The following is a 72089-nucleotide window of genomic DNA, read 5'->3' as shown; positions in this document are numbered from 1 at the left end:
ACAACTATTTTGGCAGAGGAAACAACTAGATTTTAAATGCCCAAATGGACAGATATTTTTTTTTAAATTATGGCCGTTGGGACCATTTGGGACCGTTTAGGCCCGCTAGGACTGGTCCGGTCCCGGGCTCAAACGGTCCGGTCTCGCGGGCCTCAAGATAAAGACCGACCCACTTGCCAGGTCCAATTCCCCCGGTCCCGATCTTAAACGGTTCAGTCCGTTTAGGCCCACTATCCATGGGCCGATCCCGGTCGTGAACCGGCGAACTTGCTAGCGTTACTCTAGCACTTGAATTTGTCTCTAATTATATATAGTTCTTGTTATGGGCATATATATATATATATATATATATATATATATAGAGAGAGAGAGAGAGAGAGAGAGAGAGAGAGATCCTCTTTTCCATGGCTGATGTTAACATCCAATATATGTAGGGAAGGTTACGTCTTTTTTCAAGCTAATGAAAAAGTTGTGTCCAAGAAACAGTTGGCACATTGACATTGTAGTTATAAGTACTTTGATTAAATATGAAAGGTCCAATTCAAGAGACATAAATGGGGCAGGAACTCGTGAACGGTGGGGTGGTATTAATATTCAATAGGACTTTCCAGCTATCTTATTTTATACTTATATGTTACGTTTTTGTGACAAGATGATATTCTAACAGGATATATTCCTTTTATTTTCTCTCGACAAAAATAATTATGATTACGTTACATTACAGTTATATGCCCCACAAGTACAATCTCTGAAGAATGTGCTTGATGATATCCATTTTAAGTAGCAGACTAACATGCTTGATAAGACTTCTAACAGATAATTTCCATTTTGGATCAGATCAATATCCATACAAAAAAGAAAAAGCAAAACACATATAATCAGTCTATCAGTCTATTTGATCACGCTTCTAAAATTAGCTTATTTCGAAAAGTGCTTTACTTTTTTTTACTTATCAAAAATTGTTTTTGTTTCTACTCAAAAGCGTTTTCTTTTCTTATAAAAACACGGACAAATACCTAAACTTTGTTGGGAAAAAAATATTTTTGGCCAAAAAAAAAAGAAGAAAGTATCGTTGGCCAAAAAAAGCTTGACTAAACATGCTATAGTAGAACACAAAAATTTGGGAATCGTCTGCAATTAATGTCTTATGGACCTAACACCAAAAAATGAGGAACGGTCATGGCGAAGCGATGACTAATATTTATTACGTCATTTTTGATGGGCAGAATTTTTTTTAGGAGATTCGGAGTAGGTCGCCCGAATTCATGCTGATGGAATGGACACGAAAATCTGGGAATCGTCCTCAATTTTCGTGTGCTATGACTATTGTTCATTAGGTTATTTTTTATGGGCTCGCAAAATTTTAGGAGATTCGGAGCTGGTCACTCGAATTCATGCTAATGGAATCGTACTGAATTCCTATTTACCGGTCCTAAAAAATAAAAAAACAATAAGGAACGGTCATAGCGAAGCGATGACTAATTATTCATTATGTCGTTTTCCAGCAAAATTTTAGGAGATTCGGAGCCGGTCGCCCGAATTCATGCAGATAGTAGGGACTATAACACATGAAAATCTGGGAATCGTCCTTAATTCGTGTTTTATGGCCCTAAATTGCCAAAATACGAGGACAATCATGGTGAAATGGAATATGGTTCGTTATGACATTTTTTATTAGCCCGCAAAATGTTAGGAGATTCAGAGCCGGTCGCCCGAATTCATGCAGATGATATAGACTAATATACGAAAATCTGAGAATAGTCCAGAATTTCATTTTTATGGCTCTACAACGCCAAAAAAACGAGGAACGATCATAGCGAAGCGATGATATTGTGAGGTCGTTTTTTATGGGCCCGCAAAATTTAAGGAGATTCAGGGCTGGTCTCCCAAATTCATACAGATGGCGTGCACTATAGCACACGAAAATCTGGGAATCGTTCTGAATTCCTATTTTATGATCGTAAAACGTCAAAAAATGAGGAACGGTTATGACGAAGCAATGATTATTGTTCATTAGGTCAATTTTGATGGGCCTATAAAATTTTAGAAAATTCGGAGTTGGTCGTCCGAATTCATATAGATGACGTGGATTATAGCATACGAAAATCTGGGGATCGTGCAGAATTCCTATTTTATGTCCCTAAAATGCCAAAAAATGAGAAACGGTCATGGCGAAGTGATGACTATGATTTATTTGGTCATTTTTAGTGGGCCCACAAATATTAGAAGGTTCGAGGCCGGTCGCCAGAATTCATACGGATGGTGTAGACTATAGTATACGAAAATCTAGTATTTGTCCTGAATTCCTTTTTATGGCCCTAAAACACCAAAAATCGTGGACCGATTATAGTAAAATAATGATTATTGTTCATTAGGTCGTTTTATTTGGGCATGCAAAATTTTAAGAGATTCGGGGCCGATCGCCCGAATTCATGTAGATGTCGTGGACTATAACACATGAATATCCGGGAATCATCCTGAATTCCTGTTTTATGGCCCTATACCACCAAAACAATGAGGAGCGGTCATGGAAAAAGATGACTATTGTTCATTAGGTATTTTTATATGGGCCCGCAAAATTTTTGACGATTCGGAGCCGGTCGCCCGAATTCATGCAGATGGTGTGGACTATAGCGCAAGAAAATCTGGGAATCATACTAAATTCTTATTTTATGGCCCTAAAATGGCAAAAAGTGAGGAATGGTCATGGCGAAGCGATGACTACTGTTCGTTATGTCATTTTTTATGGGCCCGAAAATTTATAGGAGATTCAGAGCTGGTCGTCTGAATTCATGCAGATAGCGTGAACTATCGCACATGAAAATCAGAGAATCGTCCTGAATTCCTATTTTATGGCCCTAAAATGATAAACAATGAGGAACGGTCATGGCGAATCGATGATTATTGTTCATTAGGTCATTTTTGATAGGCCCGCAAAATTTTAGGAGATTCAGAGCCGGTTGCTCGAATTTATGCAGATGGAAATCATCTTGTATTTCTGTTTTATGGCCCTAAAACGCCAAAAAGCGAGGAACTATCATGGCAAAGTGATGACTATTTTTCATTAATTCATTTTTGATGGGCTCACAATATTTTAGGATATTCGGAATCGGTCACCCGAATTCATGTAGATGGAACTATAGCACATGAAAATTTGAGAATCGTCCAGAATTCTTATTTTATGCCCTAAATGCCAAAAACAAGGAACGCTGATGGTGAAGCGATGACTATGGTTCAGTAGGTCGTTATTGATGGTCCAGTAAATTTTTAGGAGATTCGAGGCCGGTCTCCCGAATGCATGCGATGGTGTAGACAATAGCACACGAAAATCTGAGAATCATCCTAAATTCTTATTTTATGGCCCAAAAAGCCAAAATATGAGGAGCGGTCATGGCGAATCGATAACTATTTTTCATTAATTCGTTTTTATGGGCTCTCAATATTTAAGGAGATTCAGAGCCGGTCGCCCGAATTCATTCAGATGGCGTGGACTATAACACATGAAAATTTGGGAATCGTCGTGAATTGGGTTTTTATGACCCTAAATGCCAAAAAATGAGGAACGCTGATGGTGAAGCGATGACTATTGTTCATTAGGTCATTTTTATGGTCCCGTAAAATTTTAGGTTATTCGGGGTCGGTCGCACAAATTAATGCAGATGGTATGGACTATTATAGCTTATGAAAATCTAGGAATCGTCCTGAATTCCTGTTTATGGCCCTATAATGCTAAAAAATGATGAACGGACATGGAGAAGTGATGATTGTTGTTCGTAGGATATTTTTTGTGGGTCGACATAATTTTAGGAGATTCAAGGCCGGTCGTCCAAATTCTTGCGGATGGCGTGGACTATATCACATAAAAATTTGGAAATTGTCCTGAATTGCCATTTTATGGCCCAAAAATATCAAAAAATGAGGAACATTCATGGCAAAGTGATGTATATTGTTCTTTAGGTCGTTCTTGATGGGCCCACAAAAGTTTAGAAGATTCGGAGTCGGTCACGCGAATTCATGCTGATGGCATGGACTAAATCTCGAAATCGTCATGAATTCCTATTGTATGGTCCTAAAATGCAAAATAATGAGAAACAGTCATGGCAAAGCGATGACTATTATTCATTAGATCATTTTTATGGGCCCACAAAATATTAGGTGATTCGGAGGCGGTTGCCCGAATTTATGCAGATGGCATTGACTATAGCACACGAAATCTGAGAATCGTCCTTAATTCCTATTTGATGGTCCTAAAACATCAAAAAACGAGGAATAATCATGGTGATGCACTGACTATGGTTCATTAGGTCATTTTTATTAGCCCGCAAAATTGTAGGAGATTCAGAGCAGGTCGCCCGAATTCATGCAGATGACATGGACTATAATACACGAAAATCTAGGAATCGTGCTGAGTTCCTCTTTATGGCCCTAAAATGCCAAAAATGAGAAATTATCACGGCGAAGCTATGACTACTGTTCATTAGGTCGCCCGCATTCATGCAAATGGTGTGGACTATAAAACACGAAAAACTAGGAATCGTCATGAATTCCTGTTTTATGACCCTAGAATACCAAAAGAGGAGGAACGTCAATAGTGAAGCTATGACTATTGTTCATTAGGTTATTTTTGATGGGCTCGCAAAATTTAAGGAGATTCAGAATCGGTTTCTCGAATTCATGCAGATGGCGTGTATTGTAGCATATAAAAATCTAGAAATTCTCCTGATTTCCTAATTTATTGCCCTAAAATGCAAAAAATGAGGAACAATCATGGAGAAACGATGACTATTGTTCGTTAGGTCATTTTTTATGGGCCTGCAAAATTATAGGAGATTTAGAGCCGGTCATTCGAATTCATACATATGGCATGGACTATAGCACACGAAAATGAGGGAATCGTCCAGAATTCTTATTTTATGGCTGTAAAACGCCAAAAAACGAGGAACAGACATGGCGAAGCGATGCCTTTTGTTCATTAGGCCATTTTTATGGGATCGCAAAATTTAAGAGATTCGAAGTCGGTTGCTCGAATTCATACAGATAGCATGGACTATAGCATACGAAAATCTGGGAATCCTCCTGAATTCATATTTTATGGCACTAAAATGCCAAAAAAGTAAGAACGTAATGACGAAGCGATGACTATTGTTCATTAGGTCATTTTGACGGACCCATAAAATCTTAAGAGATTTGGAACCAGTTACTCGAATTCATGCTGATGGCGTGGAGTATAGCTCATAAAAATCTGTTAATCGTCCTGATTTCCTGTTTTATGGCCATAAAACGCCAAAAACGAGGAACGATCATGGAGAAACGATGACTATTGTTCATTAGGTCATATTTTATGTTATGCTAAATTTTAGGAGATTCATTGCCGGTCACCCGAATTCATGCAGATGTCGTGGACTATGCACACAAAAATCTGGAAATCGCCCTGAATTCCTGTTTTATGGCCCTGAAATGCCAAAAATGAGGAATGGTCATGGAGAAGCTCTGACTATTGTTCATTAGGTCATCTTTGATGGGCACGCAAAATTTTAGAAGATTCGGGGCCGGTCACCCGAGTTCATGTAGATGGTGTAGACTTTAGTACACGAAAATATGGACATCTCCCCGAATTCATATGTTGTGGCCCTAAAAACACCAAAAATGAGGAACAGTCATGGCGAAGCGATGGCTATTGTTCCTTAGGTTATTTTTTATAGGCCCGTAAAATTTTAGGAGATTTAGAGCCGGTCGCCCAATTTCATGCATATGGCATGGACTATATAACACATGAAAATAAGGTAATCGTCCTAAATTCATATTTTATGGCCCTAAAATACCAAAAAACAAGGAATGGTTATGGAGCAGCAATGACTATTGTTCATTAGATTATTTTTTATGGGCCATAAAATTTAAGAATATTCGGGACCGATTGCCCGAATTTATGCAGATGCCGTGGACTTAGCAAATGAAAATCTGGAAATCATCATGAATTCTTATTTTATGGCCATAAAGCGCCAAAAATAAGGAACGGTCATGACAAAGCAATTACTATTATTCATTAAGTCATTTTGGATGGGCTCTCACAATTTTAGAAGATTAGGAGTCCGCAAAATTTTAGGAGATTCGGTGTCGGTCACCCGAATTCATGCAGATGTCGTCGACTATAGCACACAAAAATTTGGAAATTTTCCTGAATTCATATTTTATGACCCTAAAACGCCGAAAAGGAGGAACGGTAATGGTAAAGGAATGACTATTGTTCATTAGGTTATTTTTTATGAGCCCACAAAATTTTAGAAGATTCGGTGTCGGTTGCTCGAATACATGCAGATGGCGTGGGCTATAGCACACAAAAATCTGGAAATCGTCCTGATTTTCTATTTTATGGTCCTATAACACCAAAAATGAGAAACAGTCATGGCGAAACGATGACTATTGTTCATTAGGTCATTTTTTATGTGCCGCCAAATTTTAGAAAATTGAGAGCCGGTCACCCGAATTCATTTAAATGTCGTGTACTAGCACACGAAAATATGGGAATCATCCTAAATTCTTATTTTATGGCCCTAAAACGCTAAAAATTGATGAACGGTCATTGAGAAGCGATAACTATTGTTTATCATGTCATTTTTGATGGGCTCACAAAATTTTAGGGTATTCGGGGCTGATCACCCGAATTTGTGCAGACGGTGTGGACTATAGGACACAAAAATATGGGAATATCCCTGAATTCGTATTTTATGGCCCTAAAAATACCAAAAACGATAACTATTGTTTATTAGTTTTTTTAAGGGCCCGCAAAATTTTTGAAGATTCAGAGTCGGTCGCCCGAATTCATGCAGATGGCGTGAAGTCGTGGAGCACATAAAAATCAGGGAATCGTCTTGAATTCTTATTTTATGGTCCTAAAACGCCATAAAACGAAGAATGGTCATGGAGAAGCGATGACTATTGTTCATTAGGTCATTTTTATGGCCCCGTATAATTTAAAAAGATTTGGGGCCGATCACCCGAATTCATGCAGATGGCGTGGACTCAGCACACGAAAATTTGGAAATCGTCTTGAATTCCTATTTTATGATCCTTAAACGCCAAAAAATGAGAAACAGTCATGGCGTAGCGATGACCAGTGTCATTAGGTAATTTTTTAAGGGCCCAAAATATATTAGGAGATTCGGAGCCGGTCTCCCAAATTAATGCAGATTGGCCTGGACTATAGCACACAAAAATCTAGAAATCGTCTTGAATTACCGTTTTATAGCTTTAAAATGCCAAAAATGAGGAACGATTATGGGGAAGCGATGGCTATTGTTCATTAGGTCATTTTTTATGTCATGCAAAATTTTAGGAGATTCGGGGTCGGTCGCAAGAATTCATGCAGATGGCGTGGACTATTGTCACGACCCCAATTTCTCTCCATAGGTAGTTTCTAAGACTAGGTAAGCCTAACATGCGAAATAATTGAAATAATAATAGATATAAGTCTCAAACTCAACATCTGTAATAAAACAACGTTACAACTCAACATAATATAAATCTCGAAACCCGATGTAGTACAAGTCACAAGCTCTAAGTATGATTACTGGATAATCTTATATGCCATATCTACATATATATAAAGGATAATGAAGTAAGAGATCTAGAGAGAGGGGAACTCCAAGGCATGCGGACACCGGCATGTATACCTTGAAGTCTCCGCAGTAGAATCCCGACTAATGCATGGACTGGTAAGAAGCACCTGGATCTGCACAAATAAATGTGCATAATAGTAGCATGAGTACACCACAATGATACCAAGTAAGTTCCAAACCTAACCTCGGTAGAGTAGTGACGAGGTCAGGTCAGGGCCCTACTGGAAATAATAATAGACTGAACAAATGTAGGAAGTGCAATAAATACAGAAATGAAATTGAAACAACGAATAGTATAACAAGATTAGCTACACAGAACTAAGTAAATAGTGCAACACAGAGAAAGACAGTTAATAGTATGCTAAGGAAACAACGATCGAGAAAAGTGCAAAGAATGGGGAAATCTCAACAAGAGTCACTACAGAGGTATCGCCTTGTAGTCTCAAATCACAAAATGAATTACAATCTTTCCTTATATTACCGCGGGGGCCTTTACATTTAGTTTTGAAAATTATTTTTCCCCAAAATAGCACACCGTATTTTAGCTACCTTATCACACCGCATGGATTCTAGTAGTTCCCCTACTAGCCACGCATATCAAGCCCACCTTATCTCACCGCATGCATTTCAACACCCAAACCTTATACCACCACATGCGTATCAATATCACAATATATCACAAATCGCACCTCAAGTGCCCAATATTACAATTTGCCAGAGAAACCAAACAATAACAGAGTTTCACAATAAGGAGCCTACAGCTCAACCACAATGTATACAAAGTCTCAACAATATTAACCGGAAGAATAACTCAATGGAATGATATTTCACAACTTAACACTTTGCCTCATTAGGAATCACGGCCTTTGCAACTCAATACCATTTTCAACAACAAGATATTCCAAGAAATAGTAATTTCAAGTAAGAATTCAATAGTTAAATAATGAATACAGAATAAGGAAACGAGAATTTCAACTAAACATGTAGAGCAATTAGCAAGTAAGAGATAAGATAAGTAGACATGTGAAATTAGACTAAGTATGATGACTATAACATGTTAAGCATGAAAGGAATCTACATAGCTAAAATCCGGCAATTTCCATATTTAGCCCGTGTACATACTTGTCACCTTGCGTACACGACTCTTACATATCACAATTATCACAAGCAACACCAATCCTAAGGGAAAATTCCTTCACACAAAGTTAGGAAAGCCACTTACCTCAAACCACGCTAAATCAATTCACTAGAAGGCCTTTACCTTGATTTTGCAACTCCGAAACTCAAATCTAGCCAAAACAATTTCATACTATAGATATAACTATAGGAAACCAATTCAAATAATGAAATTACGATCTTTGCAAAGAATTGAAAATCGACCCAAAATGTCAACTCAGGCCCGCATCTTAGAACTCGACCAAAATTATAAAATCCGAACACCCATTCGATATCGAGTCCACTCATACAAGAATTACCCAAATCTAACCTCAATTCGCCTTTCAAAACTAACAAATTTAGCCTAAGGAGTTTCTACCATTTCCCCCCAATTTCCAACTCCAAAGCACTAATTAAATGAAGAAATTATCAATAGATTCATGTAAATGAATCAAAAACGTGTTGGAATTCCTTACCCCAATGTTCTCTCTGAAAAACCCTTGAGAAATCGCCTCCCAACGAGCTTCTAAGTCCAAAAATGAATTATGAATCAAACCCTCGGATTTTTCCCTTTTGTGCCCAGTTAAATCGCACATGCGACCCAACTGTCGCATTTGCGGCTCCGCACCTGCGGAATTTCCATCGTAGGTACGGCCATGACGTAACTCCTCACTCTCTGCTTTTGCAATTAAAGGGCCACATCTGCGCGTGCGTACCTGTGAAAAAAAAATTTCGCACCTGCGATTGCTATCGCTTCTGTGTTTCTCTCCTTCGCAAAAGCGAAGTTGCGCATGCAGATATCTTCTCGTTTCTGCGACCCCATCTAGACATGGCCAGCTCCGCACCTGCGATCTACAGCTCACTTTTGTGATCCCTTACCTGCGGCCAATTTCTCCGCAGGTGCAAAGATACCAGAAGTTGCAAATCTTCAGCAAATTCTACAAGTCCAAATTGTTCCGGATTATATCTAAATCACACCCGGGGCTCCAGGGGCCCCATCCGAATATACCAACAAGTTCCAAAACACATAACGGACATACTCGAGGCCTAAAATCACATCAAACAACGTAAATTCTATGAATCTCTACCCAAATTCAAGCCTATGAACTTCCAAATTCCGAAACCGATGCCGATTCATACCAAATCAAGTCCGATTGACTTCAAAATTCACACACAATTCATAATTTATATTACAGACCTATTCCAACTTCTGGAATCGATATCTGATCCCAATATCAGTAAAGTCAACTCCCGATCAAGCTTTTCAAAATCTTCCATTTTCCAACTTTTACCAATTCACGCAGAAACAGTCTACGGACCTCCAAATCAACATCCGGATATGCTCCTAAGACCAAAATTACCATACGTATCTATCATAACCATCAAAACTCTATTCCTGAGTCATCTTCATACAACTCAAACTGCGGTCAACTCCTATGGCTTAATCCTCCAACTTAGGGACTATGTGTCGCATTTCACTCTGAAACTCACCCGAAACCAAAATCAAACACCCCGACAAGTTACATAACCACAATATAACATAGAGGAAGCATAAATTAGGGGATCAGGGCTACAATACTCAAAATAACCGACTAGGTCATTACAACTATAGCACACGAAAATCTAGAAATCGTCTTAAATTCCTCTTTTATTGCCCTAAAAAACCAAAAAATAGGAACGATCATGAAGAAGTGATAACTATTATTCATTAGATCATTTTTATAGGCCCACAAAATTTTAGGACATTTCAAGTCGGTCGCCCCAATTCATAGAGATGGCGTGGACTATGGCACACGATTTAGGAATCGTCTTAGAGAAACAATGACAATTTTTTATTAAGTCATTTTTATGGTCTCGCAAATTTTTATGAGATTCGAGGCCGGTCGTCTGAGTTCATGTAGATGGCATGGACTATAGCAAACGAAAATCTGGGAATCGTCCTGAATCTTTGTTTTATGGCCCTAAAACGCATAAAATGAGGAATGGTTATTGTGAAGCGATGACTATTTTTCATTAGGTCATTTTCTATGGGTCCGTAAAATCTTAGGATATTCAAAGCCGGTCACCCCAATTCATGCAGATGGTATGGACTATAGCATACGAAAATCTAGGAATCTACCTGAATTCCTATTCTATGGCCCTAAAATGCCAAAAATGAGGAATGGTAATGGTGAAGCGATGACTATTGCTCATTAGGTCATTTTTCATGGGCCTGCAAAATTTTAGGAGATTCGGGGGCCAGTCGCCCCCATTCATACAAATGGTCTAGACTATAACACACGAAAATCTAAGAATCGTCTTGAATTCCTATTTTATGGCCCTAAAACGTCAAAAATAACGAGGAAAGATCAAGGTGAAGCGATGACTATTGTTAATTAGGTCATTATTTATGGCCCGCAAAATTTTAAGAGATTGGGAGTCGGTAGCCCGAATTCATGTAGATGGCGTAGACTATAACACTCAAAAATATGGGAATCGTCTTGAATTCCTGTTTTCTGACCCTAAAACATCAAAAAATGAGGAACGGTTATGGAGAATTAATGACTATTGTTCATTAGGTAGATCAACTATCAATTTCTAATATCTCAATCAACATATATTGAGGGGGACCAACTTTGAATGTTCTTAATTATAAAGACCCGACCGGTCATTTTGAGTATTAGCGCTTCGTTCAATGGCATAAGGTTTCGAGTAGCTCCATATTATGTGTTATGACGTACGTGCATAGTCGAGTTCGGACTTCAGATGATTCGGGATTGACGTGGAGGAAGGATTCATGTTTTAGAAGTTTAAGTAGTAAGAGTTGTCTGGAATTTGACTTTTATGTAAACGACTCCGGAATAGTATTTTTATGGTTCCAATAGTTTTGTATGGTGATTTTGGACTTCGGCGTGCGTCCGCATTTGTATTCGGAGGTCCGTAGGGTAATTTGAAATATTTCGGCGAAAATTGGAAAGTTGAAATTTTTGTAAGTTGAGAGGTTTAACCGAGAATTGACCTTGTTGATATCGGGGTTGGATTTCGATTTCGAAAGTTGGATTAGCTTCGTTATGTCATTTGGTACTTGCATGCTAATTTGACATCATTTCGGGTTGATATGATGTGTTTCAGCACGGGTTTTGGGAGTTAAAAGACTTGGAAATTTATGAGTTCGATTCGTGGTGCGATTCGTAGTTTCGGCGTTATTTGATGTGATTCGAGGCCTCGAGTAGGTCCACGTTGTATTTTGGAACTTGTTGTTATGCTTGGACGAGGTCCCCGGGGCTCCTGGTGTGTTTTAGATGAGTTTCGGATGATTTTCATACTTGTGATCAAGTCTAGTTCTGGTGCTTCGCACCTGCAACGTTTTGGAGCGCCGTTGCGGCTCCGCTTCTACGTGAGCCTGGTCGCCTCTGTTATCATTGTGGCCTAGGGGGAACTCGCTTCTGCGGAATTTGGAAACGCAGGTGCGACCATTGGGCTGGCTAGTTGAGTTCACAGATGCAGACCTTTTTTCGCAAATGCGAGGCCGCAGATGCGACATTCCTGTTCGTAAATGCGAAAAGCATGGGCAGAATCCCATTTATGTCGAGGGTTTGATATTTTTAACATATTTTGAGTTCTACACCTCGATTTTAGGAGAGTTTTCGTGGATTTTCAAGCAACTCATTGGGGTAAGTGTTATCTAACCGGATCTTGTTATATTTTATAAATCCATTGCTATTTTTATCATTTAATTAGTGAATTAAGTTAGAAATTTTGGAAAAATTTGTAGAAAACTTTCAAAATGTAAAATGATGATTTAAAGGACTAATTGATGTCGAAAATTGATAATTTTGGTATGGTTGAACTCGTATCGGAATGGGTGTTCGGTTTTTCTAATTTTGGTCAGGTTCTGAGATGCAGGCCCGGGTTGACTTTTGGAGCGAATTTTTAATTCTTAGCTAAGATCATTATTTCATTATTTAAATTAGTTTCCTATAGTTATAATTATAGTATGAAATTGTTTTGGCTAGATTCAAGTTGTTCAGAGTTGGATATTGAGGGAAAAGGCCTACTAATTGATTGATTGAGCGTGGTTTGATGTAAGTATCTTGCCTAACTTTGTGTGGGGGAACTACCCCTTAGGTATTGAATCGTTGGTGCTAATTATGTCATGTGAAGTCCGTGTACGTGAGATGACAAGTACGTGCTCGAGCTTATTTGTGAAAAGTTGACCTTTTAGGACTCTTAGGTTATTATGTTCATTAGATATGAAGTTATTTTGTTATGTTTAGTTCCACATTAACTAGTTTCACTCTACGTGTCTTAATTGGAATTAATTGCTTCATGTTCAACCTTTATTTCCTCTTTGACTATTGTATGCCTTAACTGAAGTTGTTGCCTCTTCGATTGCATGCAATCCTTTCTGTTGCTTATCCTTAATTGAATTTGGTGCATCTCCTCGTAATTTCTCAGCCCTAAATGAAGTTTAGTTATCATTTGTCATAGTTGCCTCATTCGTATTTAGAATTACTTGTTACATATTATTTCTCCCTTGTTGAGCCATTCGTATTGAGGCTAGTACTCCCTATTGTATTTATTCTTTGTGAGCTCGTTCTACCGCTTCTTTGTGATCCAAAGATTTTGAGTTGGTTTACTTGTCGTATTCTTGTGCTATTGTTATTGTTGTTGTTGTTGTTGTTGTTGTTGTTGTTGTTGTTGTTGTTGTTGTTGTTGTTGTTGTTGTTGTTGTTGTTGTTGTTGTTGTTGTTGTTGTTGTTGTTGTTGTTGTTGTTGTTGTTGTTGTTGTTGTTGTTATTGTTGTTGTTGTTGTTGTTGTTGTTGTTGTTATTGTTGTTGTTGTTGTTGTTGTTGTTGTTGTTATTATTGTTGTTGTTGTTGTTGTTGTTGTTGTTGTTATTATTGTTGTTGTTGTTGTTGTTGTTGTTGTTGTACTCAATTTGTTGAGCCCGAGGCTATGCGCGGTTGTGGTATTGACACTGTTTAGATGAAATGTTGTGGTATATGTGTGCGTGTTATGAAAGTCATTCTATCGTGATGTTGTTTTTTTGGCACGTGATATTGTTGGAATATTTTTTCGGGTGTTTGCACGAGGTTTCTGCCGTGCTATTGTTACTATTGATATATGCATATGCGGCGTGACAAGGCGGGCTATATATGTGGGTTTGTGTATATGGCGAGACAAGGTGGAAATATTATTATACGCGTGCAGCGAGATAAGGCGGGCATTTACTTTATTATTTCGCACGTGGCGAGACAAGGTGGGCTATGTCGAAGATTGAATTGTGATGACTTGTGATGCCCTGGGGGCATTGTTGTAGTTGATATTTGTGTGAGTTTTACTTGGTGCAAATTGTGGGAATCGTTCCTTATGTGCTGTTCATTTTCTCTACTCTTATTCGTTGGCCCGAATTGTGATAAAACACTTGCACAAGCATACACGTACTTTATCACCCTATCAGTTTAAGAAGATAAACACTGATGTTACTGAACATTTATGCGTACTCCGTTTACTTGCTTTATATGTGAGATTTGTTCTATTGGCACGTGAGTCGTCCGTGCAGTTATCAGTTGTAATAAGGATAGAAGATGCCAAATGATTAGTGTTCATGAATTGGGACCCATGAATCGTGTGAGTTTTGAGGTTTGGTGCCTCGTGGGGATTATTGAATAAGCCTGATGCGAAAGCGGTTATTCTTATCAAGTTGTTACTTATCTTTCCTTTGTTTGTTTTTCACCGGATTTAAAATGTACCCAGCTTACTCTACTGTGTTATTACTTGTGGTGTCCCGCTGCAAATTATTGCTTCTATTTCTTATTGCAAGCACCGTATTATTGTTGTCATTGTGCATAGTTCTGTAGATATATCATACTCTGTTAGTCCTACACCTATACTTGCTCATATTATCTAGTCCAGTAGGTGTCTTGACTGTCCCTCGTCACTACTCCACTGAGGTTAGTCTTGATACTACTGGGAACCGCTGTGGTGTACTCATACTACACTTCTGCACATTTTTGTGCAGACCCAAGTAATTCAGAGTCAATCGATCGCTAGCTAGCTGTACGGATCTTGCTGTGGAGACTCAAGTAAACCTGTTGTTGCGTTCACAGGTCTCGGAGTCACCTTTTGTATTGTACTTGCACTTATCTTTATTTCGAAACAATTATATTTAGAGGATTTTTGTAGTAAACTCAGTAGAGCTTATGACATGTATTACCGGTTTTGGGAATTGTAAGTTGTGTAATAAGGTTCTGTTTCATAATTATTAATTGTTGGTCACATTCTTCCATTAATTTAATAAGTATTAAGTTTACCTAGTTTTAAAGACTAGGTGCCGTCACGACATCTTACATAGAAAAATTTGGGTCGTGACATTAATACTAACCTGAAATTATTTCATAGCACGGGCACTGAGATATATATAAACTGAGTACGTAAGAATTATAAGGGTAGTTAACTATTGATATCAATACATGTACCAAGAATCAGAAGGCAAATTTTGTGGCAGATGATGAAAAGAAAATACAACATTAGATTTGTTGAAGAAAATATACGTCAACCTTTCGGATGTCTGCTCAATTAACTCATAAAAGTACAATAATATATACGAGTCTTGTCAAAAGAATTTTAAATGAAGTTATTGAGATGCAAAAAAAATTGCACAATATAATCATTTGGATTCGGCTTTTTTGCATGATAAAATTATTCATGTACACTCAATCGACTAACTTAATTACTCGTAAGAAATTCTTTTTTCAGAGGGAACTCTGGTAAAAATAAGAATATACTTATTTAAGTATTAGGGGCACTACTAGAAAATCGTAAATTTCCGACGAAAACAATTGTCGAAAATTTCCGACGGAATCGGTCGGAATTTTAAAAAAAATATCAATTATATTTTTTAAAAATATTTTCGACCATATTTCCGAGCAAATCGGTCATAAGTTTTGGCGCAAAAGCCCGGGAAGTTATTTCCGATCGAATCCGTCGGTATTGAATTTTTAAAATTAGTCTGTTTGACTCGTTTGACTTTTAATAGCGACCAAATCGATCGAATTTTTTTTTTAAAAAAGAAATATTTAATTAAAATTCCGACCGAATCGATCAGATATTATTTTTAACCCTACCCAACCCTCGTTCCCCAAAAACAGAACATACTTTTTTCTTTCTTCGTCCTTCTTCTCTCATCCTCCTCCTCTCCCCCTCTCGTCCTTATTCTCCATCCTCCTCCATCTAGGTAATGTATCCCTTTTCCCTTTAATTTTTTTTTGTTTTGTTTTTCTGCAATGGTTCCGTGGCGGCAGCAAGTATCTTTCTTCTCCGACATTTTTTGGGCGAGGTAAGTACTTCGTTGATATATATCTTGTTTTCATTGTTAACTTTGTAGTCATTTTAGTTGTTGTAGGATTATTGGATTTTCTATATATGAACATCCTAGCTAGTTGAATTAGGTATGGTTAAAATTTTAGGGATTTTAGTTTTTGTAGGTTTATTTGATTTAGGTATGATTGAATTGGCATTATATAAAATTTAATTGTATATTTCTATTTGTATGCTATGTTACCTAGAGCTCTGATACCACCTTGTCACGACCCAAAATCCAACTAGTCGTGATGGCACCTAACCCAACCCGTTAGGTAAGCCAACTATTCACTATCCAATTCCAATGTAATTTAATAAGACAATTATTAAAGAAAATATATGAAATCATTACATTTTCCCAAGAACTGGTATTACAAATCATGAGCTTCTAAGAATAGAGTATACAAAGCCGGTATGAAATAATACATCATCTGTTTGAAAAGTACATAAACAGAGTTTTCATGAATCTAAGGCTGCCATGAACAAGAGGCAGCAACAACCGGAACGCAGGTGCATCTTCAAATCCGAAAACCATCGAACACAGCAACAACGACATCCAACATCTGCACGCAATGTACAGAAGTGTAGTATCAGTACAACCGACCCCATGTACTGAGTAAGTAACAAACCTTAGGTTGAAAGTAGTGACGAGCTTGTACCAAGGTCAGAGTCCAACTTTCATAACCAACAATGGTTCATAACAATATAAAACAAGTAATACCAGAAGTAACTCAAATAATAAATGCTCAGCTAAATCGTGACTTTTGAAAATAGTTCTGTCTTTCAAGTACATCAGTGAAGAACCCAAATCGTTTACCGAAGTTACCAAAAATATGAATAAGTTTGAAGATAGTAATTTTTCCAAATCCTTTCAATAATAAATAAAATATCTCATTTTCTTTCTAGATAATCAGTGTAAAACAAATACTTCACTATGCCCATCTGTCAACATGTGTGAGAAATCATGAATAATATGGTACCGTACAGCATAAGAAAAAATACATCTCTATGCATATATGCCATATGTGCATGTCAATGTAATGTATCTTAGAGATTGTACTCATGTACTCACACTCTCAGAGTACTCAATCTCACTGTCTCGCATTCTCTCTCACTATGCTCAGCACACTCAATCACTCAGCACTATACAATACCTGCTGCGGCTGCAGCCTGATCCCTGTTTATAGTTGACTGCGCTCACTGTGGGTGCGTACAGACTCATGAGGGGCTCCTACAGCCCAAGCGCAATAAGCACGGACAACTCATAATATCATATCTGGATTTGCACGGATAACTCACATGCTATAATAATATCTGGATCCGCATGGCCAACTCACGTGCAATAGTATAATATATAGATCTGCACGGCCAACTCACGTGCTGCACGGCCAACTCACGTGCAATAGTATAATATATATAAAGCCAACATGGCCTGCTGCGGCGTGCAGCCCGATCCCAAAAATATCCTCATAATCAGGCCCTCGACCTCCTTCAGTCATCAATCTCTCCAGTCTCTCTCTCATGGGCTTAAATGTCATGAGAATAGTCCAAAATGATGATATGATGTATCAATAAATAACAACAGAGACTGAGATATGATATGCAATGAAATAAATATGGCTGAGTATGAATTTTTAATTTAAAATAAATAATTCACAACAATATGACCTCTACGGGTCCCAATAATACTGGCACATAGCCTCAATATGGTTTTTAATATGCTTTTCAGCTCAATTCCTTTAACTCATAAAACCGCATGGAAAATGCCAAGATCATTTAACTACAAAATTTCATAGAAATAATTATGTCACAATTTCTATAGTGCACACCCACACACCCCTCACCTAGCATGTGCGTCACCTCCCAACAATTTTACGAACTACATATGTTCAGGGTTCACACCCTCAACTCCAAGATTACAAGAGTTACTTACCTCAAGCCGTAAAATTCTTATTTTGCAATGTCCTTTCCTCGTGAATTGATCTCCAAACACCTCGAATCTAGCCATAAATAATTCGTTTCAATCAATAAAATTCATTGGAATTAATTTCATAAGAAAATAATAATTTTCCATAAAAATCCAAAAATTAGCTCAAAAATTGCCCGTGGGTCCCACATCTCGGAACTCGACAAAAGTTATAAAATCCGGAAGCCCATTCAACTACGAGTCTAACCATACCAATTTTATCAAAATCCGACCCCAACTCGACCCTCAAATCTTCAATTTAAACCAAGAGGGTTTTCAAACTTTTCCAACTCAATTCAACAATTAAATGATAAAAACAACCATGGATTCGGGTAATTTAACCAATATTGAGTGAAGAACACTTACCCCGTTGTTTTCCTTGAAAATCTCCCAAACATTGCCTCTTTCCGTGCTCCAATCCGTCAAAAACTAAAAATGGGACGATGTCCCATTTTCAGAACTTAAACTCTCTCTCTAGACTTCTCTTTTTCGCGAACGCGACATGTCCCTCGCATTCGTGAAGCACAAAATGTGCTGCCCAACATTTGCTCTTCGCGAACGCGAGACACTACTCGCGAACGCGATGCACCCCCCCACTCCTCTTCGCGAACATGATTCTCCCTCACGAACACGAAGAGTAAATCCTACCTGCCTGAAATTCCTCTTCGCGAACGCGAGGGCCCACTCGCGAAAGCAAAAGGGAAAATCCGAAAAATGCAGCAACAGATAACAACAATCTCGTCAAGGCCACAAATGATCCGTTAATCATCCAAAACTCACCCGAGCCCCTCGGGACCTCAACCAAATATACTGACAAGTCCTAAAATATCATACGAACTTAGGCGAGCCCTCTAATTACCTCAAACAATGCTAAAACCATGAATTGCACCTCAATTCAAGCCTAATGAACTTTGAAACTTCCAATTTCTACAAACGATGCCGAAACCTATCGAATCAAGTCCGATTGAACTCAAACTTTGCAAACAAGTCATAAATAACATAACAGACCTATTCCAATTTCCGGAATTGGATTCCCACCCCGATATCAAAAAGTCAACCCCCTGTTAAACTTTCGAAAAATTTAACTTTCGGCATTTCAAGCCTAATTCCACTACGGACCTCCAAATAATTTTTCGCACACACTCCTAAGTCCAAAATCACCATACAGAGCTATTGGAATCATCAAAATTAAATTCCAAGGTCATTTACACATAAGTCGATATCCGGTCACTATTTTAACTTAAGCTTTAAGTCTTGGAACTAAGTGTTCCAATTCATTCCAAAACCTTATTGGACCCGAACTAATTACCCTGACAAGTCACACCATAACTGTAAATCCCAATTTGAGCAGTAAATGGGGCAACGGGGTTGTAATAGTTAAAACGACCGGTCGGATCGTTACATTCTCTCCCACTTAAACATACATTCGTCCTCGAACGTGCCAAGAGTTGTTTCCAAGCCATCAAATCACCGTTCCATCCTACCACACACGTACTAGGGGGTGAACCCACGTCACCCTATTCCATATGAGCTTGACAACACAATACAACTGAAATCATTGATTTAACTTTAGCCCATAAACCTTGGAATTTAATTTCCAACCTTTAGAATTTCTTTCAAGACACAAATCTTACATTTACACCCTGTATGAGTTTGAACAAGCTGTATCAAGCCATAACCATAACCATAACCACAGACATAATCACCTAACATATTACACAACTCACATGCTTATAGCACCATTCCTGACCACAGTGACTACTCCAAAACCACCAAATACTAGTATCAAACCCATATCGAACCAAACCTTATTCCAAAACCTTCGTACACTGTTGATAATAAACGAAACATGCGAAATTTCATGACCAATTACCAAATCAACAAGTCACAAAGCTCTCTCGCCCCAACCAGAACCATAATCACTTTCTGAGCTGACTCTCAATATTATACTCCCGAATATACCGAAATCAAACTTGATACTACCCATTCTAGGTCCAATGACCTTATATTACTAAACACAATTATTCCATAGACATGCCGCACCAATATAACATCAGAGCCACAAACCGTGCTATCCGTGCACCAATACGCAATAATTCAAATGTACGCAGTCATGGAAAATGACTCAAATGAGAGAACTGCCCCGCCAGATTAACAAGTACCGCCACAACAAAACCCTGAAAATTCATCATACACCGTAGAACCATCACCCGATTCTAACACAAGGTTCATACCTTAACATAACTCCGCTGCAATGCGTAACCCCATCCAAATACTGGTCCATAATATATACCTCGATCCACCCCGCTCAAAATCAATAGCCACAGAGAGGCAAATGACACAAATGTCACACAAAACTTGAAAGAACTTTACCATTACACAATCGATCATGCAATACCCAAATACTCATCACGCTCAAATTCTGCTATAAAGCTCAAATAGAACCGCACCATCTGTGCACATAAACAATGAATCACAACTCCTCGTAGCATAAAGTAGTAACTCACAGATCATTTCAGAACACAAATAAGTTCAACATCAACCGAATGACACATCCCTCAACAATAGCAGTATGGAGCCAACCATTCCGGCTCGGTGTAGAATACACATCTTAATTGGGCCTACCAATGGACCCCCAAATCAACTCGGGTTACCCACAAATAGATAAAAATCCCTCCAAAAATCCATAGTGACTGAATAAAAACACATTCTATCATCTGGCTAGTTTCGGCCACAACTTCACAGTCTACAACCATGAAACAATCTGCTCCTGAGAACTCCCAATCTCCAAATCCATAGAACATGTTAATCACCATATTTGATTCCATCTCCACCACCCGAATGCCTAACACTTCTCTCATACACGATCATCCCACGAGAAATACTTTAAAAGTTCTTCCGTGCCACTTGGCAAAATTTGAATATCAGCAGTCTATCAACCATGTGAGTACCACAATACTAATTAAACATCCTTAAGTCAAAATATAATGCGCCTTCTGAAATACGCACCCTTCTCATACAACACCAAGTAGCAATCATATTCATCTAGTCATTTGGAACCGCCCATGTTGTCTGAGAATTCATGACCATTCTGCCCAAACTTCGTTACCTTCCTTCAAGACTGAACTGCCACCTTGTACATGTAAATCCTAATCCCGCACAACACACCACATCTATTATGCCATCATGTGATAAGCACAATAATCTCATTATCAACTCCGAGTCACCAGCAAATTACATACCTGGTTAGATAGAAACCTTCCGCTTGCTTCCTTCTAGGAGGAAATCATAATACACAACACGTTTTCCACACCAGTAGATAATATCCGGTTCAATCCATGGTAGAAACCATCAAGAATACTTTGAATCCATTTTCACATAACTAATCTATTATAACTAAATTCTTCTTACTCGACCAAACCACGTAGGTCACCAAACCCAAGAATCACCCCCTCTGCAAATACCTTATTTGAAACACTCACTCTGCAAATACCTTATTTGAGTCTAAGACCGTTTCATTCACCTTCCTGATACTGAAATATAAAATCCATAATGATATACAAAAATGCCACAAGTCTCGACACCATCCAACATAAATCTCTGATTTTAGCTCCAAACAAATCCGCCAAAAATTCTCAATTGTTACATATAAATCTCGAATCCATTAGAACTTTCTCGAGAATCACCCCCTTTGTTCAAATCCATATTACACCGCCCAAATGGGCCAAAAGACACGTGCCCCATTAGCACAACAACTCTAAAAGAAGTAACTCTACTTTAATACCACCTATCAAATTCATACTATGTGCTCACTACATCATTCACAAATAATAACTCACTCATCCCACAATTTTCATATACTCATAAGTGCAATATAACCCGTATCCAGGAATTTTCTTATTCGAGTCATCCTCGATCAAAACTTCTGCAAGTCATAACTAACCCACCAGTATGCCTCAACCCAAAACTAAACCTTTACATATAACCATGAAATTGAATTATCAATAGCAGGCTCCCCACCTTGGCTCAAAGCCATAGATTAAAACATTTCATAACTCACAATACCAATACTCTATTACTGCCATAATTCCATAGTCAGTTCAACGAAACTTCTTCTCAAACTCATGCAACGCCAACCATAAAAATCCCCCAAATCAGCCGCTGAGCTCGCAATCATTCTCTTGACACTCAAGTCAACTTTCTCAGCCAGATTCAAATTCAAATCTCCACACATATGCTCTGTTGGCAGAAAAGAAACTCTCCACTCACATATGAGGAACATACCTACGTAAATTACTCTCCAGGAGATAACCCACCTCCTTAGCCTCATATTGGCATCTTGTTATATCTTTTTGCAGTCACAATTACTATGCAATCACTTAGTCTATTTGAGTCCAAACTCATTAACCAGACATAAGAATTTAATTTGTCCCAAAATTTAACAATGTAAAAGATCCTCCAAAATATTCATACTCGAGACTGTACGTCACATCAAAACGAAAATCAAGCACCCAATGGCCTTTCCTTTACATTTACGGAAACACTTCTCGTCACATTCAATGCCTCTTAACACATCCCGCAGTTACATCGTACTCATCACAAGGCCATTCCACCGCTCATCAATCCACAAATTTCACCTGTAGGGACATTACCGGACATATGTGTCACTCCCCAAACTAGGGGAGGCACGACTGGCACTCGATACTGTATTCGATCGAGTTAGCCACTAAACATACTAGCTAACTAGACTGGGGGCCCAACAGATTGGGCAGCACAACGTCTGAAATACTAAGCCTAGACCGTAAGGTTATGACATGAATAACAATAAGCCATATAAACATAGGTAGACAAGCCAAAATAATAAAATACTAGCTGGCCAACGAGGCCGCGACTGAAGACATACATGCCTACACACCTATATATACATGCCAAGCCTATGAGCTGGAGACTGAAAGCAGCAAAAAAAAGAATCCCAGAATATTGTGTCCACAATAGCCTCTAAGAGTGTCTTAAGCACTGTTGGGATAAGGCCCCAACTATACCCAAACTGTACAACAAAAGTAACCATCCTATGAAAGCTCCAGGAAGAGGTGGAGCTTACCAACTCACAGCTGAACTCCGAAATCCTAGCAAAGGGGTCGATCAGAGTCCCTACCTGGACCTGCACGCACGAAACAAAAATGCAGTGTCCCCAGGAAACGAGACATCAGTACGAATAAAAATGTACTGGTATGTAAGGCAGAAAGTAGAATCATACATAGCTGATGTAAAAAGGTAATAAAGATACCACCTGACACTGAAACTCTGATAGCCTCCATGGCCGACATCCGACCTCATAGTAATAAAATATGCATGGTATGCTCGTGTAATCGTATGTCGTGAATACATATATATTGATGTAAATGCATGACATACCCAACCAAATGCTAGCAATGGCGGTCTCTCCCGGTAGCTAACCGGTATCATATTGCTAACCTGTGGCCATCTGTACAATATATATAGTCTTTCGGGCAAATAGGCCCCTTACCTCCGATTATAGCTCGAAGTCCATGCATAATATGTCATGTATGATATGAACTTTGAATGCACATAATAGGCCATAACAAGAACTTAGCCAACCTTGGCTCATTGGTACTCTTATTCTCATAATCTCATAATCACCTTCGTATCGCATACAAATGTCTCGTGGAACCTCATATCTTTTTTAATAAGTTTGAAAACTTAACTCGACTTTTAGAAAGATAACTTAACTCTGAATATGTTCATAAAAAGCTTAAGGTGCTTCACTTAGTCCTTATACCTGATTTCTTGATAATTAGTAAAAAAAGTATTTAAAAAAAAAATCAAATGTTTTAGTAGTTTAAAGATAAAAATTATATTTGAGAATTTTGAAATCGACGTATCACTTTAGAGATTTTAAAATACACTTTAACAAGGAAGAAGGACTGATCGTAAATACTAGATGCCTTTATTTTTAAGTCACACAACCCAAAGACGAATAAGAATTCATATATATGGACATATATTTAAGAAAGCCGACAAAATGACATATATAGATGTCGAATACCCTTTTTAACCGAACGAGTGGAATATCAACCTAATAGCATCATGAAAATACTTCAGCTACGATACCAATGCCTTTCACAGAAGGTCTTTCTAGCAACAGAATAGTAAAATATCACATTTGGCGTCTTAGGAATTTCCCAAAATTCGTGCTAAAAGGAAGGACGAAGCTTAGCCTTAACATACCTCTCCAACGAACGTCTGAATGCCTGTAGTTCCTTCACGAAAGTTGTTCATTATGTCCTAAGATTCGAAACCACTATATATATGCAGCTTATACGCACATATAACCAGTTCATAAATGAGTTTAAATCGGCAGATTTGCCATATGACCCTAACTTGACGAAACGGCCGTAGAACTTTGTAAAAACGATCATAAAAGAGTCCCAAGATGATTACCTTGGCAAATCAAGTATAAATCCTGAAGAACCAGCAATAAAAACAATTTTCTATCTTCCAAAAATAGCTCCAAACACAGCTAATAGAAGGGGAAAACGATTGCAAAGCGTAGAGATTGCGCTTCTAGGCACGGGGGCAAACTTTAACAATAGAAATCTTTAAAAACGTACCTTAATCACTCAAGAACACCATGAAACCCTCTCTTAAGCTTTCTCACTGTTTTGGGACAAAGATGAAATGTTTTGGGGTCTTAAAAGTCGGATTTTCCGACTTATATCACTTGTTTGACCCGACCCGGTCCGCGACCCGATTTCAGCCCGGACAGTCCGCGGTAAAACAGTCATAACTGTTTACTTCAATGTCGGTTTGATGTGAGATTTCTTTGGTTGAAAACTAGACTCGTAGACCTTCGATTTGGTAGGTTGTGGGTCCCATAACTCTTTATATATTGGGAGAACTGATCTGATACATTTGACCCAAAGTTTAGAAAAGTTATTAGAGAAATTTACGATAACTTTTGCCGACCTTTATTTCGCAACTTGCTTGACTCCAAAACTTAATATGTGACCAGTGTGATTTTATAATACCTCATAACACATTATTCTTACCATATTATACACTCTTAGTCTTATCCCACAGGTACAAGTTAACTTAAACCTTCCGAACGTGCGGGGTGCTACCCGAGCCATTTCTTTAAACATGAACCTTTGTTTAAGGGATTCCTTTGACTTAAAGCTTTAGTTTAGTTCCTTGATATTACCACACATTTTCAGTCTTATTCTCCCAATGTGCTATACCCAATCATATATACCTAATATAACCACGCCACGTTACGTATATTACGTAAGAAAAGAGAGAAACACCTGGGATCTCACAGTCTCCCCCCTTAAGAACAATCATCCGCGAATGGGTCAAATCAATTCCTTGGTTTCATTTCTAGTCCGCTAATACATTATTTGCGAGGCTATATTTGTTACATTTGCAAAGCATAAATCAAATTCTGAAGATTCCAACTACTAGGCTTCGTATAGCTATCTCGCAATAAAAAAAAAAATTTAAATTGCACTTTCAAGTCATTTAAAATCCAATTAAGTTGATGTAAAGAAATAATTGGCAATTATTTAAATGCGACTCACCTTAAGTCATAAATAGGTGGGGGTACTTCTTCCTCATTTCCTCCTCATCTTGCCAGGTCATTTCCTCGATGTTGTTATTTCGCAATAACACTTTCACGGAAGCCACTTCTTTAGTTCGAAGCTTCCTTACCTGCCGATCTAAAATAACTACTGGTACCTCTGCATAAGATAAGTCTTCAGCAATGTGAATATCTTCAATGGGCGTAATACGTGAAGGATCTCCAATGCACTTTCGCAACATAGATACATGATACACAGGATGGATTGCTTCCAATTCTAAAGGCAAATCAAGCTCGTACGCCACCCTACCAATCCTCCGAATAATCTTATACGGTCCAACATACCTGGGGCTGAGCTTCCCCTTCTTTCCAAATCGCATGACGCCCTTCATAGGCGATACTTTTAGGGAAACCCAATCTTCTACATCAAACTCTAAGTCTCGTCGTCGAACATCTGCATAAGACTTTTGCCGACTTTATGCTGTACGCAGCCGGTCTCTAATAAGTTTTACCTTTTCCATTGCTTGCTGGACGAATTTAGGACCTAGCAACTCTGCTTCCCCGACCTCAAACCAATCGATCGACGACCTACACTTCCGCCCATATAGTGCTTCGTAAGGAGCCATCTGAATAATAGCTTGGAAGTTGTTATTATAAGCGAACTCAATAAGAGGTAGATGATTATCCCAACTTCCTTTAAAATCTATCACGTAGGCACGCAACATATCCTCAACTGTCTGTATAGTACGCTCTGTCTGTCCATCAGTTTGCGGATGAAAAGCGGTGCTAAGATTTACCTGCGTGCCTAGACCCTTCTGAAAAGATTTCCAAAAATATGCTGTAAATTGAGCCCCTCAATCAGAGATAATAGATAATGGCACTCCGTGAAGGCGAACAATCTCTCGAATGTAAAGCTTGGCAAAATCCTCGGCTGACTATGTCGTCCTGACTGACAGGAAATGAGCAGATTTTGTAAGCCTATCAATAATTACCCAAATAGAATCATACCTCCGTGGAGTGCGAGGCAATCCAGTGATGAAGTCCATATTTATCATGTCCCATTTCCATAATGGAAGCTCAATACACTGAGTTAGGCCTCCAGGCCTCTGATGTTCGGCTTTAACTTGCTGGCAGTTGGGACATTGGGCTACCATCTCCGCGATATCTTTTTTCATTCCATTCCACCAATAGATCTATCGAAGGTCCCGATACATCTTTGTCGCTCCGAGATGAACTGCATATCTAGAATAATGGGCCTCCGAAAGAATCTTGGCACGGAGCTCTCCTACTGACGGTACACATAAGCGGCCCTGGTATCTAAGGACTCCATCTCCAGTTAGCTCAAATAAAGGTTGTCGCTGCTGTGGAATACTTTCCCTCAGTTTTATAAGCTCAGGATCCTCGTGTTGTCGCTCTTTCACTTCAGTAACAAAAGAAGATTTTGCCGTATTCTGAACGAGAATGCGTCCACCCTCTGCATCTACCAAACGCACCTGCAAACTAGCTAGCTGGCATAGATATTTGGTCATCTTGACCTTATCAGCTTCAACATGGCTTAGACTGCCCATGGACTTCCGGCTAAGGGCATCAACAACAATATTAGCTTTGCCGGGATGATATAAAATATCAACATCATAGTCCTTTAGTAATTCTAGCCATCTTCTTTGTCGTAGGTTCAGCTCCCTCTGTTTAAATAAATACTGAAGGCTCTGGTGGTCGGTGAAAACATCAATATGAACCCCATATAGATAATGCCGCCAAATCTTTAGGGAAAATACAACTGCGGCTAACTCAAGATCGTGCGTAGGATAGTTCTGTTCATGTTTTCGCAACTGTCTGGAGGCGTACGCGATAACCTTACCATGCTGCATAAGAACACAACCTAGGCTAATTCTCGAGGCATCACAATATACAACATAACCCTCGGTGCCATCCGGAAGAGTCAAGACAGGTGCCGTAGTAAGCCTTTTCTTTAGTTCCTGAAAACTTTGTTCACATGCCTCAGTCCACTGAAACTTAGCTCCCTTATGTGTCAGTTTCGTCAATGGTGCAGAGATAGAGGAAAATCCCTCCACAAACCTTCGGTAATACCCTGCCAAGCCTAAAAAGCTATGAACCTCTGTCGGATTCAAGGGCCTCGTAGAATCATACATAGCTGATATAAAAAGGTAATAAAGATACCACCTGACACTGAAACTCTGATAGCCTCCATGGCCGACATCCGACCTCATAGTAATAAAATATGCATGGTATGCTCGTGTAATCGTATGTCGTGAATACATATATATTGATGTAAATGCATGACATACCCAACCAAATGCTAGCAATGGCGGTCTCTCCCGGTAGCTAACCGGTATCATATTGCCAACCTGTGGCCATCTGTACAATATATATAGTCTTTCGGGCAAATAGGCCCCTTACCTCCGATTATAGCTCGAAGTCCATGCATAATATGTCATGTATGATATGAACTTTGAATGCACATAATAGGCCATAACAAGAACTTAGCCAACCTTGGCTCATTGGTACTCTTATTCTCATAATCTCATAATCACCTTCGTATCGCATAAAAATGTCTCGTGGAACCTCATATCTTTTTTAATAAGTTTGAAAACTTAACTCGACTTTTAGAAAGATAACTTAACTCTGAATATGTTCATAAAAAGCTTAAGGTGCTTCACTTAGTCCTTATACCTGATTTCTTGATAATTAGTAAAAGAAAGTATTTAAAAAAAAAATCAAATGTTTTAGTAGTTTAAAATAAAAATTATATTTGAGAATTTTGAAATCGACGTGTCACTTTAGAGATTTTAAAATACACTTTAACAAGGAAGAAGGACTGATCGCAAATACTAAATGCCTTTATTTTTAAGTCACACAACCCAAAGACGAATAAGAATTCATATATATGGACATATATTTAAGAAAGCCGACAAAATGACATATATAGATGTCGAATACCCTTTTTAACCGAACGAGTGGAATATCAACCTAATAGCATCATGAAAATACTTCAGCTACGATACCAATGCCTTTCACAGAAGGTCTTTCTAGCAACAGAATAGTAAAATATCACATTTGGCGTCTTAGGAATTTCCCAAAATTCGTGCTAAAAGGAAGGACGAAGCTTAGCCTTAACATACCTCTCCAACGAACGTCTGAATGCCTATAGTTCCTTCACGAAAGTTGTTCATTATGTCCTAAGCTTCGAAACCACTATATATATGCAGCTTATACGCACATATAACCAGTTCATAAATGAGTTTAAATCGGCAGATTTGCCATATGACCCTAACTTGACGAAATGGCCGTAGAACTTTGTAAAAACGATCATAAAAGAGTCCCAAGATGATTACCTTGGCAAATCAAGTATAAATCCTGAAGAACCAGCAATAAAAACAATTTTCTATCTTCCAAAAATAGCTCCAAACACAGCTAATAGAAGGGGAAAACGATTGCAAAGCGTAGAGATTGCGCTTCTAGGCACGGGGGCAAACTTTAACGATAGAAATCGTTAAAAACGTACCTTAATCACTCAAGAACACCATGAAACCCTCTCTTAAGCTTTCTCACTGTTTTGGGACAAAGATGAAATGTTTTGGTGTCATAAAAGTCGGATTTTCCGACTTATATCACTTGTTTGACCCGACCCGGTTCGCGACCCGATTTCAGCCCGGACAGTCCGCGGTAAAACAGTCATAACTGTTTACTCCAATGTCGGTTTGATGTGAGATTTCTTTGGTTGAAAACTAGACTCGTAGACCTTCGATTTGGTAGGTTGTGGATCCCATAAATCTTTATATATTGGGAGAACTGATCTGATACATTTGACCCAAAGTTTAGAAAAGTTATTAGAGAAATTTACGATAACTTTTGCCGACCTTTATTTCGCAACTTGCTTGACTCCAAAACTTAATATGTGACCAGTGTGATATTATAATACCTCATAACACATTATTCTTACCATATTATACACTCTTAGTCTTATCCCACAGGTACAAGTTAACTTAAACCTTCCGAACGCGCGGGGTGCTACCCGAGCCATTTCTTTAAACATGAACCTTTGTTTAAGGGATTCCTTTGACTTAAAGCTTTAGTTTAGTTCCTTGATATTACCACACATTTTCAGTCTTATTCTCCCAATGTGCTATACCCAATCATATATACCTAATATAACTACGCCACGTTACGTATATTACGTAAGAGAAGAGAGAAACACCTGGGGTCTCACAATATGAGTCCAAATGTACAAGTTATAACTGAAGCTACTGAGCTTAAACTGCGGTCTAAACCTGGCCTCTAGTCCTCCAAACTGGCCCATCACCAAAATACTAAATACACATCTTGAACCTCGTTCATAAAAATCACAAGTCGGCGATGCACAGCTGATATCGAGCGCTCACGTGCGCATACGAATATGTGGAAGGAATTCAAAGAGTTATGTCTCAAGCTGAATCAATTCCGCACGATAAAGAAAGAAAGATGGGAAATATATATCCTAAATGACCTGTAGCCTCTCGAAGATAGGCATGGACGTCATCATATCGATCCGCAAGACTCCACTAGACACTTACTCATGACTTGTAGAATCTATTTACCTAGAGCTCTGATACCACCTTGAAACGATCCAAAATCCAACTAGTCGTGATGACACCTAACCCAACCCGTTAGGTAAGCCAACTATTCACTATTCAATTCCAATATAATTTAACAAGATAATTATTAAATAAAATATATGAAACCATTACATTTTCCCAAGAACTGGTAGTACAAATCATGAGCTTCTAAGAATAGAGTATACAAAACCGGTATGAAATAATACATCATCTGTTTGAAAAAGTAAATAAACAGAGTTTTCATGAATCTAACGCTACCATGAACAAGAGGAAGCAACAACCGGAATGCAGGTGTATCTTCAAATCCGGCAACCATCGAACACAGCAACAACGACATCCAATATCTGCATGCAATGTGTAGAAGTGTAGTATCAGTACAACCGACCCCATGTACTGAGTAAGTAACAAACCTAGCCTTAGGTTGAAAGTAGTGACGAGCTTGTACCAAGGTCAGAGTCCAACTTCCATAACCAACAATGGTTCATAACAATATAAAACAAGTAATACCAGAAGTAACCCAAAGAATAAATGCTCAGCTAAATCATGACTTCTGAAAATAGTTCTGCCCTTCAAGTACATCAGTGATGAACCTAAATCGTTTACCGAAGTTACCAAAAATATGAATAAGTTTGAAGATAGTAATTTTTCCAAATCCTTTCAATAATAAATAAAATATCTCATTTTCTTTCCAGATAACCAGTGTAAAACAAATGCATCACTATGCCCATCTGGCAACATGTGTGAGAAATCATGAATAATGTGGTACCGTACAGCATGAGGAAAAACACATCTCTATGCATATATATCATGTGTGCATGTCAATGCAATGTATCTCAGAGATTGTACTCATGTACTCATACTCTCAGAGTACTCAATCTCACAGTCTCGCATTCTCTCTCACTATGCTCAGCACACTCAATCACTCAGTGCTATACAATACCTGTTGCGGCTGCAGCCCGATCCTTATTTATAGTCCACTGCGCTCACTGTGGGTGTGTACAGACTCATGATGTGCTCCTATAACCAAAGCGCTATAATAACGGACAACTCACATGCTGCACGGACAACTCACGTTCTATAATATCATATCTGGATCTGCACGGACAACTCACGTGCTATAATAATATCTGGATCCGCACGGCCAACTCACGTGCTCCACGGCCAACTCACGTGCAATAGTACAATATATTGATCCGCACGTCCAACTCACGTGCTGCACGACCAACTCACGTGCAATAGTATAATATATATAAAGCCAACATGGCCTGCTGCGGCGTGCAACCCGATCCCAAAAATATCCTCACAATCAGGCCCTCGACCTCTCTCAGTCATCAATCTCTCCAGTCTCTCTCTCATGGGCTCACAATGTCATGAGAATAGCCCAAAATGATGATATGATGTATCAATAAATAACAACAGTGACTGATATATGATATCCAATGAAATGAATATGACGTAGTATGAATTTTCAATTTAAAATAAATAATTCACAACAATATGACCTCTGCGGGTCCCAATAATACTGGCACATAGCCTCAACATGGTTTTTAATATGCTTTTCAGCTTAATTCCTTTAACTCATAAAATCGCATGGAAAATGCCAAGATTATTTAACTACAAAATTTCACAGAAATAATTATGTCATAATTTCTATATTGTACGCCCACACGCCCGTCACCTAGAATGTGCGTCACCTCCCAACAATTTCACGAACTACATATGTTCAGGATTCATACCCTCAACTCCAAGATTACAAGAGTTACTTACCTCAAGCCGTGAAATTCTTATTCTGCAATGTCCTTTCCTCGTGAATTGGTCTCCAAACGCCTCAAATCTAGCTATAATTAATTCGTTTCAATCAATAAAATTCATTGGAATTAATTCCATAAGAAAATAATAATTTTCCATAAAAATCCGAAATTAGCTCAAAAATCGCTCGTGGGTCCCACATCTCGGAACTCGACAAAAGTTATAAAATCCGGAAGCTCATTCAACCACGAGTCTAACCATACCAATTTTATCAAAATCCGACCCCAACTCGACCCTCAAATCTTCAATTTAAACCAAGAGGATTTTCAAACTTTTCCAACTCAATTCACCAATTAAATGATAAAAACAACCTTGGATTCGGGTAATTTAACCAATATTGAGTTAAGAATACTTACCCCGTTATTTTCCTTGAAAAACTCCCAAATGTTGCCTCTTCCCGAGCTCCAATCCATCAAAAACTAAAAATGTGACGAAGTCCCATTTTCAGAACTTAAACTCTCTGTCTAGACCTCTCTTCTTCGCGAACGCGACAGGTCCCTCGCATTCGTGAAGCACAAAATGTGCTGCCCAACATTTGCTCTTTGCGAACGCGAGACACTACTCGCGAACGCGATGCACACCCCAACTCCTCTTCACAAATGTGAGACTCCCTCGCGAACGCGAAGAGTAAACTGCCTGAAATTCCTCTTCGCGGATGCGAGGGCCCCCTCGCGAACGCGAAAGAGAAAATCTGAAAAATGCAGCAACAGATATCAACAATCTCGTCAAGGCCACAAATGATCCGTTAACCATCCAAAACTCACCCGAGCCCCTCGAAACCTCAACCAAATATACTGACAAGTCCTAAAACATCATACGAACTTAGTCGGGCCCTCAAATTACCTCAAACAACGCTAAAACCATGAATTACACCTCAATTCAAGCCTAATGTATTTTGAAACTTCCAATTTCTACAAACGACGCCGAAACCTATCGAATCAAGTCCGATTGACATCAAATTTTGCACACAAATCATAAATAACATAACGGACCTATTCCAATTTTCGGAATCGGATTTCCACCCCGATATCAAAAAGTCACCCCTCCCCCCGGTCAAACTTTCCAAAAATTTAACTTTCGGCATTTCAAGCCTAATTCCACTACGGACCTCCAAATAATTTTTTGGATACACTGCTAAGTCCAAAATCACCATACAAAGCTATTGGAATCATCGGAATTAAATTCCGAGGTCGTTTACACATAAGTCGATATTCGGTCACTATTTTAACTTAAGCTTTAAACCTTGGAACTAAGTGTTCCAATTCATTCCAAAATCTTACTGGACCCGAACCAATTGCCCCGGCAAGTCACACCACAACTATAAAGCCCAATTTGAGCAGTAAATGAGGAAACGGGATTGTAATACTCAAAACGACTGGTTGGGTCGTTACAAAGACATAACACTATTGCCTTGAATTTATCTATGGAATGATATATTAACTTTATAGTTTATTGATTTTAATTGTATTAACTAATTAAAGTTTAAATCTTTGGCGTATAGCTTGTTGTACTAGGTTCATTGTTGCTTGTTAGTTTTACTACTAGAATGATATTAAATTTAATTTTTTTCAATTTAAACATTAAGACTAATTTGTAAATTTGAGAAATTATTAGTTTGGATTATATGATCATTTAAGAAGCTATTAAAATTTAATTACTATAGTTAAAGACTTATATAATTTAGAATAGAGATTAATGTGAGATTTTGAGTGTTAAAAAATATTAATTTAAAAAATAAAATATATCAATTAAAGTATTTTGGCACAATGATACGTATATATTATTGATGATGAGTATAAACAAACTGAATCTGATTTGTAGTAGTTTAGGTGTATGATTTTGGTTGATTGGTAAACTTGATTGTGAGAGACAAGTTTATGTTTTATTTTTAAACTTGAATGTGGGCCATTATTTGTCACGACCCCAAATTTCCTCCGTAGGGTGTCGTGATGGCACCTAGTCTCTAAGACTAGGTAAGCCTATCAATGCGGAATAACAATAGAAATCTGAAATAAATAAATATGTAAATTCACATAATTATAACTTCCAAAATCCGGTAGAAATAAATCATAAGCTTCTAAGGATTTATCCTCATATATATCTATATATCAGAGTCTAAAGAAAATAAGGAAGCAACATAATAAGGATAGAAGGGGACTCCGGAGTCTGCGGATGTTGACAGATGTACCTCGAAGTCTCCTCGTATGGCTAATTCATTGACGTCTGGTCTAATAAAATATACCTGGATCTGCATAAAAAGATGTGCAGAAGCATAATATGAGTACACCACAGCGGTACCCAGTAAGTTCCAAGCCTAACCTCAGCAGAGTAGTGACGAGGTCAGGTCAGACCCTACTGGAATAATAAAAGACAGTGAGAAAAGTTTAACAATATAATAACAATAATGACAATGGGAATAAATCAAGTAAGTAGTATGTCACAATTTAACTACACAGAATAAGGGCAATTAACACCTCGCGAAAGGAAAACAGAAATTTACAACTTTAAGAAAAATACCAAAAATAACCAAAGACAATGCAGCCATAAAGAAATATCAACAAGGGTACTCCCGAGGTACCGCCTCGTAGTCCCAAATCATAAATAAATTCACAATATCTTATTACCTTATATCATCGCTGGAGCCTTCACATTAAATTTTAAAGAAATATTTTTTTCGAAATAGCATCCCGCGTTTTAGCCACCCTTATCACACTGCATGACTTCTAGTAGTTCTCCTACTAGCCACGCGTATCAAGCTACCCTTATTTCATCGCATGCGTTTCAACACACACACCTTATACCACCGCATGCGTATAAATATCACAATTTGCACCTCAAGTGCCCAAATATTTCAACTTACCAAAATAAATCAACAACAATATTTTTCATGATAAAGAACTCACGGCTCCATCACAATGAGTACGAAAATCTCACAAAATATTCAGCAAAAATAATATTTCACTAATTTAACACCTTGTCTAAATATCAAAATTTTAAATGTAAAATACTTCTTTTTTATATATTTAAATTAAGAAATCCATCCTTCAAGTAATGCATAGAACAAAAGAAACAGAGTTTCAACTAAACAGGTAAAACACTTAGCAGGAATAGGTCATGCAAATTTAAAATACGAAAATATATTAATGATGATGAATATCATTTTCACTAAGTTGCATGTGATTCCACATCATCACAGCGACCTAATGGCGTGAAGAAAGCAAAAATAAAGAGAAATATGAAGATAGTCCCATCAAAAAATAATCGAATTGTTGAGGCGATGAATAATGCAACTAAGACAAAAGAAGAAGTTTTGACAATCCAAAAAGAAAAACTAAGACTAAAAGAATTGAAAGAAGAAAATAAAAGTTTAGTCATCGATGTGGATTCTATTGTCGATCTAACTCGTTGTGAATTTTTGCGACAAGAACAACATCAAATAATGTATAAAAGAAGTCAACAATTTCCACGGTCATAACCACAACAATCATCGGCCCCATTCACTCAATACTATAAGGATTTTGGTGTATCTGAAAACGATATACCTCCCTACAGCTATTATGTTATTTACCGTAATTTCAATTTTTATGTATTTTAATTTAATAAATTTTCAATTTTAATGTATTTCCAATTTTCACTTTTCAATTTTAGCAACATCTAATATTTTATATTCACACCTTTTAATTTTAGCAATATCTAATGTTTTATATTTGCACCATTCATTTTTTGAGATGATTATATATTTTTTGTACAATTATAACTTACAATAAAATTAACTTATAATTTTATATAAAAAATAATAAATGCACGAAAATTAATTTATCAAAATTATACGCCAGAGTTAAGATGTAAATTAATAATATAAAAATATTACATAAACATAATTAGGTGTATATAAAGAGATAAATTAAAAGAGTTAAATAATAATAAAGTAATAGGGAATAGTAATGGAGGAGATGAATAGTGTCACTCTAAATTTGGAGTAACACTATTCATCCCCAATTTTGCAGCCAAAAATATAACAGCGTTTGAGACCAATTACTCCAAAACTCACATGCATTATAGCAAATGCAGTTGGCGTTGGAAATGCCCTAAGAAGTCAAATAATCTTCTGAAATCAAATAATCTTTTTAAAAAATGAAGTGATCTTGCTGTCTGTTATTTTGTTGTGAGCTTTTACTTTTAATAGGGACATCAATTTTTGACTCGTGATAGAATAATCCATCTAACTCGTCTAAGTGGGAATGTGTTAGTTAAGTGATTTATGCAGTTAAAATTAAAATAGATGTAATCCAGGTTAGCTCATCCAAAAGATTAGGTCAACATTAGGCTAAGAGGGTATGTGGCTAAGCTTATGAGCCGGTCACATTGACTTATAAGTATTTTTTCGCTTATCTACGTATTTGGTAAACATCCAAAGTGCTTATAGGCCAAGTGCTTATAAGCTAAAATCAGTTAAGGGTGTTCGTCGGTCGGTACGGTATTTAGACATTTCGGTTCGATATTTTTGGTATTCGGTTTCTTAAAATGTAATAACAATACCGTACCTAATTAAATTCGGCATGGTTCGATTTTTCTTCTTTCGGTTTCAGTTTATTCGATTTGGTAACTTCGATTTATTCGGTTTGAATACTAACTAGTGCATAGATTCATAGACTGTAATATTCTAAATTAAAATACTCAAAAGTACAAAACTAAAAATATTTATTGACAAAAGTTTTGTCCAAAATTAACAAATATCAATCAGGAGAGAGAAAACTATACATAAAAGAATAAATTTGATCATTAGAAATGTCTTGTTACTTGGTTAGAGTTAATTGATGAACTTAAAGAATAAAGGAAAGTAAAATTTTATATTTTTATATTTATGTTATAATTAATAATATGTATTGTGTAATATAATATATATTTCGTTACGGTATCGATATTTCAGTATTTTATTTTAAAATATTAAATACCATACCTAATACCAATATTTTTTAAAACTTAAACCAAATACCATACCGAATACCAAAACATCGAATACCAAATACCAAAACTTTCAGTTTCGGTACGGTAATTCGGTATTTACCAAATTATGCGCAGCCCTAAAATCAACCATAAGTCATAAGGTGCTTACCCTCAACTTATGGTTTTCCAGCTTATAAGCGCTTTTAGTTTGACCAAGACTTCGTGCAAGTTTGGATTGGCTTATTTTAAGTGCTTTTAAGTCAAAATAACTTTTAAGTCATTTTGTAGTGTTTGGATAGAATAAAAAAAGTGCTTTGAAGCACTTGTTTTTAAGCTAAAATGACAAAAGCAAGCCAAAAGTCAAAAGCTGAAATTCCTAATTTATGGCTTAAAAGTTATTTTAGCTTAAAAATCGCTTAAAATAAGTCAATTCAAACGAGCTCTTCTATTAGTTTATCCTTAATAATATTTTGTAATTCACAAAATACTTTTCCCAAAATAAATTTTCTAACTTTCTCTTCATTCCATGTGTTGTTCACCATTTTTTTGCAAAAAAACTTTTTAATTTATAATCTGTTGTAAAGTTTTTAAGGGTATTTTAGTCATTTTAATTAAAGAACAACTTATTGACACGTTTTTACCAAACACATCAACTGCTTATTATTAATTTCAGCACTTTTATCAAAACACGTAAATGCGTATTTAAAATATCAGTTTCAGTACATAAAAATAGTTTTCATCACTTCAACCTTATCAATTATTTACAATCAAATAATTCAAACGGACTCTAAGTTATTAACCTGAAAACAAAATATGCATAATCCACGTTATCTTGTACATGCAAGCTACTAATATCGTCTTTCACAATATATATGAGTTCCATAATATTAGATGAGTTAAGTGCCTGATTTAAAAGAATCGATTTTTTTAAAACCCAATTGGACAGCCCAAACTTTTAGCACCGTTTTGACTAGCCCAGTCCATTAGTCCTAAGTCCACACAAGTCCTAAGTATACTAAAATGTGGCATTGCCAAATCATCAATTCCGTTTCCTGTTAGAGCTTGTTTGGATGGTTGTTGCCTATTGTATTGTATCGTATTGTTACTTTAAATACAATTTTTATTTTGATTGTTACTTAAATTTTATTATATCGTTTTGTTAAAATCGTCGTTACGTAACGACGAAAAGTGCCATACATAATGACCGATTTGGTGTGGTCGCGTCGTTACCTTATTTTTTTTCTCATTTCGCCCTCCATTATTAATAAATAATCTTATTTTATCATTACCCATATCTTATTATATAATAATTCTACCTCGTATCATAATTTTTTTTTATAATATTGCAAGTTTATTCTTTATATTGCTGGTGGTGATATCAAAAAATGACGAAAAACGATACAGTCTATCCAAACATTGTATTCATCATACGATACAGTACAATATAATACAATATGATACAATGAATTATCAAACGATATGTAACAACCATCCAAACAAGCTGTTATCATTTCTCTTGGCCAATTGTCATCCATTTGCAGAAGAAAATGGAAAAAACAAGCTATTAGGTATTTTGCTTTTTTTTTTGGGGGGGGGGGGGGGAGGGGGACTCCACCCACAACTAGAAAATGGATGAATTCCAAACCGCCAAAACGGTTGGAAATCACGGATTTTCGATTACTTTTCAACCAAAATTGGTTAGTCGGAAAACAGTTGGTCGGAAAATAATTTCCGACCGAATCTATTGGTGATTTCCGACCAAAATAGTCGGAACGTTCAAAAGGTCAGACGGCTAAATTATTTTCAAATTTCTGACCAAAGTGGTCGGAATTTTATCGACCGAATCAAGCGTAATAATTTAAATAAAAATAAATATTTACCGACCGAATAAGTCAAAAATTAATAATTAAAAAATAAAATTTCTTTAATTTCCGACAAAATCCGTCAAAAATTGTTAAAAAATAATTATTTTTTTATCATTTCCGAAATTTTACTTGGTTGGGGCGATGTTTAGAGAGCTTCACGGAGAGATTTTCGTCATCTATGTTAAGGTAAGTGATTCCCACCTATTGGAGGTTAAGTACTTGGATTATGTAAGGATTTAGACTTGAAAATTAGTAGAAATTTGGGATTTTGAAGAAAAATCTAAAAATTGGTATTTTTGAATTTTGACCACGAAATTGGACATGAAATTTAGAATAAGTTATATATTTGAGTTCGTGAGGTTATGGGTAAAGTTTATCGTCGAAAATTTTCGGAATCAGGGCACGTGGGCCCGAGGGTGATTTTATCAACTTTTCGAGTGGAGTTGGGAATTTATAATATTGAATTATTATGAGTATTAGAGTATATATTTATGGGTCTGCACGTTTATTGACTAGTTTAGGAGAGATGGGCATTGATTTGAGTTGTTAGAAGGGCTTGGGAGCTGGTTATGGAATTTCGGAGCGAGGTAAGTCTCCTTTCTAACCTTGTAAGAGGGAATTAATCCATACGTAAAATAATTCAATATGTGCTTCTATTTGTTCGGGGCTACGTACGCACGAGGTGACGGGAGTCCGTGCGTAGCTACTAATATTTTTATGTCTGGGTAGTCTAGGACCCAGATCATGCTATACTTGCGATATTTGCAACCTTATTGTTAATTTAAATTACTTAAATCATATTGAACTTGGTAAATAAATTTTTAAAAGGTTAAACTTCGTTTTCCTTGTCCGTTAAATGAGAATTGACATTTTCTTGGATAATTGCTCCTTAAAGAATTCTTGATTGACTGTTGAATGTGTTTATCTTTTGTGGAGCAGGCCGAATGCCTTAGCGGATTAAATAGATGCATCTATGGTTCGCACCGTTCGACCTTCGGCAGTGCACAGTTTAAATATTTATGTTGGAGCAGGTCGTATGACCTCGGCATGATTTGCGCATGATTGAATTGATTGCTTTGGAATTTACAATAAATGATATTGCCTCCTCGGCCTGAGATAAATTATTAAATAATGGAAAATAAATTTGGAATTTTCTTATGAACAAAAGAATTATTTACTTATTTCATGATATTGAATTTACAGCCGTTCTACGAAATCCATGCTTAATTATATCATTGACGTTTTATTTATAGCCCATAGTAAGTGTCGGAGCTGACCCCTCGTCACTACTTCTTCAAGGTTAGGCGGGATACTTACTGGGTACGCATTAATTTATGTACTCATGCTACACTTGCTACACGTTTTTATGCAGGTGCATATATGTCTAGTGGGCACAAAGGCGCGGTTATAACGGGGATTTAGGTGAGCTGCATTCTACACTACGATCCGTAGCCGACAGAGTCTCCTTCAGAGTACTTATATTTTTCCTGTCCAATTTGTATTCCGGACATCTGTTGTATTTTATTTTATATTCCTAGTAAATGCTCATGCACTTTTGTTACCAGGTTTTGGGATGATTATGGGTTGTTATGTATTAGAATTGTTAAAAATATTATGATTTATTTTGTAAATTTCATCTTTCACCATTTAATTGAAGGGAATATGATTTCAAAAAAATTAAAATGAGAACCAAAATAGTATTTATTTTTGGCTTGCCTGACAGCGGTGTCCGACACCATCACGACCTTTAATGGATTTTGGGTCGTGACACGAGGTATATCAGACCTTTTGAGATTCTTGAGAGAGTTGGAGAGGTGGCTTACAGACTTGCACTACCACCTAGTCTCTCTACAGTTTATCCAATGTTCCATCTTTTCATGCTCCAGAAGTATCACAGCGATTCGTCTCATGTGTTAGACTTCAGCTCAAACTAGTTGGACAAGGATTTATCGTATGTTAAGGAACCAATGGCCATTTTGGACAGACAATTTAGAAAGCTAAGATCAAAGAGTATTGCTTCAGTGAAAGTACATTGGATGGGTCATCCGGTTGAGGAGGCGACTTGGGAGACCGAGTATGATATGTGCAGCTGTTATCATCATCTTTTCACCACTCCAGGTATAATTCTAAACTCGTTCGAGGATGAACGTTTGTTTAAGAGGGGAAGAATGTAACGACCCGACCGGTCATTTTGAGAGTTGTAGTCTCATTCCCCCATTTACTGCTCAATTTATGCTTTACATTTGTTATGTGACTTGCCGAGGTGATTAGTTTGGGTCCGGTGAGGTTTTAGGAATGAATTGGAACACTTAATTCGAAGGTTTAAAGTTTAGTTGAAATAGTGACCGGATGTCGACTTATGTGTAAACGGCCCCGAAATAGAGTTTTGATGATTCCAATAGCTCCGTATGGTAATTTTGGACTTAGGAGCGTATCCGAAAAAGGTTTTGGAAGTCCGTGGTGGAATTTGGCTTGAAATGGCGAAAGTTGATTTTTTGATAAGTTTGACCGGGGAGTTGACTTTTTGATATCGTGTTTAAAATCAAGTTCTGAAAATTTTCATAGCTCCCTTATATCATTTATGACTTGTGTGCAAAATTTGATGTCAATCGGACTTGATTTGATAGATTTCGGCATCGAATGTAGAAGTTGGAAATTCTTAAGTTCCTTAAGCTTGAATTAGGGTATGATTCATGAATTTAGCGTTATTTTATGTGATTTGAGGTTTCAACTAAGTTCCTATGATAGTTTAGAACTTGGTGGTGTATTTGGTTGAGGTTTCGAGGGCCTCGGGTGAGTTTCGGATGGTTAACGAATCAAGAATTGAAGTTGGGAAACTGCTGAAGTTGAGTTTGCTGGTTTTTGGCAGATCTGGTAAGATAGGAGATAATAGATGGGGTGCATCAGGGGTAGGAGTCTCAAACTCCGATGATGCCTTGCTTTCTTGTTTGTTTTCTTCCAAGATCGCCATCGTTAAACTTCTCAAAATTCTTCATTATAGCCCACACATGATCAAATTTAAAATCTTTTTTTTAAGTTCGGATCTTGCATAATTAAAGCTTTTGCATGTGTAAGCTACAATATTAAAAATAATTAAGGAAAATAATAAATAAATATATACAAATAAAGTATAAGTAACTATAAAATAAATACTTACAATATCTTGATCAGAAGCACCACTAGGACGCAAATGTTCTACTTGACGTACACATCCATTTAATTTCCTTACTGCCTTCTCAATCATTTGCATTCAGCTTTGCAACGATTTTTTGGTGCAACTTTCCCAAAAATCTTCCTTTGCATTATTGTATGTATCTACGACTCGACCTCAAAATTTATCTCTGGATTGACTGACGCCCGTTATTGAATCTCGAGAAACATCTAAATGCATTCGGCATAATAGAATATCTTCATTTATAGAGTATCCTGCAGATCGAATGAACATTTTTTCAAGCGATTAGAAGAAAAGTGGATTATATATTTAAAGAAAAATAAAATCTACTTGTGATTATAGAACGTTATGTTGGCATATCAATATATAGAGATAAAAGTAGATACAATAATTTAGTAGATGAGAATTGGATAGATTTTATTTTGATCTCAGTCATCGAGTGGATTTCGTCCTAATCTCAACCGTCTGATGGATTTCGTCCTAATCTCAACCGTCTGATGGATTTCATCCTTATTCCTATTTTATCTTTAGAAAAAATATCTCTACACATTATTCAATGCGTAGACAACTCAACAGAAATAATAATTTAATAGATGAGAATAGGATAGATTTTATTTTGATCTCAGTCGTCGAGTGGACTTTGTCCTAATCTCAACCGTCCGATGGATTTCATCCTTATTCCTATTTTATCTTTAGAAAAATATCTCTACACATTATTCAATGTGTAGACAACTCAACAGAAACAATAATTTAATAGATGAGAATATGATAGATTTTATTTTGATCTCAGTCGTCGAGTGGACTTTGTCCTAATCTCAACCGTCCGATGGATTTCATCCTTATTCCTATTTTATCTTTAGAAAAAATATCTTCACACATTATTCAATGTGTAGAAAACTCAGCAAACACAATAATTTAGTAGATGAGAATAGGATAGATTTTATTTTTATCTCAGTCGTCGAGTGAATTTCGTCCTAATCTCAAACGTCCGATGGATTTTATCCTTATTCTTATTTTATCTTTAAAAAAAAATATCTCTACATAATATTCATTGTGTAGAAAACTCAGCACATACAATAATTTTGTAGATGAGAATATGATATATTTTATTTTGATCTCAGTCGTCGAGTGCATTTTGTCCTAATCTGATGGATTTCATCCTTATTCCTATTTTATCTTTAAAAAATAATATCTCTATACATTATTCAATGTGTAGACAACTCAGCAGAACCAATAATTTAGTAGATGAGAAAATAATAGATTTTATTTTGAATACAACCGTCAAGTGGATTTCGTCTTAATCTCAACCATCCGATGGATTTTATCCTTATTCTTATTTATCTTTAGGAAACAAATCTCTACACATTGTTCAATGTGCAGGCAACTCAGTAGACACAATAATTTAGTAGATGAGAATATGATAGATTTTATCTTGAACTCAGTCATCGAGTGAATTTCTTCCTAATCTCAATCGTCCGATGGATTTCATACTTATTCCTATTTTATCTTTAGAAAAAATTTCAACTGTATAAAAATTAACACCATTTAGGAAAATCATATTCTTCCATCCAATTCATTTCTAAATAAATTAAATATTATTGTTTCTGTCTTCTGTAAATTAATTTCTATATGGGAGGTTCATCTAATAATAATGATTATTCAAATAACTCATCATCATCATCATCATCACCTTTGATTTCCGATAATGAAGCTGAGATGCAATTGTGTATGCAAGCAATTCAGATAAACAATTATGTGTTGTAGTGTTTGCAAGAAAATCAAAATAATAATCCTATCAGAGTTGGCCCCGTTCTAGGTTATTTGGTAATCAATCGAATCCTGAAGGTGCTGATAATAATTTATTTCTAGATTATTTTCATATAATCTTCGCTTTAATGAGGGACAATTTTGTCATAGATATCAGATGTAACAGAATTTGTTCCTTCGAATTGTTGATGCAATTAAAGGTCATGATATGTACTTCGAACAACGCATTGATGCAGTGGGTAGATTTAGATTATCTACTCTATAAAAAATCACAACCGTGTTTAGAATGTTGGCATACGGTGTGCCAGCGGATGCCACTGGCGAATATTTGTAAATTGGAGAGTCAACTGCAATTGAAAGCATGAAAAGATTTTGCCGAGCTCTCGTAGAGGTTTTTGGCGAGCAATATTTGAGATCACTAACAACTAACGATGTTGCAAGGCTTATGCACATCGGTGAACAATGTGATTTTTCAGGAATGTTAAGTAGTCTAGACTGCATGCATTGAAGATGGAAAAATTGTCCAACAACATAAGTGTCACGATCCAAAATCTAACCATGGTCGTGATGGCGCCTATCGTGTTACAAGGCAAGCCTATTTCCCAAAATATTACTACTAAATCGATTATAAGAATTTAATAAAACAATACCAACATTTTAATTTATCATAAACTAAATCAACTCTAAATATAATATAGAAAATACGGAAACGAGCCCCAAACATCGGGGTATCACTAAGTCATGAGCATCTAAAACTATGAACTAAGATATATAAGCTGTCTAATTGTCCAAAAGAAGAAATGACAAGAGGAGTAACAAGGTCCTGCGAACGCTAACAGCTACCTTGCAGTCTCCAAAGATAGCCGGCCTGAACTCAACGATCGCCGCCTTCTAACTTACCTGGATATGCACATAAAGTGCAGGGTATAGTATGAGTACAACCAACTTAATAGTAACAGAAATAATTAAGGAACTGAGCAGTAATAACGAGCTAAGTAGAATAATCCAATTATTATTTTCACAATTAAGTACAAACAGGAGTAGACAAGTAATTTCATAAATCAGTAAGACTACAAGAAAAATTTAATAAGTAAATGCAGCAACAACAAAATTAAATGCAACCTTACAGTAATGTTACTCCATCATTCAGCACTCGCACTCAACTCTCAACACTCTGCGCTCACTAGCGGTGTGTACAGACTCCGGAGGAGCTCCCAAAGCCCAAGTGCTAAGCACGGACAACTCACGTGCCATCATATCATTACTTGGATCCACACGGTCAACTCACGTGTTACGCGGACAACTCACGCGCTATGGTATCAATACCTGGACCCGCACGGTCAACTCACGTGCTATGCGGAAAACTCACGCGCTATTGTATTAATATCCTCACAACCAGGCCTTCAGCCTCACTCAATCATGTACCTCACTAGCCTCACCATCATCAACAAATAAGGGAACACAACCCACATCAAGTATCACAACATATTAGCAAATAATAGAGACTGAGGTAAACATGTACAATAATTTTTATGACTGAGTATAAATAATGTGAGCATGAATAAAGCCTAAGCATGATCTCTAACATGAAGGCAGACAAGTTCAACAACAAGTAACTACGTAAACACAGATGATGGCCATGAGGCCTCACGGGACGAATCAAGTCTCAATCTCTCGAGGTATACACCCACACGCCCATCACCTAGCATGGGTATCACCTCCAAACAGTCACACGATATCAAATTCTCCGGGTTTATACCCTCAAAGCCAGAGTTAAAACTGTTACTTACCTTAACAGCGTAAAATCCTACTCTGGGATGCCCTCGTCTCTGGACTCGGTCTCCAAAAGCTCCAAATCTAACCAAAAATCAGAATACTACTATCAACATAGTCTAAATAATCGAATTTCACAATAAAAACTACATAAATATGCCAAAAATCCGAAATCGATCAAAACCCGGCCCTCGGGCCTACGCCTCTAAATCAGTCAAAAATAGAAGAATAATAAACCTCGTCCTCTCCCGAGTCTAACCATATAAAATTTATCAAAATCGGACTCCGTTTGGTCCCTCAAATCCTTACTTAAACTCTCCAAAACTCAAACCCTAACTCCCTCAATTTCACTTTGAAATCATCAATCAAATCCCAAAAACGAAGATGGATTCATGAAATATAACCAAAATAGAGTAGAAAATACTTACCCCAATCTTTATGGTAAAAATCACCCAAATCCGAGCTCCCCAACTCAAAATATAACAGAATGAACAAACTCTCATTTTATATAGAAATCGGAGTTGTTATGGCTCCGTAATTACAATACGAATCTAATGCTTTAATCAAAATAGAAATCGGAGCTCATTTGCTTAATGTGGTACCATTTATGCTGGAAGAAACGACGCCGAAACATAAGAAAAACGAGCACAACGCAGCCCAAACCTATACGAAACTCACCCAAGCTCCTCGGGATCCCGTACGAACATACTAACAAGCTCCATAATATAACACAGACCAACTCAAGGCCTTAAATCATGCATAACAACATTTAAACGACGAAACGCGCCTCAAATCAAACTAAATGAACTTTCGACTTCCAAAAACTCGCGCCGAAACATATCAAATCAACTCAGAATTAACTCAAATTTTGCACACATGTCACAAATGATACTACAAACCTACTCCAACTTCCGGAATTCCATTCCGACCCCGATACCTAATTTTTCACTGCCGACCAAAATCGCCAAATTTCTAACTTTCGCCAATTCAAGCCTAATTCTACCACGGACCTCCAAATTATATTCCGAACACTCTCCTAAGTTTAAATCACCCAACGAATCTAACCGAATCATAAAAATCCCAATTCGAATTAGTTTACTCATAGGTCAACTTTCGGTTGACTTTTTCTAACTTTCTAACTAAGAGACTAAGTATCTCATTTCACTCCAAAACTACTCCAAACCCAAACCTACCTACTCGATACAACTCAACACAGCTGAACAACACATAAATAAACAAAAATGGGAAAAACGGGACTATAACTCTCAAAACGACAGACCGGGTCATTACAATAGGCTGGATATAAGTAGGTCGTAGTGAATCCCCATTAATAATTCTTGAAGCTATAGCCGATTATGACATTTGGATATGGCTTGCATATTTTGGTATGCCTGGCATCAATAATAACATTAATGTTTTAGAGTCATCACACTTATTTTCTGATCTTACTATAGGTATTGCTCCTCCCGCCCATTATGTTATTGAAGGAAAAGAATATGATATGAGTTGTTATTTAGCTGAAGGTATATATCTAAAATGGTCAACCCTTGTGCAAACTATTCGTGACTCACGTTCACCACAGAAGAAATATTTTGCGATAAAACAAGAATCATGTCAAAAAGATGTTGAACGTGCATTCGGAGTTTTGCAAGCTCGTTTTGCAATTATTGCAGGACCATCACGTTTTTGGAGAACAGAAGTGTTACATGATATAATAACTACATGTATTATACTGCACAACATGATAATCGAGGATGAGCATGATCTTAATGCACCAATTCAAGATAATTGAGAATGTCCACCTCCAACAGTAGAGTAGAAATGATAGTAGATGAAAATTACCAATTTGAATAATTTTTAGCTCGACACAAAAGAATTAAGAATAAAGATACTCATTTTGCACTTCGTGGTGGAAGTTATATATTTATGTAGTATTTAATCTGAATTTTACCATAATGTAATATGTATTTAGTTATCTTGTATCTCAATGATTTCACTTTTATTTGAATTATCCGTTAATATATATAATCTATAATAATTGCTTATAATTTATATTATTTAAAAATTTATTGTATAAAATAATAATATGTTAAATGGTTATATAAGAAAGGAATATAAATTACATGTGATGAATATGTAAAAAAAAAGGATAGAATTTCTTTAATAGAAATAAGAAAATAAAATTTAAATAAAAGATAATAATATAATATTGAAGAGCGAGAAGAATATAAAATAGAATTTTTTTTTTGAAGTAAAAAATAAAGTAATGGTTAGGTTAAATTTATTCCATTTTGAAGTTTACTTTATTTTGGAGGAAAAAATGGAGGCAAGGGTTGGATGACCTTAATGGAGTATTTTAAGAAGATTATTTCTTATTTCAGAAGCTTGTTTCATGCAATGAACATTCGTGGTACTAAATTAACACAATACGTAAAATAACTTGGGAATTGGAAATCTTCCCAGAAATCTTTCTAGGAAAAGGTAGTTGAGCCCTTTCCAATGCATTCATGGAACTTGGGATGTAGTACTTGTGAAATACTTAGATAGCTACACATAAAAGGAATAACTTAATCTATTACTTTTCTATTTACAAGTTTCTCCCCTTTTTTGTTTTTTTTTTTCTTCAGTTTTTTTCTTTATTCCTCTCTTTTTTTACCTTACGGTCAGTCAATTTATTATTAGTTTAATATATTATTTTCTCCTTTATTCCTCTCAATAAGGAAAAAAAAATAGAGAGAGAAAGAGAGACGATAATGCTAACATTAGTAAACATGAAAATCTTGGACATGTTTCAACTTTCCTTTTAAAATGCGAGTTCCATTTATGGAAAGAAATTTGGAAAAAGTATTATGGTGTTCACTCTAGCTACACCAATTGTTCAATAGCAGAGTTTCATTTAGATTTGAGAAATAATTATACATCGTTCCGATCCGACATTTCATGCACGAATTGCATGATTTATTTTTTTAACTAGTAAAAGATTTTATTGGGACCATGAGATCTCTTTAGAAATTACTAAAAGAATATTTACGTGAACAATTACCGAATTATTGTGCCGCCGTCAAAGGTGGCAAATAAATAATTACACTCACATAAGCTCACCCTTGACCAGAGTGGATGTTCTAACGAAACATCCTTTCGAACTGCGAGATGCGGTATGTGTACACGCCACGTTCTTCAAACTTCACTTGTGAGCGGAGGAGGACCTATTCATGTAGAAAGGGGTCACCGGATCCTGTTCATTTTGATAAAAATTTCAAATATATAAGTGTATATATGTTAAAAAGACTATATATTTTGTTTGGAACCCTTAAGATTAAAAGTTTGATGAGATACTGGTTGAACACTTTATTCATGAACCCCGCCACCTTCAAATTTTGGGTTCGCCTCTTGTTTACCCTAAAAACGGATAATAATTAAATTTGTAAGTGATTTTAAGGATATGTGGGTTAATTCAATGCAAACGATAAATTGCGTTAGATTAAATAGGTAAAGGACGTAATTAATTGTCAAACCAATCAAGATGAGTGATCCCAGACTTAGTAACAACTTAATGAAATGTCTGCCTTCGATCCCGGGCTCACGTTAATGATGATTCGATGAACAAAAGTAAGAACTTTGAATAATAGAGAAAATAAGAGTATATTGCCTTGATGTGCATGTTACAATGTGTCTAATGAATAATCAGACCCCCCTTTATATAGTGAGAAAGTTTTATCCTAAGTACAATTCCATAAAGGATAAAAATCTTCTGTTTAACTAATCACCGGTTCTCTATCGATACGTGTCAAGATTCACACCGTGATATCTGGCTGGTCACGGATATCACGGCCTTTTGTTGGTCGTGCTCAATTATCTGGTAATGCTCTCTGAGGCCTTTGGGATTCGAACCGAACCTGGGGATCATAACCTAGATACTTCCGAGGGCAAGCGTTTTGCCCAGACCCTCGCTCGAGGGGCTCCTTGTCTCAATTCCGGTTCCTTACCGTCACGTCTCTCGCTCCATTTACTTCATTGAAAACCAAGGCATCCCATGGGATAGGTTTCGTCCGTATACAGATAGTTCCCTCATTTCTCGGAGAGTAAGTTTACGGAAACTACGAGTAACAACATGTGCACTTCAATCCCTTCTTCAACACCGTGACAGAAACGACAAAGAATCCACAACGTCCCGTCAGTCGCGTCATAATGACTTCAAACGTGTGTCAGCCATCGGCATGCCATCCCTACACGTGAAACGATGCAAAGCCTCTATAAATACTCCTCTACTTCATTCATTTTTTAACTTTTGACCAAGCTACTACCTTCGAATCTTCAGGATATCATTGCCCTTATTTATACTCAAACGTTTTTACCTCCGTTCTTCAAGATTTCTCAGTAACTTGCAAGCTTTTACATATTTTCTACCCAAACCAGCGCACTTGATTTTCTCATCAAAGCTTTTACCTTTCATCTCCCAACCTTTCTTCATATTTTTTAGACTTTTTCTAGATAACAATGGCGAAAATTTCCAAAATTGTTCCCTAAAAGGTTGCTTCTTCTTCTTCACAGCCAACCACCGAAGTCGAGGAGACCACTCTCGATGTGTTCATCCTCGAGAGATCTGCTCTGGGCGCGACTACCGATGAACCGGCTGCTGAGCCTCCCTTGAAAATGTTCGTCCCCGGGGAATGTTCGGTTACAGATGACTTTAAGGTCGAAAAGCCCTCGTCGGTGCAAGGCCGATGTGAGGCAGTATCTATGTATATTTGCTCCATCACCGAAGAAGTCCTTCCTGCGGTTCGAAAGGATTGCGGCTGGGCGGATAAGGATATAGTAATCCCCGGGCCCGAAGAAGCCATTACTGCCCATGTGGAGGGGTATATGAGTATTTATACTTATCCCTTCACAATGGGCTCGGTGAATCCGGTCATTCTGGACTTTTGTAAGAGGTATGAAGTATCCCTCGGTTATATCCACTTGTCGCTGTGGAGGATCATAATCCTCTTTCGATACTTCGTGAACAAATCGATTCCTGTCAGTTCACCATCAATCATCTACTTTGCCTGTACAGTCACCGAATATTTCGAAGGGGACTGATAAAACTTGTACGTCGAGCTAGCAAAGCCCTATTCTCAAGTATCGATGAGGATCGGGATGAGTGCAGGCAAGGACACTTCGTTTGGGTGAGGACTGCAGACTTGATCCCTGTCGAGTTTAGGCCATTCCCCGAGAAGTGGATTGTATCATGTAAGCACAACATTCCTTTAAATGTCGATTTTACGTTCATCTCCTTTTTCCTCACCAATATTTCTGGAGGTGAAGCTGTTGCTCGAGTCCCAAACGCCATTCCTCGGCTCAAGGAGTGGATCGAGGGCATTTGTTCGTAGATGCCTTATTCTAAGGCTCGTGGCATGAGCTCTCGAAGGGTCATTGAGAGGCCCATTCTCATGGTAAGATCTTTTTCCCGAATAAGTAACATTAGCCTTCACTTTTAGCATCATATTCTCATTTCCTTTCTGTTCATTTCGCAGGCTTGCCTAAGACCATTGAGCTAAGGCCTCCAGTAGGGGATGAGGACTTGTCGGTTGATCCCTCTGTCATGGGATAGCTCGGGGCTGCTGCAGGAGAGAAGAAGAAAAGAAAGGCTCCGAGTTCCCCGAGCTTGAAAGAAGAAGCTAAGGAGAAGGTTGGACCGTAAGCCAAAGGAGAGTTATAGCTCCCGAGCACCCGACTCGGACTTGCTTTTCTGGCTCAGAGATGAGCTCGAGAAAGGTGATATTTTTGTGTCCTGTGGGCCGACCTCCCCCGTAGAGCGAGCGACAGTCGAGGGGGAAACAACGGAAGCTGATCCCCCTTAGGTTCGGGAAGCTGATGTAGAGATGAGGGTTGAGATCTCTCGAGACACTGGCTCTGGTCTGACCGGTGTCATAGATATTCCGGGGTCATCTTTATTGATCGATTCCATGTTTGACGAAGCCCGAGCGGTAAAGGAGCGATCCAACGAAGGGGCCCATGGAGCGAACGATCCCATTCATTCTTTTTTTGAATGTGTGGACTCAACCGCTCTGGAAGACTTCTCCGGGTTGGGCGACTTGGAGGTGCTGAGGAAAGACCCATATTCAGAGGTCGGCAGGCTAAACTACAACCCAAAATTAATCAACCAGTTCCCCGCCCTGAGCATGGATCCTGGCCGTAAGCGGTCAATAATCATCACCGTCCCGGAGGATGCCCGGGTTCTTTTCGCCCCCGTTGGAGTAGCGAGCTATCTCCGGTACCTGGTAACCGAAGAAGACCGGGCAAAAATGAACAAGGTGGATGTGTCGTGTTTGTTTAATGAAGCACAACAAGCGCTAAACCGAGTAAGATATCATTACGCTCTTTCGTCTTCTGACTTAGTTTTTAATATCTCTCATGTTTTCTTTCTTTTATCTTTTTGCGGTCCTCAATACTTCATCATGAAAGTTTTATCCGGTACCGAGCTAAGGCTAACCAGCTCGAGGCTGAGGTCAGGGAGCTCGTCGAGAAGAGGGATACATATAAGCTTCTCAGCGAGCAACACGAAGAAGCAATAAAGAGTCTCCGGGACGAGTTGGATGCGGCTCAGAAGGAGCATGCCTACCTGGTGGAACATGTAAAGATTTTTGAAGCTAGTGATGATGCATTAGCCATGGCAACTAACGACCAAACCTCGTAGGTCCAGCAGAAGATCAACCGACTCGACCAACTCCGGGGTGAAATGAACGAGGTCAAGGCCATGGCCGATATCTGGAAGAAAAAAATAGATCGGCTGGCTTCAGTGAAGGAGACCTCCCGGGAACAGCTGGCAACGGTAGAAATCCAACTCCGAGTGGCGAAAGAGAAAGTCAAAGCATGGGCTTAACAAATCGAAGACCTCCAGTATCAACTGGGCTTGGTTATTGCTGAATGGGATGCCCTTAGCAAGGAGCTCGAAATAGCGAAGTCCGTGTTAGAAATAACCAAGGCTGATGCTGAAGAGATGGTGGCCCAGTATAGAGCTGATGTTGAGGCAGCCGAGGCCTGCCTGAAAGTTACTGTTGAGTATGTGAAGTAGTTGTCTCGAAGGGAGACCCTCGAGGAGGTCCATGCCCGAGGTTTCAACCTATCGACCGAGATCAAAGATGCGAAAAGGCTCGAGGCCGAGGCCAAGAAGCTGGTTGAACTCGAGGGTGAGGAAGGCTCTGAGGGCTCCGACGAACCTGAGGATAGAGAAGACCTCGACGGCTCTGGTGACGGGGCGGGTTCTGGTGAAGATCAGGCATAGGTTCCTTAGGAAGGTTTCTTTGTTTTTGTACTTTGTTCATTTATTTTGGAATGTATATAAGGCTTTTTTCTCTTTTGGCAATTTTCAAGACTATTACTTTTGGCATCCTCTTTACAATTGCAAAGATTTTAAATGCCTTAGCATGGAATAAAACGTAATAATAAGTTTTTGTTCGGAGGTTCGGACAAGACTTGTTCTCGATGTGAATTTTGTTTGAAACTTGTGGGGGCTCGGTATAATTGGATTCTTTCCCTAAAGTACTTGTTTAGATATTCTTAGACTATAATTTTGTCGAGGGTAACCTCTGAACCGGTTTGGATTTTTGAAGGCCTTACGTTTTGATTACGGGCTTCGGACGTCTTCGAGTCATTTCTAGAGTGGCCGTAGCCTTTTAAGTTTAGGTACTACCTAATACGCTTTGTACCTCCGGGCTTCGATAACCCGAGCCGTCCGAGCGTGCCTTGGACGATAGTCCCCGAGTTGGGGTGGTCGTAGCCTTTTGTGTTTAGGCACTGTCTACTAGGCTTTTGTGCCTCCGGGCTTCAATAGCCCGAGCCTTCCAAGTTTGTCTTGGACGACAATCCCCGAGTGGGGATGATCTATTGGATCAGGATAGAGGCGGCCCTTGGGCTCGATATCCTTAAGGAACAAAATGTAATTGTCTTAAGGGACAATATATATATATATATATATATATATATATGCAAGGTAGAAACTTTATTTTATTCCTATGCGTAATATACAAGATTGTAAGTGTATACAAGCATCTTGTTATAGCTTAGGTAATCTACGTGGGCACGGTTCATTCGATCGTTTGGCCCTTACAATAAATCCTATCCACTTAGCCCAGATTATTTAAGCACAAAGTTTTGAGGTCGATTGTCGAGAGGGCTAGGATACTGTTGATGTGACCATTGACATCGGTTCATAACCGACCTTTAATTCTAAGGTAGCACAATCTACTGTTTCCTCATTAAAAACCTTTCTAGAAAACCCATTTGGCACAAAATCGTGTCAAGGAAAAAAGAGTGTGACGCGTGCTTCTAGGCCTAACAACTACATCTCCATTTGGTTGTTGCTTGGAAGTGTTAGTCCCATTCGCAATATATGTAATAATAAAAAAAATGAATGGGGTCGTACCTTAGCAGTAGTCTTGTTTTAGGTGGGTTATGTTCCAGTTGTTCCGTACCTGCTCATCATTCCCTGCTTCGAGTTTGTATAAACCTTTACCAGTAATCTCAATAATTCGATATGGACCTTTCCAATTTGGTCCTAGCTTCCCTTCGTTCGGGTTCTGGATGTTCAATGTCACCTTTCTTAACACCAAGTTCCCGATATTGAAGTGTCGAAGGTTGGCTCTCCGGTTGGTATACCTTTCGATCCTTTGTTTTTGGGCGCCCAACCGGACGAGGGCGGCCTCGTGCCTCTCGTCCAATAGTTCTAGGCTCATGATTATGGCCTCACCGTTTGACTCATCGGTCACATATCATAACTTGAAACTCGGCTCTCCTACCTCGGCCTGTATTAGTGCTTTGGCACCATTGATCAACGAAAACGGCGTGGCCCCGGTACTATATTTTGAGGTCGTATGGTATGCCCACAGGACTTCGAGAAAAATTTCCTTTGGCGTCGGTCAATCTCTTCTTAAGGTTTTGGAGTATGGTCTAGTTTGTAGACTCCGTCTGTCCGTTCCTATTAGGGCAATAGGGTAGTGACATGATCCTTTTGATCTTATGGTCCTAGAAAACTTTTCTTACCTTACTGCCGATAAACTGCTCCCGTTGTCACATACGATCTTGGCCGGCATTCCGAACCGACATATTATGTGGTCCCAAATAAAATCAATAACTTCTTTCTCTCTGACTATCTCAAATTTTTGAGCTTCAACCCATTTAGAAAAATAGTCAGTCATAAATAATATAAAGTAAGCCTTACCGGGTGCCCATGGTAGGGGACCGACGATATCCATTCCCTATTTCATGAATGGCCAAGGTGATGGATCGTCGGTGCATGCCTCTGACATCCGTCGCATTTTCGTACGAACTCCTTCGCATCTTTCTCCATGTCGATCTAGTAGTAGCAGGCTCTGATTATCTTACGAACCAACGGCACCCGAATGGGTCCCGAAGGTGCCTTCGTGAACTTCTCTCAAGACATATTCGGTGTCTCCCGGTCCTATACATATGGTGAGTGGGCCATCGTACGTTCTCCTGAATAGGGTGTTATCTTCGAACAGGATGAACCTCGCCGCGTTCGTGCGCAGAGCTCGCGATTCTTTAGGATCCGAGGGTAGCTTCCCAATCTTCAGGTAATCTATATACGTGTTTCTCTAGTCCCAGGTTAAGCTTATCGAGTTTATCTCAGTGTGGCCTTCTTCCACTACTGATTTTATTAGTTGTACGACCATTCCTGAGCTGAACTTATCGCCATCAACCGACGACCCCAAATAGGGAATTGTATTTGTTCCTCTTTCACTTCGAACGTCCCATTGACTTAATTCACTACAAATAGGGAATCGCATTTAGCTTCGATCACCTCGTCCCCCAAGCATTTAGCCAGTTCGAGACCTACAATCATAGCCTCATACTCGGCCTCATTATTAGTCAATTTCATAGTTCTAATAGATTGCCTAACTACATTACCCGTGGGTGGCTTTAATACGATGCCGAGTTTGGACCCCTTTGCATTCAGAGCTCCATCCTCAAAGAGGGTCCAGATCCCCGAGGAGGTCCTCGAGGTTAACAACAATTTCTTTTCAACCTCGGGTACCAAGGCCGGCGTGAAATCGGCCACGAAGGCTGCCAAAATTTGAAACTTGATTGTGGTTCGGGGTCGATATTCAATATCGTACCCACTAATTTCCACGGCCCATTTGGCCAATCGTCCCGAGAGCTTGGGTTTGTGCATTATGTTCCTCAATAGGTAAGTAGTCATGACACATATGAGATGGCATTGAACATATGGCCTTAACTTCTTGGAGGTGCTTAGCAAAGTGAGCGCCAATTTCTCCTGGTGAGGATACCTCGTTTCGGGCTTGCCTAGAGTCCTGCTAACATAATATATAGGGAATTGCATATGTTCTTCTTCCCGGACTAAGACTCCACTTACCGCTATCTCGGATACCGCTAAGTACATGTATACCTGCTCGTATGCCTTTGGAGTATGAAGTAAAAGCGGACTCGAAAGGTACCGTTTGAGTTCTTCCAAAGCTTGCTGGCACTCCGGGGTCCAGAAGAAGTTATTCTTCTTCTTCAATAATGAGAAGAAACGATGGCTCTTATCGGAGGACTTTGAAATGAATAGACCCAAGGCGGCTATGCGCCCAACTTGTGCCCAGGCGGCTATAAGCTCAACTTGTGAGTAGTTATTTCTGGCGGGATCCTTGTCATGTCAAGATAGAACCAAGCGAAACAATATATGTTAGCTATAAGAAATTCAATAAGTTTTTTCCTGAACGTAAGCTCAACTTGTGCCCAGGTATACCTTCCGATCGAGCAGGTGCTCGATCAATATGACTTGCTCCAGCTCCTCAACCGTCGGCTTGGTGGCATCGGAATCGTCAGGGGCTATAAAAGAACCGGGGACTCCGTAATCATCCTTTTGGACCGTCCCCTAATTTTTTGGTTCGTTCGGGGCTGGTGTCGATGATTTCTATTTGTTTTCTTTCTTGGTGACCGAACTCAGGTTCTTCGATGTCGAGAGTGCGGATACCGGGACCACCTTATCGACCGCGAACATCTCTTTTGCAGCTGATTGCTCTCCGTAAGCTAGTTTGATCCCTCCCATTATGGGGAATTTCAACGCCTGATGTAGTGTCAAGGGTACTGCTCTCATGTTGTGAATCCAAGGCCTCCCGAACAGGGCATTGTATCTCATATCTCTTTCGATCACGTAGAACTTTGTTTCCTGAACGATTCTGGTAGTGGTTACTAGCAGGGTTATCTCCCCTTGAGTGGTCTCACATTCCATGTTAAACCCGTTTAAAACTTTAACTGCATGTACAATTTGGTCTTGTAAACCCAGATGTTCCACGACCCTCGATCTGATGATATTGGCCGAGCTACCTCGATCAATTAGCACACGCTTAACTTGAGAATTATTTATGAGTACAGATATTACCAGTGCGGCATTGTGTGGTTGCACGATGCCTTCAGTATCCTCATCGTTGAAAGATACGGTTCCCTCCGGTACATAATCTCGAGTCCATTTTTCTCTTGTAATAGACACTTTAGTGCGCTTTAACATCGGCCCCTGGGGACGTCAACCCCACCAATGATCATGTTGATGACGTGCTGAGGCTCCTCTTGCTCCATATGCTTGTTCGAGCCTCTGTTCCTGAAGTGATATTTGGCTCGATCACTCAAATATTCTCGGAGGTATCCGTTATTGAATAACCGTACTACTTCTTCTCTCAGCTGTTGGCAATCTTCGGTTCTGTGGCCGTGAGTGCCATGATATTTACACATTAGGTTGGGGTCTCTTTGGGCAGGATCAGATTGTAACGGTCAAGGCCACTTAGTATCTTTGATGCATCCGATGGATGATATGATGCCGACAGCATAGACGTTGAAGTTGTACTCCGATAACTTTGGTGCTTCCTTAGACCTAATGGGTATGTCAAAACCGTTTTTGCTCACGAGTCACCGGTTAATATGACCTTGGTCGCTTCTCCTTTCACTTCTCAAGTGTTGCGTCCGGACTCATTACCCCTTCGATCTCTATTGTATGGTTGATAACGGTCTATGTTCGATCTCGGTTCATGATCGATGGCCCTTTTGGATCTGTCACTACTCCTGACGGGATAAACGGACCCGGAAGGGGCCCCGAGTTGATTGTCTTTGACCCTGATTTTGGATTGATACCGGTTATGGACGTCGGCCCAAGTTACCGCCGAGTATTCTATCAAATTTTGCTTCAATTTCTGTGAAGCCAATGAGCTTCGGGGATTGAGTCCTTGGGTGAAGGCCTAAACGACCCAATCATCTACGACCGGAGGAAGATCCATTCGATCCATTTGAAACCTCGATACGAATTCCTTGAGCATCTCGTTGTCTCTTTGCTTTACCTTGAAAAGGTCTGATTTACTGGCCTCGACCTTAATGGCCCCGATGTGCGCTTTTACAAAGGCATATGCAAGCATAGAAAATGAGTCAATAGAATTAGGGGACAAGTTGTGATACCATATCACAGCTCCTTTCGACAAGGTCTCTCCAAACTTTTTCAGTAGAACGGATTCGATTTCATCATCTTCCAAGTCATTTCCCTTGATGGCGCACATATAAGAGGTCACTTGTTCGTTTGGATCGGTTGTTCCATTATACTTCAAAATTTCGGGCATACGAAACTTTCTTGGGATCGGCTTCGGAGCTGCGCTCGGAGGGAAAGGCTTTTGGACAAATTTTTTGGAATCCAGGCCCTTTAGTATCGGTGGTGCTCCCGGGATTTGGTCGACCCTGGAATTATAGGTCTCCACTTTTTTGTCGTTGGGTTCGATTTTCTTTTCTCCCGACTTCACCTGTTTTGTCAGTTCCTCAAGCATCTTTATTATCTCGGGGTTGGTCCAGGTTCTGCTTCACCCGACCTTTCTGTGGCCGGTTCATTTCTACGGGCATTTTTTCGGGATGATTCGGGCTCAACTCTGCTGGGCGCTCGGCTTTGGTTCTGCAACTAGTTTATCGCTGCATGTTGAATCTATAACATTTCAAAGATCACACGCAAGTTGATCCCATCACCTTCGCCGTCGTGTGTACTCCGGGTTATCGGCCGGGCTCCCCCGCGAATGCTATTTTCGGTGTCAGTATGCAAGTTTGCTTCAATAGTCACGTGTGAGTTAACATTAATCGGATCAGTGACTGGGACTCCGTTGGCGTCAGCAGGGGGCACTTCGTTGCTGGATACCACGTTGTTGTTTTCGCCATGGTGGTCGGACTCAGCATCCACATTGAAATAGGCAGATTGGGAGTTCGACCTTTTTAATTTGACCTGAAATTAAAAGCTCAAAGAACAAGCATAAAAAAGAGTGTGTTATAGAAATACGTGTCGAAATTCACGCCGTGACATCCGACTGGTCACGGATATCACGACCTTTTGTTGGTTGTGCTCGATTATCTGGTAATGCTCTCTGAGGCCTTTGGGATTCGAATCGAACTTGAGGGTCATGGCCCCGATACTCCCGAGGGCAGGTGTTTTGTCTAGACCCCAGCTCGAGGGGCTCCTTACCTCTATTCCGGTTCCTTACCGTCACGTCTTTCGCTTCGTTTACTTCATCGGAAACCGAGGTGTCCCATGGGCTTGGTTTCGTCAGTATACACCTCTATTTGTGAGAATACACTAAATATATTATTGTTGGTTTATTTCACTTAAATAGGTAAGAATAGGGGTGGGCATAATACCGGTCGAACCGTGAATTTTGATTTTTCGGTTTTGGTTTAAACGGTTATTCGGTCAGTGTGCGGTTTTTAAATTATTAAATTTCGATTTTTTGGTGCGGTTTACGATTTTGATATTTCAGTTTTCGGTTAAACCAAAAAATCGAAATTTTGGACTCATACCCAAAATTTTCGGCCTACAGACTTACGCTACCCATACCCATCTTTGGCCTACAGACTTACGCTACCCATACCTATCTGAAGCCCAAGTTACCCAAACTCATCTGTACCTAAGCCTATTAGCCTATTAGCTTATTAGTCTTACTAAGCCCAAATGCCCAAATTAGGTGTTAGTCTTTGGTTCTTTGAGTTGAGAAGTTGTATTTGCAGAATGCTCTACTGTTTGAGATTTGCAGTCTTTTCTGCAATCTTTTTTCCGTTCTTTTTCATGCATTGCGAAGGCTTAAAATCTAGTGGTATAACTGGTGTTTCGAGTGTGTCGGACTGCTAACTAGAAACAGTGAAAAAAATTACTACAATTAAAGATCCGTAGCCTATATCGGATATAAAAATCTTGAACCGTTAATAACCGAAAAACTAAATCGGAAATAACCGAACCGAACCTTGAAAAAACCGCACCGAACCGTAAATACTTTGGTTTGATTTGATTATTAATATTACAAAATCGAAAATCGATAAATTGAACCGTACTTTTATAATAACTGACCGAACCGACCGACACACACCCCTAGGTAAGAATGAGAATTGATTTCTAAGAATAAGAAATGTGCATGAAGATATTTCAAATTCCAAGAATGTCCATTGGCAACCAGCAGAGGGAGCAAATGTGCATGGGAATGGTAAAATCAATTCAATTAATAAATTATAAGAAAACTCTAATGCATGGAAGCTTCCTAGATAAAGGCAACAACCCCATGATTCATGCATGCAATAATTAAATATAAACAAATAGAATCATTTGATTGAAAAACTAAAAATCCTTTGGTCGTTTGTTCATAAGACAATCTCACGTGCGCAGAATGTCTTTAGTTCTTCTCTCCCAATCGAACAAAAATTAGATACAGACAAATTTATCAAGCTATCTTCTTCTTCTTTTTTTAATGAAAGAAAATTACAGTCCCTTACGTTGTCGGTTCCGATTATCAACCGACATTAACTAGCTAGCTAGAAAATAGAAATGATGGCAAAATGAATACGTAATTGTAAAGTGAAACGACTTATTTAAATTATTATATGATTGTGTTCAGTGACGAAACTAGAAAATATTTCAAGGGTGTTCAAACTTGAACAAGAAAAATAAAAATTGTGGAGAGTGAAGCTCGAACCCGCGACCATGAGGCCCTCTTGACCACCCTTTGCCACTGAACTATGATTCTTCATTGTTGTAAGAGTGTTCAATATGTATTACATGCATATAAATTCAAAGTTTTACCTATATACACAGTGTTAATTTTCCGACATTTTCCGACGAAGGGTGGTCAGTTGACCACCCTTGCTATACTATAGCTTCGCCCCTGATTGTGTTCAGAGGCAAACTAACATTGAGTCCCGAGCTCAGGAAAAACTCATTGAATTCCTTATAGCTAACATAGATTGTTTCGCTTCATCCCATCTTAATATGATCGGGATCCCGCTAGAAATAACTACCCACAAGCTGAGCCTGGATTCGTTGTTCTGCCCGGTTAAACAGAAGAGGAGGCCTCAGTCCCAAGTTAAACATGCATTTGATTGGTTAGCTAAAGTAGTGGTAATTCTTAAAATGGAAAATAAATTAAGAATGTGTGTAGATTACAATGACTTGAACAAGGCATGCCCTAAAGACTCTTTTCCTTTGCCTAACATTGATCTCATGATCGATGTGATGGCTGACCACGAGTACAACCAAATACGGATGGACCCGGGCGAACAAGAAAAATCTTCCTTCATCACTACATTCGACACCTATTATTATAACGTAATGCCGTTCGGACTAAAAAAATATCGGTGTCACTTACCAATGCCTAGTAAATCGTATGTTCGAAGAACAAATAGGAAAATCAATGGAGGTTTACATTGACGACATGTTAGTTAAGTCTCTGCGAGCAGAGGACCATTTGAAACATTTACAGGAAACCTTCAACATATTGAAAAAATACAATATGAAGCTGAACCTGGAGAAATGCGCATTCGGGGTCGAGTCCGGGAAGTTCCTTGGATTCATGGTGTCCAACCGGGGGATCGAGATTAATCCCAACAAAATTAAAGCTATAGAAGACATCACCGTGGTGGACAATGTCAAGATCGTTCAAAGGCTAACGGGGCGCATAGCCGCCCTGGGTCGGTTCATATCTAGGTCCTCTGATAAGAGCCATCGAATTTTCTCATTATTGAAGAAGAGCCATATTTTCAATGCCATAAGAGCCCTGGGTCGGTTCATATCATGTTAAAGCCATATTTTCAATAACATGCCATATGTGTCGTAAGTACTTACCCATTGAGGAATATAATACACAAACTTAAGCTCTCACGATGATTGGCCAAAATGGGCCGTGGAAATTAGCGGGTAAGATATCGAATATCGACCTCGAACCGCCATCAAATCTCAAATTTTGGCAGACTTCACGCCGACCTTAATACCCAAAGTCAAAAAGAAATTTTTATTAACCTCGAGGACCACCTCGGGAATCTAGTCCATCTTTACGGACGGTGCCTCAAATGCAAAGGGGTCCGGACTCGGCATCGTGTTGAAGCCGTCTACAGGTAATGTTATTAGGCAATCTATTAGAATTGTGAAATTGACTAACAATGAGGCCGAGTGTGAGGCCATGATTGCAGGTCTCGAATTGGCTAAACGCTTGGGGGCCGAAGTGATCGAAGCTAAATGTAATTCCCTCCTTGTGGTAAATCAAGTCAATGGGACATTCAAAGTAAAAGAGGAACGGATGCGAAAATACTTGGATAAACTACAGGTAACGCTGCATCGATTCAAGGAATGGAACCTACACCACGGGCCCCGGGATCAAAATAGCGAAGCCGATGCTCTGGCTAACTTGGGGTCATCGGTTGATGATGATGAATTCAGCTCGGGAACGGCCGTATAAATCATGAAATCAGTAGTGGAAGAAGGACATGCCGAGATAAACTCAACGAGTTTAACTTGGGACTGGAGAAACAAGTGTATAAACTATTTAAAGACTAGGAAGTTGTCCTCGAATCCCAAAGAATCGAGAGCTCTGCCCATAAAGGCAGCCAAGTTTAGCATGTCTGAAGATACTCTATTTAGAAGAATATTCAATGGCCCACTCATCATATTCTTGGGGCCGGGAGACACCGAATATGATTTGAGGGAAGTTCACGAAGGCACCTGCGGAAGTCATTTGGGGGCAGAATCGTGGTTTCGTAAGATAATCAGAGTCGTCTATTACAGGATCCATATGGAAAACGATGCCAAGGACTTTGTGCGAAAATGTGACGACTGTTATAGGCACACACCAATGATCCATCAATCCGGGGAGTTACTATATTCGATCATGTCGCCTTGGCCATTCATGAAATGGGGAATGGACATCGTCGGTCCCCTACCATGGGCACCCGGTAAGGCTCAATATATACTATTTATGACTGACTATTTCTCTAAATGGGTCAAAGCTAAAGCGTTCGAGAAGGTCCGAGAAAAAGAAGTCATCGACTTCGTTTGGGACCACATAATATGACGGTTCTGTATACTGGCCGAGATAGTAGGTGATAATGGGAAGCAGTTCATCGATAGCGAGGTAAGAAAATGTTTCGAGGACCATAAGATCAAAAATATCCTATCAACACCCTATGATCCTAGTAGGAATGGACAGGCGAAGTTGACGAACAAAACCATCCTTCAAAACCTTAAGAAAAGGTTGACCGATGCCAAAGGAAAATGGAAGGAGATTCTGCCCGAAGTCTTGTAGGCATGCTGCATGACCGCAAAATCCAGTACCAGGGCCACTCCATTTTTGCGTTTTCGTTGATCTATAGTGCCAAATGACTAATACCAATTGAGGTGGGAAAACCAAGCTCCGGGTTGCGATATGCAACTGAAGAATCAAACGGTGAGGCCATGAGCACGATCTTGGAACTACTGGATAAGAGGTGCGAGGTCACCTTTGTCCTGGTGGCCGCCCAGAAGCAGCAGATAGAAATATATTATAACCGAAGAGCCATTCTCCGACACTTCAATATCGGGGACTTGGTGTTAAGAAGAGTAATAGTGAACACCCAGAACCCGAACGAAGGGAAGCTGGGACTGAATTGGGAAAGACCATATCAAGTCATCAATATTACTAGTAAAGGTTCGTATAAACTCGAAGAAGGAAATGGCGCACAACTACTAAACAACTAGAACGTGACCCACTTAAAACGATACTACTGCTAAGGTACGACCTCATTCACTTTCTTTTTTTATATTACTAATTGAGCTAACACTTGCAGGCAACAACCAAAATAGAATGTAGCTATTAAGTCTAAAAGCACGCGTTGCACTCTTTTTCCCTTGAATCGGTTTTGTCCCAAATAGGTTTTCCAGTAAGGTTTTTAACGAGGCAACAATAAATCATGCTAACTTAGAGTCGAAGAACGATTTTAAATCGGAGTCAATGGTCACATGAACAGTATACGAGCCCTCTCGAAGATCGACCTCAAATACTGGGGGCCATCACCCTCGGGTCAAGATTTTTAGCAAGGAAGGAAACTTTGTGCTTGAACAGTCTAGGTTCGGTGGATAGGATTTGTTGTAAGGGCCAAACTGTCAAATGAATCGTGTCCGCATAAGACACCTCAGCCATAATACGAGCTTTTAAATGCTTACAATATTGTATGTTACACTCAGAAATGAAAGAAAATGTCTACCTTGCTAACAAACATATTTTGCTTCTTAAAAGTATCGAGCCTAAGGGCTATTCCGACCCGGGAACTATCGAGCCCAAGGGCCACCCTTATCCGAGTCCAAAGTGCTACCGCCACTCGGGGATTTCTGTCCAAGACAAGTTTGGGCGGCTCGGGTTATCGAAACCCGGAGGCACAAAACCTATTAGGCAGTGCCTAAACCTAAAAGGCTACGGCCGCCCTAAAAACGGTTCGGAGACGTTCAAATCCCGTAATTAAAACATAAGGCCTTCCACAACATTCTAAACCTGTTCAAAGGTTACCATCGGTAAATATATAATCTAAAAACATTTAAACAAGCATCTTGGAGAAATTTTCAGTCACTCCGAGCTTCCATAAGTTCAAACAAAAATTGCATCGAGGATAGGTCTTGTTCGGACCTCCGAAAAATGACTTAGTACTACGTTTGATTCTGTAAATGCGGAAGATAATAGGCTTGAAAATTGCCAAAAGGGAAAACTTTATATATTTCGGAATATCTTTACAAAGGACAATTAAAAACGGCCTCAACAAAGTATATGTACAAGATACAAAAACAAAAGAAAATCCTAAGGCATCTTCGCCTGATCTTCACCGGAGCCCGACTCGTCACCAGAACCGTCAGGGCCTTCAGATTATTTAGAGCCCTCGAAGCTCTCTTCTCCTCGGGGTTCAACTAGCCTCTTAGCCTCGACCTCGATTCTTTTTGCCTCTTTGATCTCGGCATATAGGTGGAAGCCTCAGGCATGTATTTCTTTTAGGGTCTCCCTTCAGGAAAGCCGCCTCGCATACTCAAAAGTAGTCTTTAGGTGGGCCTCAACTGCTTCAATATCAGCCTTTTATTGGGCCATCATCTCGTCAACATCAGCCGAGGTTGCTTCCAACTTGGACCATATTATTTCGAGCTCCTTTCCATGGGCATCCCGTTCAACGATGGCTGAGCCAAGTTGAGCTTGAAGGTCCTCATTTTGTCGAGCACATGTGTCGGCCTTCCCTTCACCACCTAAAACAGAACTTCCACTGAAGACAGCTTGGCCTGGGCAGTCTCTTTCTCCAAGGCCAACAAGTCTATCTTGTTTTTCCACCCGTCGTATCTTTGCGGGACCTGCGAAGTATTGTTGTTAGCTTCCGCGACCAGACCTTCGTTTCTAACTTCGAAAACCTTTAACTTTTCCATCAAGTAGGCACGCTCCGGCCTTAAGGCCAATGCCTCTTTCTTAGCCGCATCCAGCTCGGCCTGGAGGTTCTTGGCGACTCCATCATGCTATTCACTAAGAAGCATGTACATGTCCCTTTTTTGACAATCTCCTTGATCTCGAGCTCGGGTTGATTGACTTCAACCCGGTATTGGAGGAAACTCTCGAGGTGAAGTACCGAGGCATGCAAAAAGACAAAGCAAATATGAGAAACATCAAGCACAGATAACTATAGACAGATGGAAGAAATGATGCCTTACCCGGTTCAGCGCCTGTTGCGCCTCATTGAAAAGGCATGGCACGTTCACTACATTCATTGTTTCCTGGTCCTCCTCGGTCACCGGGCATACTACGGTCAGTATAATCGACCTCTTACGGCCAGGGTCCACGCTCAGAGCGAGGAACTGATTGACTAATTTCGGGCTCGAGCTCGTCCCGCCAGCTTTCGAGGAAGTGTCTTTCTTCGGAACTTCCAGGTCACCCAGACCGAAGAAGTCTTACATAGCGGACAAATCCACTCCATCGAAAAAGGAGTGAAAGGGATCTTCATCACAAAAACTACACAAAAACTAAACTAACATATATACATACAACATACAACTATCCCCCACCCCACACTTTTAGTTGTGGCATGTCCCCATGACACACAATTAAAAAGCATAAGGTAAAGAAAATTTCATGAATCTCTAATCAGGGTCTGAATCAAAGTCGGTCTCCATTCCACGCGCCCGAACCAATGTGCACATCTATGAAGACAACTTCTTCTCAGCCTTCTTGGGGTACACCCCACACTTATCTTTTTCAATGATTGGAGCCTTCTCATTCGAACTCTTCACTTTCCACTCAACACTTACAAATGGCTTCTCCTTTCTCACCCCCGAGTTAACGTCTCCTCACCCACTCTAAGCATGAGTTTTCTATCATGTATATCCAATATTACTCTACCCGTTGCTAAGAATGGTCTTTCTAAGATAAGGGGGACCTCTTTGTTCTCTTCCATCTTCACCACTATGAAATCTACAGGAAATACAAACTTATCTACCCGAACTAAGACATCTTCCTCTATCCCCCTGTGTATGATAGTTATTTGGTATGCCGGGTACTAAGATATTGGTGCAGACCTTATCCCTCCAATCTTATTCTCCAGCTTCCTATAAATATACAAAGGCATTAAATTAATTAAGGCATCAAAATCATATAAAGACTTGTCAAATTTAATAGTGCCTAAAGAGCAAGGTATAGTAAAACTCCCTAGATATCCACATTTTTGCGGGAGTTTGTTTTGTAAGATTGCACTGCAATGATCCGTGAGCTTGACCATTGATGTCTCTTCTATCCTTCTCTTCTTTGTCAGGATTTCCTTGAAGAATTTTACATAAGCTGGCATTTGGAGAGCACCTCTGTGAATGACAAATTTACATTAACTTGTTTCAGCATATCTGAAAATCTCTCAAATTGCTTGTCCAGCTTCTCTCTATGCTTTTGGGGAAAAGGTAAAGCAGGCGTGTGCTTGCTCTCTTCAGATTCATCCCTTCTTGAATTCTCTTCCTTCTTATTTTTCTTAATTCCCTTCTTGCCTTTCTTCTTCTTATCAACTTCATTTTTCAGTTGTTCCCCACTTTTTTTTTAGGTACCACCTCTTTTTGGATAGGGGTGGGCTCTTTCACTACTGCCCACTTCTCAGAGTTATAACATTTACTGTCTCCTTGGGGGTTCAATCAGTATCAGCTCGCAGAGTACCTAGGATTCTCTCATATAATATGGTGGTAATTTGTCCCACTTGCTTCTCCAAGTTTTGCAACCCTGTGCCAAGTTCTTTGATAGCTGCACCATGAGCATCTAACCTCTCATCTGTCTTGACAATGAAGGACTTCATCAGATCTTCTAGCCCAGGCTAATAGGACTGTTGAGGTTAAAACTGCTGCCTTTGCTGATTTTAGAAGCCTAGAGCTCCTTGTCCCTGGAATCTTGAGTTGTTTTGTTGCCATGTATTTGCAGTACTCCCAGGTGAACTCCATGAAAAACTAGGGTGCTTCTGACCCATTGCATTGAAGTTATAATTTCCCACAATATTTACTTCCTCAGTTGAGGCTTGACACTCATGAGTATGGTGTCATCTTTCACATATATCACAAGTTGCATGATTCTCACTTTGTATTGAAGCTAAGGTCATCTTCCTTATCTCTTTCGCCATGGCATCAAGTTGTACCTGCATATATGTGTTAGCTTCAACCTGGTGAACACCATTCTCCCTTCTTCTTTCAGCACTTTCAGAGGGCCACTGATTTGCATCTTCAGACAATTCATTGAGAATAATGACTATCTCCTCTCGTGTCTTATTCATCAAAGGTCCTCTAGCTGTATTACTCAATGTTCTACATGAGGCCGATGTCAAACTATTCCAAAAATCCTGGAGTTGCATACAGAGTTCAACTCCGCTATGTTAACACTTTCGAACTAATTCCTTAAACCTCTCCCACGCTTCAAACATAGTTTCATTATCTATCTAGCAGAAGTTATGGATCTCTCTTCTAAACTTGCTCATCTTAGCTGAGGAGAAATATTTATCAAGAAATATTTTGGTCATCTCCTCCCATGTTCTAATTGATCCATGGGGCAAGCTTTGAAGCCACTGCTTTGCCTCGTCTTTGAGAGTGAAGGGGAATGCCCTTAAGTACACTGCATCTTGTGACACACCATTATAATTAAAGGTGTTCATAATCTCCTTAAAGTCCATCAGATGTGTGTTTGGATCTTCGTTCATCTTCTCTCTTAAGACACAACAGTTTTGCAGTATTTGGAGCAACACTTTCTTCAATTCAAAATTGTTTGCAGCCACTGGAGGTGGTCTAACACTTGATAAGACTTAGTTGTAGATTGGTCTAGCATAATCTCCAAGTGGTCTCCCATCACCCAAAGATTGATTCTAAACAATTCTCCGAGCCCTCTCCTCCTCGTAGATAAGTTGTGCATTCTGAAGAGTTATTTCCTCGGCATCCCTTGCAGCCTTTTCTCTTTGCTGGGCTACCTCTCTTGCAGCCAAATCAACATTATCATCATCTCCCGCCATAATTTCTTTGGTCGAGGATTGCCTAACCTTCTCTATATTCTCAGGGAGATTTCTTTCCTTCCTCAGCTGTCACAGTTATTTTTCAATTTCTGGTTTTTATAGTAGCACTTCCTCCCCAGAAGATCGAGTCATGCACCACTCTTACCTGCAACCTACGCACAGTCAAAGAACACCAGCCGTAAAAAGAGAAAAATAAAAATAAAAATAAAAATTCCTGAATTAGCACTACAACTATTTCAAACACTATTGATTTTCAATCTACGGCAACGGCGCCAAAATTTGACGAGCTTAAAACACACACTTAAATATGCTCGCTAGTCGAATATAGTATAGTATAGTATAGTATCCACAGGGATTGGAGTTAAATAATATTTTCGTAATTTGTAGTTTAATTACTATCCTGGAGAATCAACAATTGAGATTGATGTGATTAAAACTAAAATTAACTAAGAGTCTAAACTACTGACTAATGACAATCGACGCAAGTGATGAGCAAAGAAGGTTATCAATGGGAGAAGATAGGGTTTTGATAGAAGAGGTGCAAAACAATTGTTTGGGATCTAACTCTAGATAATTCACTTCTAATGTTCAAGTGATTCTCCCCAATTCACTCAATTATTAGTTCAACCGTCTAGTAGAAACTCCTCTCTCGATTAAGTCTCAACCTCACAAGATGAACCAATTTAAGCTCAGTGAAGACATGCAAGAATGCGTAGTGGATTAGTCTTTAGGAGAACCTCTCTCGATTATCCTCCTAACTAGGTTTGATTAATGATTTAACTAGCCTCTTTCGATTACTAAGAAAAATTAATGAACTCAACCAACAATAGAATGCAAAGATATCACAAGTTATGCCTCTCTCGATTACCTGAATAAGTGAATATAGATGAAATAATTAAATCATCAAAAAATGCTTCAATACATAAAACTAGAGTTATAATCCACAAACAAATGCCAATACACCAAATCCATCAAATCCTAAAGGAAAATACTCCATAGGCATGGAGTAATTTATCACAAATATAGTTAAAGTATAGAAAAATATAAAACGATCCAAACTCATGCCTTGAGTGAGGATTGAATGATGAATTCTGGTGTTGTTTCTTCTCCCACTCCTCCTTAGCTTCCTTAGGTCTAAGATATGTCAAACGTCCCCCAAAATAATATTTTTCTATGTATTTATACCAAGTAGGGTCGGGCCTAGATGAAAATACTTTCTCCTGCGCTAAATAGGAAAATACTCTGTAAACATTGCACAGGTGCATTGCATGGGGCGACGTGCCATGCGGGGCATTAGTGGGAATTTCTAGAGAGTTGATTTCAGACATAAGGTAGGATTTTACACAGGCGCGGCGCGGCGCGCCACGTGCTGCCCCACGCGCCGCGCTAGTGTAGTTTTCTCATAGTCCGGCTTTTTGCTTTGATTTTGACATCCAGACTTGGTCCTCGACCCCCGAACGCAATCCAGGCTTCATCCCTTGGGTTTTTACTCAGACTTCAAAGCTCCAAATCACTCGAATTAGATCCATAACATTTACATAGCTCGAAATTCTCTTACAAGGCATAAAATACACAATTAGTGCAAAACACTAGCAATTAAAGCTCAAACTCAGTTAAAGTGCAGTAAATTGGACTGCAATAAGTGACTAAAATACGAGATTATAGCCTACCATCACCCCCTCAAAACATCCGAGGACCGTATAATCCAAGCAGATGGTCGATCGTGAACCAACGAGACTCGATCTTATTTATGAAGTAACGGAGGAGGGTCACGATCCTCCACAATGATGGGTGGATTTGCCTGAGGCACACCTTGTACCTCTTGAAAACATCTAGAACAATTAGCTCCATCGGGCCCAACGTGAAGGGATAAGTGTAAATACTTAAGTACCCCTCCATGTGGGTAGTAACGGCATCCTCGGGCCCGAGGATTACTACGTTCTTGTCTTCCCAATTGCAGTCCTTACGAACTATGGGAAGAATATCTTCAGTCACAGAACATATATATCTCGAGACTCCTTCGCCCTGGTCCTGTTTGTGTGAAGGCTTATCGACTTTAAAGTCATCATAAATCGAGCAGCCCCCGGGGATGAACGCTGATAAGGGAGGCTCGGCGGCCGGTTCGTTAGCAGCCACAACGGGGGAAGCCATTTCGAGGGCAACCACCTCAGGGTTAACCGCTTCAATACCAGCGGCCGGTTGAGAAGATGAAGAGACAATTTGGTAAGGAACGATTTTTGATGTTTTTGCCCTTGCCATCTGGGGAGTGTTTGAAATTTAAGAAATGAACACGAAATTTTGGGAAAATGGGTTTTGAAGATGAAGAACAGAGTATGAAGATTTGGAGGAAATGTGGCCAAAAATATGGATATTACTATGGAAATTGAAGAACAATGATGGAGATATGAAGGTTTGATGATGGCTAGAAAGCTCGAAAGTAGTGATTTGTTCGAAAAGTAGAAAAAGGACAAAAGGAGGAAGCTTTTATAGGGAAACAATTGACGCTTCGCATTCGGATGCAACTTTCCGGTGAGTGACACGTGTCCAAAGTCAGATCGACGCGATTGATAGCACATTTCGGCTCCCTCATCATAACGTACAAAGGAAGGAACCAGAGCCATCTGTCATTTCCCATCGTTTCGGCAAACCTACTCTTTGAGAAATGAGGGGACTATCTGTATACGAGTAAAACTAGGCCCACTAAGCACCTCGATTTCCCGGTAATCCAAACAGAGCAGGAACGTGATCGTAATAAATCGGAGACAGAGCGAGGAGCACTCGTATCGGGTCTCAGGAAAAACATCTGCCCTCGGGGGTATCAAGGCCATGTCCTCCGGGTCCGGTTCGAGGATTAAGACTTCGAAGGGCATTAACAAACAACTACACACGACTAACAGAGGGTCGTGATGTCCGTGCCCAACTAGATATCACGGCGTGAATCTCGGCTTGTATCGGTAGAAAATCAGTGATTAGCAAAACAAAAGATCTCTACCTTTCTAAGAATTATACCTAGGGTAAAACCCCCAACTATATAAAAGGAAAAGATTATTATTCAGGGACACATTGTAACATGCATATCAAGGCAATTTATTTCAATTCTCTTTGTCGTTCAAAGTTCTTATTCTTGTTCTTAAGTTCTTCATAAGTATAAACTTGGAATCGAGGGCAGGTTCTTCATCGAGCCATCAACCGAGCTCGAAATTATCCTTATCATTGGTTTGGTCATCTATTATATTTTTTATTTGCTTAATCTAATGTCATTAATAACTCGTATTGAATTAATCTACATATCCTTAAAACCACATATAACTTAAATTGTTATTTGTTTTTAGGGTAAACAATAATAATACTAGAAGGGTAGGGGATGTATCCTCCAACACGTTAAATGTTACAATATGTGAAGATTAATTGGGCGGAAGACTACGAAGGATTACCACTAGGTATGGTCGGCCCCTGCCAATATCTGTTGCTTACAAGTAATCATATCGAATACCAATAATGTTATCATTGATTTTACCTTCTTCTCAAAAACATTATCCATATTTTTCAATTTATATGTCTCCAACGGCAACAAAAGTGTTTTCCTATGTGGACTTCCAGAGTGTTTTATTATTGGGGTTGACGTCTGCCCAATACCGGAATGCGGCTACGGTGGAAGACACATTTG

General features: G+C 38.9%; 2 pseudogenes; both read left to right on the top strand.

Moving 5' to 3' along the window:
• The first annotated feature begins 43717 nt into the window (after positions 1–43717).
• Positions 43718–47560, top strand: LOC142167991 (uncharacterized; annotated as a pseudogene).
• A 20232-nt stretch (positions 47561–67792) lies between these two features.
• LOC142168552 (small nucleolar RNA R71) lies at positions 67793–67891 on the top strand (annotated as a pseudogene).
• Positions 67892–72089: the final 4198 nt, after the last annotated feature.

The sequence above is a fragment of the Nicotiana tabacum genome, chromosome 13 (genome assembly GCF_000715075.1).
Source record: "Nicotiana tabacum cultivar K326 chromosome 13, ASM71507v2, whole genome shotgun sequence".
In the NCBI taxonomy this organism is placed as follows: Eukaryota; Viridiplantae; Streptophyta; class Magnoliopsida; order Solanales; family Solanaceae; genus Nicotiana; species Nicotiana tabacum.
The sequence above is the reverse complement of the archived record's forward strand: the minus strand, read 5'-3'. Positions and strand labels throughout refer to the sequence as shown.